The sequence below is a fragment of the Podarcis raffonei genome, chromosome 10 (assembly GCF_027172205.1).
Source record: "Podarcis raffonei isolate rPodRaf1 chromosome 10, rPodRaf1.pri, whole genome shotgun sequence".
Lineage (NCBI taxonomy): Eukaryota > Metazoa > Chordata > Lepidosauria > Squamata > Lacertidae > Podarcis > Podarcis raffonei.
The window spans coordinates 51,741,411-51,813,499 of NC_070611.1; the positions used below are offsets into that span (position 1 = coordinate 51,741,411).

The 72,089-nt window shown below is 41.4% G+C and overlaps 1 protein-coding gene across 2 annotated transcripts; it reads left to right on the top strand.

Moving 5' to 3' along the window:
- The first annotated feature begins 4,611 nt into the window (after nucleotides 1–4,611).
- Nucleotides 4,612–52,167, top strand: NUAK1 (NUAK family kinase 1). Of its 2 annotated transcripts, XM_053406345.1 has the most exons (7): nucleotides 4,614–5,674; nucleotides 28,366–28,486; nucleotides 39,771–39,922; nucleotides 40,504–40,569; nucleotides 45,400–45,519; nucleotides 45,871–46,003; nucleotides 47,798–52,167. In XM_053406345.1, exons 1-7 carry the CDS (start codon nucleotides 5,279–5,281, stop codon nucleotides 48,940–48,942), a joined length of 2,133 nt encoding a protein of 710 aa, XP_053262320.1. In that variant the 5' UTR covers nucleotides 4,614–5,278; the 3' UTR covers nucleotides 48,943–52,167. The 2 variants fall into 2 exon arrangements, with proteins under 2 accessions (XP_053262321.1, XP_053262320.1); XM_053406346.1 differs by lacking the exon at nucleotides 45,400–45,519 and having other exon boundaries at nucleotides 4,612–5,674.
- Nucleotides 52,168–72,089: the final 19,922 nt, after the last annotated feature.

Genomic DNA, 72,089 nt, shown 5'->3' on the forward strand with positions numbered 1-72,089 from the left:
TGTGGCAGAAGGTGTCTGCTTGATCACAAAATTGAAGCTCAAAGCTTCCTTGGGGATGCAAAACTAGCCGGCCAAGTTCTTTGGATTCTGGGCAGTATGTTTCCACTTAAGTACTTATTTGCTGGCACAGTGGGGTGGAGGAGGGGTTGAGAAGACAATATTGTTGTCGGAGAGCGGAACTACACATTAGAGTTTCTTTATAAAAGCATGCTTGTGGTTATATCTTGAAACAAGATTTGAAGTAAGCCCATCAGGAGGGGTGGGGGAAAAGGTCTCAGAGAAACATTTGCAGGGCAGAATCAGCAGATATGGTGATGCTAGGCCCTAGCAGCTAGGAGCCAAGCACCCTCACTGTTCCTGTGCACTGATTCTGCTCCATGTATTATTTAGGCAACCAATCCCTTGGGACATTGCAAAAAAGAGAGAGTACGGTATAGTTCTGTTCCGAATCCACTTTGTGCTTTTCTCTGGACCAGCACCAGTGCCAAGAGGTTAGTCATTAGTTAAAATAGTAGATTTGCTACATAAGCAACATGAAAAATGAGTGTTCAGAAAGATTTGAACAAAAGTTTACATCTCAAGTTCTCATGTAAAAATGCACAAGATTAATTTACCACTCAGCTATTTTCAACCTTGTTGCCAGAGTGCCACCACTTCCAAGATTTGTGTGCACGTTAGCTGCTCCTATTTCTGTATCTTATCTGCATGAATCTCCCAGCACAGAATGTTTCCGTTGTTTTTATCATGTTGTATCATTTCTCTGTTTCCAGTGCTCAGGTTGTGAGTAACATTGCTTATGTAGCCAAAATGGTACCCACACACAAAGTGGGACTCAGCCGCTAGCCGAGGCTTACAGGAGTTGTAGTGATTACACTGGACAAGATTACAAACCCCAATCCTGTGTGCCATTGTGTACTTTACTGGTTAGAACTGGGGGAAAGATACTGTGTCTGCAATCCAAACCCCACTTAAGTTGGGTATAAGCCATTAGGGAATTTGCCATTAGGCTGCAACCACTTCTGGAATTACAGAATTGTAGAGTTGAAAGGAACCCGAAGCATCATCTAGTTCAACCCTCCTACAATGCAGGAATATGCAACTGGATCATAGACATAGACCATACTTAGGCCGTATCAACCCTGCAGACTTAAACTGGCTTAACAAAGCAGGAAATACTTTGGACAGCCACTTGATCCAACTTCCTGTGCTGAGATTGAATTGCCCATGCCCAGCTCTCCTACAGTTTTAACTCTCATTGATGTTTGCACCAGATGTAGATATCTGGGGCAAACGTAGCCCATCCTGCCTGGCAAAGATGCTTGCAGGCAAGGAATATGTTTAGTGAAATAAAAAGATGGCTCAAGAAGCAAAAGTGTTCTGCTGCATGCCACAGAATGTGTTTGTTCAGGACCTGGGCAGATTTGTTCACTGTTCCAGGAAAGCAATTAAAGCAGGAGAGTGATGAGTAGAGTGCAAATGGGGTGCTGAATGACTGTACTGGATATTTCCACACGTTTTAGTTTGTATTAGGAGGACTGGAAGCTCTGTAACTTCAGCTTATAGCTAATGATGTGTTGGTGTGAAAAATATATAAGATTCAAGGAAACCAGGAAGGATTTTTTTTAATTTTTAAAAAATCCAGTCTGCATGAATGTGTACACATGCACACATACACATACATAAGCACGCACACACACACACACACACACAAACAATTGTAAGCCTTGATTATCCCCATGGACTCTGTTTCTTGTATTCAGTATTTAATATCACGATCATCTATAAATGGAAATAAAAAGAAATACCAAAGGGAAGGAGGTAAGTGAGCTATTTCATAAGCATACCAATATAGATTTTTTTTTATTGAAAATGGTCCCAAAAGGCCATTGCTGTCTGACTCATAAGACTCAGGGAGATGGAGCAACTCCCCTGAGAAGGAAGGTTACATTTCAGGTTTTTAGCTAAAATGAACCAACAAGTGGGAACATATGTATAACTGTATAAAATTATTCATGATATAGAGAAAATGGATAGAGATAAGTGTTTATTCCTCTAGAACCTGTGGTCATTCATCGGAGCTGGTTGGTGGGAGATTCGGGGCAGACCCAGAGGGTAACTGCCTGATGCACAGAGGTGAAGCTAGGTCATTTTAGACTCTGGACTTAATGGCGGGAGTTAGATGGCCAGGTGTATTCAGCTGTGAAGCACGTTTTGTTTTTGTGTGTGAGGGGCACAATTAATGCTTCTCTCCTGCCATGCTTGTACCTTCTTGATATGCTGAAACAATACATTGCCAACTTTAATTAAAAAAAAAATATGCTCTGACCATGTGTAGTTTCACATTTTAAAAACTCACTTAAATCATAGCTTTAGAAGAGGATTAGACAAGTTCATGGTGAATAAGGCTATCAATGACTATTAACTGTGATTCTCAGAGGATGCTGGACTAGATGGGCCTATGGCCTGACTGATCAGGACTCTTTTATATTTTAAAATCATAATACCATCCTGTCTATGGGAATAAAGTGGAGTTTGCTTCTGCTGACCTGATGCTAAGCCCATTTACTGGAAAACAAGCACAATTTTATTGTGGAAAAAATGATATTAAAAACTAAAACTAAACATTTATAACCATGTAAATTCTTGGCTGGTTGCCCTAAACTCTATTGCAGTCGTTAAGAGTCGTCAACAGGCTCATCACAGCTATCTGCCAATCACCCATTCCCACCACCCTTCTGAGTAATACCCCTCCCCACCTTCTCACTATATAGAAGGATCTGGCAACTTCTGTTTCAGTGTATCTGAAGAAGTGTGCATGCACACAAAAGCTCATACCAAGAACTAACTTAGTTGGTCTTTAAGGTGCTACTGGAAGGAAAATTTTTTTTTGTTTTGACTATGGCAGACCAACACGGCTACCTATCTGTAACTAGTGGCCATAGCTGGTACTAATTGTAGCTGGTGAAAGACACTCCTACCTACTGAGGCTACCTGCGCCTCCAGAAATAAAGATGGATCCAGGAGCACCCATAGACTATGCACCTATTTTTTCAGAGGCAGTTCCTCATCCAGAACTGGCAACTGGCCAATCTTCTGAACATGGGAACCACAAACCCACAATGCCTCAGTCTTCCAGGGTTCAAGCTCAGCTTACTGGACCTCATCCACTTCACCACCACAGCCAGATAATGGTCCATGCACAATCTCTCTTGACTTATGATGCCATGGAGAAGTAGAGCGGTTTATGATTAGTGTACTGATGACACCACAACTCTGCCACCGCCAACCTCTGAACAAATGCACCCAGTGGCTTCATGTTAAAAAGCAGTGGCGAGAGAATCATATCTGCAGGATATCAAAATAGTCTCCGGATACTACTCTTTGGACATGACATGTAAGTAGGAGTGGAACCAGTGTGAAACAGGGTTCCAATACACACCCCAAAGAGCTGGTTCATAGTAAGTGGCATCAAAAGCCACGGAGAGATCAAATAGCAGAAGCAGATCCACATTTAGCTTTACACACTTGGCAATATATATATATATATAGAGAGAGAGAGAGAGAGAGGGGGGGGGGGGTTCTGGGAAAAAGATTTTGGCACTCCCACCTGCCACTGCATCCAATGTTTTGACTATATGCAATTTTGGCTTTAGATGCCAACCCCGGGATGTAGCCCCTGCCTAACTTGAGGGCTTGCTGTATCCATCTGGTGCTTTAGAACAGAACACAGGTGGATGGGGATGCGCCTGTGCCATTGTGTACACTAGCGTGGCATGATCCTTTTGGACTTGTAGCACATTCTCTCTTTGTGGCCTCTCCATTCCAGAGACGGCGACCTGATGTTTTCTTCTGGCAAGTTAAACAAGAAAGTAGAAGTTGGGATCCTTGTGATTTTATTTATTTTTACACATAGGTAAAGGTAAAGGGACCCCTGACCATTAGGTCCAGTCGTGGCTGACTCTGGGGTTGTGGCGCTCATCTCACTTTACTGGCTGAGGGAGCCAGCGTACAGCTTCCAGGTCATGTGGCCAGCATGACTAAGCCGCTTCTGGCGAACCAGAGCAGCGCACGGAAACGCCATTTACCTTCCTGCCGGAGCGGTACCTATTTATCTACTTGCACTTTGACGTGCTTTCGAACTGCTAGGTGGGCAGGAGCAGGGACCGAGCAACGGGAGCTCACCCCGTTGCGGGGATTCCAACCGCCGACCTTCTGATCGGCAAGGCCTAGGCTCTGTGGTTTAACGCACACATAGTTTTTACACATAGCTGCCCCTAAATCTAACATCAAATTGCGGCTTGTATTTGTATCCATCCTAAAAAATATTGCAATACGCCGAAGGCGACACACACACACACACACACACAGAGAGAGAGAGAGAGAGAGAGAGAGAGAGATGCATGGGCAACTTTTTCTGTTGCCCCACATCGCGAAGGGAGTCCAGCCTGCTCCCTACTCTGGAGGAAAGGAGGCCCATTAACTGCCGCGCTGTGGAATAAAGCGGAATGCGCCGCAATAAAGGCCATCTGGCACCTCTAACCCCCGAGCCGACGCCCCCCCCCCCATTCTGGCGGCTGCGGCTGCCCTGAGATATCCCGCCCAATTCTGAGGCGAAAAGCAGGCGGGCGGGCGGAAGATCCGCTAGTCTCGGGGAGCGGCTCCTCCTCCGGGCCAAGCCCGGCCCCTTGCCAGCCCCGACACAGCGAGAAGACACCCCCAGCTCCGAGGGGCTGACTGAGGAGGGCATGGGGCGAGCCAGGTGGAGGCGAGCCAACCGCGGCGGCCTCGCTGGCAGGGGGAGCACGGAGAGCGGGCTCCGCTCGGCCCCTCCCAACACACCAGCGCCGGCCGCCAAATGTAGCCCCGAGAAGGAGGAGGACACCTAAAGGCGCGGGGGGGGGGGAGGCCTCGGGAGCCTCATGCTTCGCGGGCAGAGCAGCGGCGGGAGACTCGGGCTCCTCTCTCCGACCTCGGCGGAAGGGAAGAATACCTAGGAGCGGGTCCCTTCCTCAGCCCGCTATCGCGAAGCGGGGCGCCTCCTCCCTCTCCAAATTCCCGCCTCCATGCGCTCTAGTCGCCGCGGCGGGTGAGGAGGGAAGCCGAGGGGCGCCGCCTTCTCCCCTTCCCCGCCCCTCGTGGGGGTGGGGTGGGGGAAAAGAAGAAAAGGGCCATGGTTGTGGGGCTGGCCCTGGCGCTCCCCGCCTGAAGGGAGGGTCGCCGAGGCTCCTCCCGCGCGGCTAGAAGTGCCTCCCCGGCGCACACGCCGCGCCAGCAGGAGATGGATGGGGTTGAGCTGGATGGCGGCAGCAGCGCAGAAGTGCCTCCTCCTCCTCCGCAAGGCTGCTGCCAGGCGGATGCTGGGGCTCCCGGGGAGCCGGCCGGCGACCAAGCAGCCGCAGCAGCAAGTGCACAGCCGCCGCCAGCAGCAGCAGCCATGGTGGAAGAGCCCGCCGAGGAGAGCTCCGCCGCTGCCCCCGCTGCCTCGGCCGGCAGCGCCCTCGCCCCCCGCGCAGCAGCAGCAGCCCCTCCGGAGCTGAAGAAGCAGCAGCAGCAAGGGGTCAAGCGGCACCACCACAAGCACAACCTGAAGCATCGCTACGAGCTGCAGGAGACGCTGGGCAAAGGCACCTACGGCAAAGTCAAGAGGGCCATCGAGAGGTTTTCCGGCAGAGTGGTAAGGACTGCGGAAGGCGGGGGCTGTTGGAGATGCTCCGGATGGAGAGATGTCATGGGGGCGGCGGCGGCGGGGGAGCTGCTGTGCATTGCACTCATTCCTGAGCTTTTCCCTTCATGGCGTGTCCGGCCTCACAACTTGGGACCTGAATCCCCCCCCCCGCCCTTCAACTTTTTCTAACTTTTGCTTTCTAGAGCTCCCACTGTGGTGTGTGTGTGTCTTGATGTAGATCTCCCCGCCACGCCGTTATGCGATTCAAGAGTTATTCGGGGTGTGTTTGTGAAGTCTGATTTCTCCCAAAGTATTTGCACCTAGAACTTTATCCTCACTCTCTTAAATCGTAACTGTCAGGTGCAGACCAGTTAGGAAATTTTTAGTATTGTTTGTAAATGGGCATTCCCCTCCCCTCCAAATTGATCATTCCTTTTACTGTTCTTTCAAAGTGTGGGCATACAAAGTTCCCTGGACTGTATTGTGTTTTCTAGTAAGCTAAACAGAAAATGCTATTCAGCTTAGAGTTCCTTTAAACCAAAACACTTCATTGCTGGTTTTTATGACCTGAACTTTACTGACCTCTTTAAACAAACACATTGATGCTGCTACTCTACCTCAGTGAGCTTTAGAGTCCACTTGGCTCATCTGTGTCTGCCGGCTAACAGCTTAAACACAGCTGTCCCGATGTGGCATTGTACTGTAACTCCAGCCCAACTTTTTTGTTCTTCTGTCACAGGAGATCTCATGGGCAGATGGGAAATGCTTGTGCAATAAAGCTAGAAGCATTGCTATTTTCTGCATTGCCATTTAATATCTATTAGTGGACCTGTGTTCCAGCTCATGTGGGTTGGTTCTGTATTTGAGTCAGCTATGCCTATACAGATATTTTTCTGAAGCATTCCAGGCAGACTGCAGCTTTTCAGCAGTCTGATTTGTGAGTGAAAAAAAAGTTCTAATACAGTATGAAAATTATACTTAAATGATTTTATACGCAGATAAGCTTGTGTTATGTATTCTTCTTCCATTTTGTTAAATTGTTAAGAGGACAGCTAAACAAAGCAGAGATGAATGCAAATGTGACTTTAAATGCATGATATAAGCACTGAGTCATATTACATGCATCTAGGTTAAGTTATAGATTTTTTTACATCATTTTTACATTATCCATCTAAATTTATTATTTTTAAAAGAATGCTTTTGATTCTTTTAAAATTTGCTTTGAAACAGAGATGTAACTTTGTAGCTTCACTGGAAACCAGCATTGTTATTTGTAATCTCTATTTATTTTAAGATTAAAATGCTAGGCTTAATTTTACATTGTTCCAACAAACTGACTAGCTCAGGATAGTGTTTACTTGTATTAAATATGGCAAAGTGCTTTTCTTTTCTCATCTCTAAAAGCACATACATATTTCTGTAGGGTCTACCACTACAAGGAATTATAACTGGTTGCTATGACTCCATGCCAGATGTACATTGACTTCTTGAACTGTTTCTGCTCCTTTTCTCCAAGCTCTTAAAATGCAGAACTTCAGTTTTTCACTTTATACGTTAGGGGAGAATGTTGTGGAAAAGGTCTGGGCCAGCAGAGGCACAGGAGTTCATTTAGCTTCTTCTTTGCTTTCTTTGCTCTGTTTCTGTTCTCCTTAATCATCAGCATTTATGGCATCATTAAAAAGCTCTGAATAGACTCTGTACTGTGACCAGCAGAGGGGGTTCTTGAAGCAAAGTGACTGGCATATTTCCTATCATGACTTCACAGCAAATTGTCAAATAAAGAGGAGCTAAGTATTAGAAATCCCAGGTCACACTCCCACCTATGTCATTTGCTTGCTGTCAAATTACTGGGTTAGGTAACCTTTTCCTACACAGCAGCATGTAAATATTTGGAACCATATGGCAACAGCTTGCAGCCTAGAAACAACTTTAGTACTCTGCCCTCTCAAAGTTATATATATACCTTCCTTGAGTATATATTTTAACCAAGTGAAATTTAGGTATAGCGCATACTATTAGGTGTTCTTGACTGATTAGTCAGATATTGACATATAAAGTGTGAGGCATTGAATTTTCTTTGGCTTCTGGGGCAGATATTGTGAAATCTTCAGTGTTGGCAGATGGATTGTGATCTGAACCTGATATGAATCTGAAGGATTTTCACCAGTGTCCATGAAGCTATGCTAATATGAAGCCTACATAATGACATATTCTCCATTATATTTTCATAGTGCAGGGCTTTAAATTGCATTGTCTTACAAAGAAGTGTTTTTGAATCTAGCATTATAACTTGCATGCACTAGAAGCTTCTATTTCCCCCCTCCTCAATATATACACATCAGGCTTGGGGAAAATCCCAGATGCCACAATGTACAACTTAAAAAAATAAGTATTAGTAGTATCTAGGAGTTTGACATATTTTTTCAACTCTGTAAAGGGCTATTGCCAAAAAATGATTTTTTAAAGAAACCTGAAGTACTTTTCCAGCCTTAGCTTATTAGATGGAATATAGATTAGTTATATTTAGTTTGTTGTTGGCAACAACTTGTTATTTAAACATGTTTACTCAATAATACAACAGCTAGAGACTGGGCTGTGTAATGCATGAAATATAAGAGCACAACCACCCTGTACAAGGGCAGCCAACTTTCCAAACATTTGCTGGGAGATGTTACATGCAAATGGCTGTAAGTACTAGGATAAAAAGATGGCAGAAGTTTGCAAAGTAGAGTGCATTTTGAAAGTTTTGTGGGAGTTCCATCTAGTTGCTCAGATGTAGTCAAACAAAACTTTTTTTAATACTGCAGTCTGACTTGAATAAGATATAAGCAAAATTAAGCAAACATATTCAATGTGAAGCATATGAGAGATACACAAAGAAAGGAAGAGTTGGAATGGTGCTTGTGGAGAACCTCTATGACACTGTTGCACCTTATTGCCTGTAGAAACAGACAGGTGTACATGCTTGGTCATCACAATCAAAAAGGGGTGTGGGCTGATGAAGTTGCTGTAATAACAACAAAGTTACATAGTAGGAACAAAGCATAGTCTATACAGTCATACCTCTTTTTACTTTCGGTTCAGGTTACGTCTTTTCAGCTTGCGTCCCGCAGCGACCCGGAAGTAACGGAACAGGTTACTTCCGGGTTTCGCCGCTCGTGCATGTGCAGACGCTCAGAATGATGTCACACGCATGCGCAGAAGCAGCAAATCATGACCCGCACAGACGCGGGTTGCGTTCTGCTCATGATGCGAACGGGGCTCCGGAACGGATCCCATTCGCAAGCAGAGGTACCACTGTACTGTATATTGGTTTTGGAAGTAGATGCAGCATTCCAGTTACAAAGGAACAGCATATTGATCATATATAATGTTTCATGTGTGTCCTGAGTTACTCCATGATCTAACTCTCCTTTTCTCACACAGTCATGTTCACGGTCTCTCATGTATCTCAGGTCTTCATCAACTTACAGTGCAATCCTATGCAAGTTTTCTCAGAAGTAAGCATAATTTAGTCCAATGAGACTTATTCCTAGGTAAGCGTATAAAGGGTTACAGCCTAATTAATGTGTTGTGGTTTTTTTTACCAGGTTAGTGGGAGCTTTTCTTACTTGTCTGGTCTGTTCTGATAGCCAGCACTGAAATATATTTATATTTCATACGTGGTGAGACAGAGTTGGATGATTCCAAGGTCATCATAAAAAGTGTGTCCCCAATTATAAATTCTATTAAAACCAATGATGGCTGCCCACTGGGGCTGTAGGGTGAGGGCCAGGGCAGCTAGCAGCAGGTGGTGTCAAGCAGCAGAGGAAGCAACATCAGGTTGCCAGGAATGGATAAGACAAGGAAAGTTCTTAGCATCTGCTTTTTATTCAATATTTACAGAGAGAGGCTTGGAATGCAGCTTCTTGGAATAATGGCCTTGTTCCGTGTGACTCTCCACCCCCTTTTTCTCCCACTTCCTCAATCGTCATTATCTCCTCTATAGGTGGCACTGAGGGCCCTTTGCTTCTGAGCCCTTTGCTCTACTACTTTCAAGGCTCACTAGGTTCTGGGAGGAGGGGGTCTGAAATGCTTTCTAAAGACACTGTGTCTGTCAGCTGTTGCCCTCCTGCTGCTTCCTCTTCCTCCTCCTCCTCTCCCATTATTTCCCAGCTTTCCTCCTTGTCTGCCTCTGAGCTGTGACCTCCCTCAAATCCCTCTTGTAATTCTGAACTGTCTTCTTCTTAGGTAGAAGTTTTAATTGGTGGTGGGGAGAAAAAGTAAGGCAAGGGACTGGACAGAAAAAGTGAGGTTAACAGGTGGAGAGAGCTTTTCTCCACTGTGTTGCAAGAAAGGAAGTAGTGGACTGCATGGTGGTTTGCCGTTGTTTACTGGGAAGGAGAGGGATACGGGCAAGGAAGCAGGATGGTTGGCACAGCGCAGATGTAAAGATGGAGCCAATCTGGCACTCCTGCTGGTATGTTTGCGCTGAGTCAACCTTCCCACAACCTTCCCCTTTCCTTCCTGGTATGTGGAATGACTCAGCTGTTGGGAGGTCAGGTGAATGCTGCCACCCCACTCCACTATCCCCTACTGACAGAAGCCAGCAGTCTTGTCATGGTTCTCTGCACCTGCTTTCACCCAGTCGCCAAAGTGGTGTGGTGGCTGATCTCCTCTCTGTTGGACCAGAGCTGCAGCAACAATAATATGAAAGCATCCTGATCAAATTTTGATTGGTCAATGGACACCAATCAAGAGTAACATTAGAAGGAATATTTTGAAGTGTTTACAACAGATTGATTGTGGGCTTACATTTGGAAGGAACCACTTTATGCAAATTGCAGGAAATAACTCTGTCCTGATTGGTTAGGTGTTTCTGTTCTCAAGGAAAGAAGGTTACTTAGAGGATTGGTGGGCTTTGTCGTCCTGCCCGAATGCTAATTTTTATGGGAAATTGCTTGAAATAAGGTCACAGCAGTGCAGACACCATGATGGGCAGGGAGTGAGTGATTATAAGAGAAGGAGAGAGAGTGCAAGCTCCGGAGTTAAGGGGGAGACTGGTGGCTTTTGGTGGGTTGTTGCTCTTTTTGGCCACCTAATTAAAACAATACTTTGCACAGGTTGGAATATGGGATGGGCAGTAGCAGGTTTCAAGGGAACTGAAACCCAAAGCTTTGGAAGGCTTGGTTGAGGATGAGGGATGTATGTGTCTGAGTATCTGTGGGTGGGTAGTGGATCTAAGAATATAGATATCTGAAATATTTGTGGCTGAGTGTAGTATGTGTACAGGAAAGGTGAGACTGGTGGGTTTGTGGATAGTGGGTGCCAGAAGCGGTCAGATATGTAAGTTTTGGTCTTTGAATTGTGGCTTTTAGGGTAAAGAACTCTGGCTAATATTTGGCTGCCTGAAGTACAATTCGCAGTGGAATTTTGTTCATTGTTTGCCAAGTTGCTTTCAACCAAAAGCATAATTGCATTGTAATGTGTTATTACTAACAGCTTCAAAACATCATTTGAGAAAAATCATAATAGAGGGAGTTTGTAACATTAAAGCATTTTGTGTTGAGCCATGTGTGTGGGTTTTTGTATCATTAAATTCAAGATTAGGATATTATGTATGACATATGGAGGAAATTATATCTGAAAGCATATATAAAATTATGTTTTGGTATCATACATGTTGGATAAAGCTGTTTGGAACAAACAGTTCCTGCTAAAGATTGTTTAGTGTTCATAGAATTCTTCTCACAGATTCCTTGTAATTATCCATTATATATACGAAATGCTGCCTTTAACCATCTTTTTTTAACAGATGTCGACATTTTGTGTGTCCATTTGGCAGGACATTTTTTTTAAAAAAAATAACAACAGCCCTGTCCTATTGCTAGATACTTGAGTTACGGTGGAAAGAACTACAAAGTGAAATAAATGCATCTGTGCAGTACTGGGTGACCAATTTATTTAAGCCTCAAATGTACCCAGGTTTTCATTTGTGTTCTCTTGCTGTTGTTTTCTGAACTCTGCTTTTTCAGTCAGGCATAGGATTCTCATTTGTCTTGCCCACATGAAAGCCCAGAGCATCTGTAACTTATAGTTTGTGAAATATCTGCTTTTAAGCAGCACATATTTATCACCATGTCTGCACAGACAACACTGTACATTGTATAAATTAGGAGAGCCTAGACACTGAACACTAGGGGGCTGGGTGAGATATGCCATGGGAGTATAGTGGCTGCCCATGCTGATCAGATATCTTGGATCCATACCAAAACTTCCAGATGTTTAATACATATAAAGACCCTGCAGTAACCTTTCGTTACAGTCTAAAGTGGGAGAAAATACCTCCATGTGGCTAGTTAAGTATGAAGCTATTTGATGTTCAAATTGTAGTAAAGTACATAAAGAAACCAGCATGTCTACCAATGAACCTCTTCTACATTTGTTAATGTTATTTAATATTGGTGATATCTTAGCTGTCTGAGGATGAGCACATACATGGGCTTTGATGTCTGGCTTTTAAATTTTTCACTGGTCCAGGATTGAGTACAAGCCCTAAATATGATACAATTCAGGTCTTGTTCTAATACTTTTGGAGGATAAGAATAAAATATGGTTTTTATTGATTACTTTTTATTTGAAAAAAGGAGCTATGGGATAAGTTCTTGGTGGGATTGGAATGTCACAAGATTGGGCTAGAAAGCCATCTGAAGATAGAATCAGTTTGCAGAAAATAGGCAATTTCTTCCATAATTTCACAGCTGTAGATATGATCAAAATATTTTTGTGCAGAGCTAATTTACTGTCACTAGCTGGATTAATTTTTCAACACAATTTTATATTTTCCAAAGGTATATATCCTTTGGAAATTCTATACATGTCTACTCAAAAAGCTCCATTGAGTTCAATGAGACTTAGTCCCACTCGAGTTCATAGGATATTGCAACCACATAGGCATTCCTTAAATGTGAGTGCTGCTTAGGAAATAGGGGACCCATATTTGGAGGGCAAATCTGAATAGCTCAAAATCCAGCCCTGGAGATCTAGAATCAGAGAGTGCTGTGCAGTTTCTGCATTTCAAAGCTTAATGTCTATAGTTTGGCAATTGTATGCAAATGACATTTGAATTTCTCTTAGAACGGGCACTGCTTGCATTTCCATAATTCTTGGAAAGCAGAAATATCTCATAATCACTTTAACAATTCTGTGTTTAACTGTTCAGAGCAGAAAATATTTGTCAAAAGAAAAAGTGACCAGGGGAAGAACATTGTAGAAATCTGTGTACAGTTGAATGCTACTTCATAGTTCAGTCATAAAATATGTCTAAAAACACAATATTGCTGCCTGACCACAAAAATATTTTAAGATACTTGTAAGGGAAGACATTTGGACCTATACCAGTATGCTGAAAATATTTGATAGCTCTTTTATGATAACAAAAGCTAGCTAGGAAACTTTGGTGTGGCTTTTCTCTGAAACTTGGCAAAAGTTGCTATTTTATATTTTATTGATTTTGTATTTTGATGATGACTGTTTTAAGTTACTTGTTTTTCATAGCCATCCCTTGGTCTTGTGAAGGATGATATATAAGTCTCATAAAATAATTTAGTATTAATTTAAAAAATGGAAGTGAACATTTCCAAACTCTTTCTTTGGGGCAGCACTGGAAAGGAAGTGCTGGAATAAACAAGCCCAATATTTGACCATGGTTACTTTTGCAGTAAACCATGGTTCAGCCATGATAGCTGAACTAGCTTAGTAATCTCTTTCAAGTTTTTGAGGGGAAGATGTTATAATTAAGGACTTGAATTTCTTCACATAGGTCTTCCATCTACAGTGAAATATATATAGAATTAAAATAAACATGGGACTGGTGTCAGACATGGTTCAGGGAGCAGAGTTAAAATTAAACTCATCCATAAGTTCACTGAATGAATAAACCTTAAATTTCAGTAACCCAGCTGTAAAATAAGAGTAGTAATTTACCTCACAGTTATTGTGAGGATTAATGAGATTAACATTAATAATTCCTTATGTATTTTATAAATTTCCTTCCTCCAGCTTTCCTCTGGTGAAAATAAAAATGTGCCACCATAGATATTATGAATTTATCTGTCTTGGATATCCTCAGGAGAGAAAACAGGAAATTACTTTTTTGGTGGTGCAGTAAGTAAAATTCTGATTCTAGTTGCACGGATCCCACTGCTTTAGAATTGGGCCTGTTGTTTGAATGGAAAGTATTTCTTAAAACAGAAAAAAACACACTTAATGACACACTTGAAAGCAGTCTGTGTTATTGTCTGTTGAACAAAGCTTGTGCTTTATGAACTGGCTGATCATAAAGGCAGCATAAATCATGTAAAACATTCTCATTTGCTCTTTGTGCTTTTTGCAGATGGGGCTCATAGAGCAGAAATGCAGTCAGATGTCTGCTCCAGGATATTTTAGCTGAACTGTATGAGTCCATTAAACAAATGTAATGGCTTTTTGGAAAGACTTGCTATGCATTTGAAACCAAATGTTTTACACAGAAAACATCTGGGAAGTATGTGTGTGTGTGTGTGTGTATACAGCACATTGGAAAATAGCTTTATTGAACCCAGCTGGGTGGTTGTTCGGGATGTGGTTGTAGGATATGACAGTCTAGTTGTTATAAGGAATAATTTATTTGAAGTATTGCCATCAAATGAATATTTGGCACAGAAGTGAGCATCTTTGTTTCATTGAGCACACAAATTCTTCTCATTACCATTCCAACAAAACCTGCCATGACATTTTATATCCTGTTATATAAGCTAATTCAGATAATGGCATGCTTTTAAATGGGTGTGTACATTAGAGAAGACACTGTAGAAATAAATCAGTTATTAATCCCTCCTACCCAAAACCCCAAGGTGATAAGATTATATTGGAAATGGTCTCTATATTTTTTTTTTGCCTTAATCCCATGTGCTTGTTAGAGGAATGTAAAAGTTAATGCATGAAAATATATGTTTTTACCAGGTTCTGTTAGTTCCTTAGTATAGTGTGTTATAATTCCATTACACATAGCAGATTTGGTTTCATTTTAGCTGAGCCAGGGGCTTGCTATTTCTAGGAAACAGCTGATAATACATGTGGAAAAAAATGTCCAAACTATTCTCTTGTTAGGATGCTGATTTTAGCATTAAATTGCTTTTGCAGTTTAGGCTGAATCTCCAATTAGAGGAAAATTTGTTTAAAGTTCCGAACAACAGTGCGGCCACATCTTCAGGATAATTTAAATAAAAAACAAAGGAGTGAAAGAGGCTAGCTTAGGCAGACTCCGGTTCATTCCCATGCAGTGAACAGTTCACATTGCACAACCCTGCTTTTAAATAGTTCTACACAGTATGACATGATTTGTGGTATTTGCTGAAATGAAATTCTGGCTGGAGTAGCCGGAGCAGGGAATTGTTCTGCACTCAGGGGAAGGTGTTATATCCAAGTCTGTGTTAAGGTCATTGGCAGGGTGAAGTGGGAAGCCTGAGTTGCTGCTGTTGTTCTGCCTAACTTTTTTTGTGGGGGGCGGGGGGGGGATTGGCAAAGAGATTTTAAGACTCAGAATATTGAGTCTCCTTCTCCAGTTATGCTTGGCCTTGGTATATATTGCAAAAGGTAGGTGTGGGTTGTCCCTGTACCCTTCTTGTCATACATTCCTTCTGGTACAGTGGTACCTCAGGTTAAGTACTTAATTCGTTCCAGAGGTCCGTACTTAAGCTGAAAGCACCACTTTAGCTAATGGGGCCTCCTGCTGCCACCGCGCTGCTGGAACACGATTTCTGTTCTTATCCTGAAGCAAAGTTCTTAACCTGAAGCACTATTTCTGGGTTAGTGGAGTCTGTAACCTGAAGTGTATGTAACCTGAAGCCTATGTAACCCGAGGTACCACTGTATTTTCAAGGTGGCCCTCGTAATGTTCTTTTGATTTCTTCTTTAACAAAACGATAGATGATCCAGACATATGAATGTTTCTTAGAAAGTAATCTTTTAAAACTAAAAACAGTAGAAATCCACAGTGTGCAGATACAGCTTCCCTGATGTGGCCTGGTCTACACAGTAGAACAAGATGGTACAATACTGACATGGTATGTCTGGGGTGGGGAACCTGTGGCCCCCTAGATGTTGCTGGCTATAGCTCCCTTGACTACACCTCATCGTCCTTGACCGTTGGTCATTGGCTGGGGCTAATGAGAGTTGGGATCCATAACAACTTCTGGAGAACCACAGGGTTCCCTACCCCTGTGGTACAGCTTACCACTTCAGACTGCAGGTCAGAGGAAGGGGGAAGATACCATTTTATTCATTCATTTTTCTATGTGAAACATTTTAATCCATCATTTGCAGACAGTTAATGAGAATTAAAACATGCAAAACAAGAGTAAATAATAGACACAAAAGAGCAGCAGATAAAAGCCAAATGATAGTCAGAAATTTTAAAAGTGTTACTGCTTTTAAAAGTTTGGGTAAGTTAGAAAGGTTCTTTCCTGGCATGTAAAAGACAGAAAGGTTGGTGTTAAGCATTCTTCCCTTGAAAGGACATTCCATAATGCTATTACTAAAAAAGCCACATTTCCACCTCATTTTTTCTGAATATATAGGCCAGTCTGAGTTATCAATATATCCTACAAAGTTACTTCTTTACTTATTCTTTCTTTTTTCATTACGTTCATTGTTATATGGTGGGTGAAAAGTCAGAGTATATAATTGCCCAGGAAATTATGTTTTGACTTTTGAAGGAAGGTGTGCTGCAACTGTGCAAAACAAAACTGTTCCAGAGACTTTTGAATTATTTCACTTTTCTTTTCTCTGATTTGCCAAGATTTTAATTTTTGTGTTAATTTTTGTGAAATTTAGAAAGCATTTCTTTTTTAAAAAAGAATAAAAATGTCTGATGTATTAGGAAGCTGATCATTAACAATCATTGTGTAACTAGAAATGTATTTAAATAATGAAAAGAGGCATAAAGAACAGGGTGGGCATGATCAATCTCCCAGCCCTACCCAGGTTATAAAACATGTCAGCCATTGCTTTTACTTTCTTAAGAACTTATTTGGATGGAAAGAACCTACACTTTGTGGAATCCTAGTTTGATGTTGCATTTAGCCCCAGCGAGTGTGGAAGCCAAACATAAACATCTGTTTGGCAATTTTGCAGGAAGTTAAATATAACTAAAGCTTTTGTCCTTTCAGCAGATCTTGCACTCAGTATTGGTCAACATTTGCTGAAGTCAGAATTACAACTTCATAGTTAAAGTTGTGAAACAGTTTTCCATTCCAGTTTTGAACTCCACCTCCTTTTGAAAGGAATTGTATTCATTCAAATGTGAATTTGCTTTGAAAGATGTAATTTGTCGGAAAGGTTTTTAATCTATTCATAGTTCCTCTGAACCTCTACTTTGTCTGCTTCAGGTGACTTCTTCCCTTCTTCCCAGGATCACACATGGTAGTTCAATTTTTGGATGTTCTGACAGAGATGTCTTGTAACAGCAGAAGAGAAGACTCTGCATAAACTATTAGATATTTTCAAATTATTACAATGTCTTCTAACCCTTTCCTGTTGGCTACAGGCTTAGGAAATATACCAGCAGTTTCCAGCATACTTATATTGAATTTGTGCTCCTACCAGCTTGGCACTAAGCAAAGTACATAGAATTTCAGCAGCCCTGAATGCCCCCCCCCCCCTTATCACCAATAGCTACTAGAAGAGAGAAGGAGCTCTGGATTCCATCAGTGTGACCTTCTACCATTTATATAAATAATAAGGTTGGCAGGGACCAATAAAATCATGTCCAACCCCTTAAAACAGGATTACCCTTCCTGCATATCAGTCCACACTGCAACAGACAGTTGCATTATAGTGTCAAGCTTGTATAACAGTTTACTCAAGCAAGGAAATAAAACCGTCACATGGTGCAGATTAAAAGCAAACTATGGCCAATAGCTAATGAAACCTGGGGAAGGTGACAGCCTGATGCAAAGCATGAACAAAACCCATCAACTAAGTATGGTGTGTGTATACATTCTAGGAAGCCTGCATTTGTTCAGTGTGGATGGAGACGGAGATGCAACTGGAAGGTCCAAATGCCTCATGTTGATAAAATTGGCCTGGATCACACATAATGCTAAGCCACCATTAAGCGGCCTATAGCTTACTAGGATCAAGCAAATGTGCTAGTGCATGCTGCTCAAATCACACCTCTACCTCCTCCCTTTTGCCACATCAGGAGGAGCAGCGTACAGCAGATGTAAAACTTAATATAGAAAAATAAGCCAATAAATAAAACAAAATGAAACAAGGCTGTGCACAATACACTTGAAAATACTATAAAAACTCCAGCACCGTATACAATAAAAGATTCAATTAAAAGCTAGAGAAAAGAGGAGAGCATTCAAACATTTCTTCAAAACCTGAACTAATGCAGCCAACCACATAACGGGGTATTGGGTTTTTTTAGGGGGGGTGCTGGTGGTGGGGAATTTCATAAAGCAGGAGCCCATCCCTGAGAGGTCCCAAACTCTATTGCCTATCAGCTTTAACTGTTAAAAGATATTGAGTGTGCATGCTTACTTTGCAAACTTAAAATATGTTGGTAGACCATGGGGCCTTACATAAAAAAACCAGCAACACAGATCATGCAAGACTGAAGTACACCTGTTTATGTTCCAAACATTATTTTTGCAGAGCTGGATATTACAAGGGAAACGTGGGGTTTCTAAACCTGTGCTAACCCTCCCAGTGCTAAGGTGGAGGCTGGGAGAATTGACTGGTGTGAGAGGCTGCTTATTCTTTACCCTTAACTGTCCCCTGAAATTTTTCCTTTCTTTGTTGATGAGTTAAGCACCTCTCCCACCCATCTACTGACCTCCTGCCAGAACGGAAGTGTTAGTAGAATTCATTCCCACAAGATGTAATGATGGCCACTGTCCAGATTCCCACCCCAAAACGCACAAGCAGATTCTCTTATTTGTAAGTAAAAAAGAGAACCTTATTGAGGCAGGCAACAGTACAGACTCAGCAGCAGACAAAGTGTTCAGGAATCAGTGTTCAGGAGCAGGGCATGTTCGGAACAGGGCAGAAACAACAAAGATGTTCCAACATGTTACCCTGTCCCTCTCACCAAGACTTTAAAGATGACGTGTGTACTCGTTTGCCTTCTGGGAATGTTGAGATTGCAAACATGCACACTCCATCAGGGCAGATGGGCCTGCTTCCATCTGCAAAGGGGTCACCTGCTTCTAGGTGACAAGCCTGCACCCCCCTGTTCTGACAACTCTTCAGTTACTACCACTTTCTTTCCCTCAAATAAACCTGAGATTATTTCTTTGAAATAATGCTAATTTGAGAGCTGTACTGACTTGTGCCTCTGATTTATCTAAAGCACAGATGTAATACAGGAAGAAATGGCAGTGTTTCTCATACAGCACAATAAATATGACTCCAGATTGAGCTCACCTGGAGGAGCACCACTAATAATGTCAACTCAAAACTAATGAATCATACCTTCTCTTTCAAGCCATAAGGCTGGCAATACACAGAAAACACTTTGGCCATTCCCATCTTTAAAGAACTGGATACTTTACTTAAATAAGCAATAAAGACAGTTGTTTCTTAGGAGTTGTTTAGGCAGAGCTTGGCTTTCTGGGATTACTTGCAATTAATATTTTTTGTTAGTTAAACCTTTCCCTAGAGGGTGTGTTCTGAAAAAAAAGCCCTGTCTGCAAAATATGGCAAGTACCAAACAATGAGGGGATGTAATTCTGGCAGCAGGGCAATGCTTAGGAAGTACGTACTCAAATCCTGTTACCACCTAAGGGTGAGGGCAGAGGGTAGGAAGGGAGTTACAAATGTACCTCCCATCCTTTGGGAGTGCAGCATAAATCCTCTGTTCTGAGTGCCTGGTTCAGTTACACAGAATAGCTTTTGAATCTGTGTATAACAGGGAGGAAAATCTCCCTCTTATTCACTCACTAATTCCTCTTCTGTTGCTGAGTCACCACTGTTGATAGGATAATGTTACTTACAGCCAGAGAAACTGGCAGTGCAAAAGTGAAATGCATACACTTAGAAGCATCTTAGTTCTCGGCACAAGCTCAGAGTGTATCAGTTAATGCAAATAAAACTTTGATTTGACATTTATCATCTGCATTCAGGCCTTTTGGTGTCTGAGAAGGCAGCTTGCTTGCTTTCCTTTGCAAGCAGTGTCACAGTAGCAGTAAATTAGCGTTCGTTTTAGGAAATGATATTTTTAAAAAGGTGTATTGGGAAACTAAACTGTGGAGCAGATTCTTGTAGTTGTGTCTATGTATTGTCTGCAGTGATTTGAAAAGAAAAGAAAGATAATATACGGTATCTAGTCACCTGGTATACAAGTAAACTCTAAGGTGGCTGAATCACTTTCCTCAGGCCCATGTACGTATATTATTTTTTCATTGCTTGTTGATGCCATGGGCTACAAACAGTCTCTGGAAACATCAGTTTCATTTATATTTATTAGGTGAGATACAGACTAAGTTAGTTGTATTTAATTCCCCTTGAAATTATGGGGTTTAAGATAACCTAGACTAGCTTTTTGCACTGATTTCAGTTGTACGTGTATAACTAGCTTAAAGGTAAAGGACCCCTGGCAGTTAAGTCCAGTCACAAAGGACTCTGGGGTTGCGGCGCTCATCTCGCTTTACTGGCTGAGGGAGCCAGTGTTTGTCCGCAGACAGTTTTTCCAGGTCATGTGGCCAGCATGACTAAGCCGCTTCTGGAGAAACCAGAGCAGCGCACAGAAACGCCGTTTATCTTCCCACTGGAGCAGTACCTATTTATCTACTTGCACTTTGACATGCTTTCGAACTACTAGGTTGGCAGGAGCTGGGACCAAACAATGGGAGCTCACCCTGTTGCGGGGATTCAAACCGCCGACCTTCTGACCGGCAAGACCTAGGCTTAGTGGTTTACACCACAGCACCACCCGTGTCCCATGTAACTAGCTTAGGAAGCTGCAAACATACCCCTGCTTACCTGAGAGTAAGAACCACTGTATTCAATAGAGCTTCCTTCTGAGTAAACATGGTTAGCATTGCACTGTAAGTCTAGCTCCAGCACTCAAAAATGTATCTGCAGTTCTTCAACAACAAAAAAGACACTTTTAAAACTTTGAAAACATAATAATTGTACAATTCCTTCTGCAGTTGCATCTGTGCTTTCCCTTCAGTGTTGTAGGCCTCATCAGACAAAATATATCAAATGTAACGAAAAGAGCAAATATGCAGTATGTAACTTGAAAAAGAAAGGAACAGCAAGTCTTTAAAAGACAGGATCCCATGGTTTAAATCAGCAGGATCTTTTTGGTTACAAATTGCCCCACTGATAGCTTGGTGTGAAACACTGTATAATAACTTTCTTGATTATTACTCTAAACAATGGGATTGGGCCACTTATAAATAACTAATTTGACTTTAGCTGCATGATTCTTGCTGAGGTTGCATTGCCATGGAGATGATCTGGCTTAGATGGTCTGAACAGTAAATATTTTTAAATGATCAAACTATCCTGGCCTTAACTCTTGAAATCTTTATTCTCCCTAGTAAAAGAGAGCTCCTTAAACCTTCTTGGCCTTAAAGTAGGGTTGCCATATTTTAAAAAGTGAACTTTGGACAAACTCTAAAAAGAAAAAAGAAGTTTTTGAGTTGTTTTTTTTTTTTAGGACATTGACATACATGGTTTCCCCAGACATTTTTACCAATTTTCAGAAATTCCGCCTGGACACTATTTTCGATGAACAAATCGCGGATATGTCCAGGAAATTCCAGATGTATGGCAGCCCTGTATGACTTTTGGTTCAACGCAGCTTGGCATTCAGTGCTAGGATGGCTGTACTTCTGCAGTGTAAATTAATGAGAGAATCGAAGATTATAAATAAACATAAATATATAAGTAGTAATATCTATATATGGTGAAGGAGCTGCTATGAGACTAATCGGGTTTTTTTTAAAGCTCTTTGTATGATGCATTTTTAACATGTTTCACACTGACAGTTGCATACTTTCCTCCGTCAAGGGATTATGTTCTTCCTCTTACATTTCCTCATCCCACTCCCTTCTAGGCTAATTTACTGCAGCACAAACAGGTTGAAATTCCCTTTAGATCCCACCGCTATTTTTTCAACAACAAGACAAATCGGCTTAAAACCCACAACTTCCATAGGGGAAGTTGTGTAGGGTGTTAGGGAAATGCAGGGAAGTTTAAAACGTTTTCTTTTTCACTGTAGTGTCTTCAAGGTTAAATTCTGTTTACTCCTGGCCCGTAAGATGGAAAGTCTAAAAGGAGAGGAATGTTTCTTACTGCAATAGCACTAAATGCGCATAAACTTTTGGAACTGCCTTGAGCAAGCCATGAAATATTTATAACTCTGCAAACCATTTGTAGCCATAAACAAAAATGTGGCCGTGTGAAATGTATTCATATTTTCCAACATTTCTTTTATAAACTAAAACAAACAAACAAAACAAAAACAGTATAACTATCTCAGTTAATTTATTGAAATCATTCAGTCCAAAAATTCAAAATGATAGAGACATTGCATCAGTATGCTTTCACTTGTCAGAATTGTAGAGTGAATTGGGGATTTAGATGTCATCTGGTGAAATCACCATTGAGACAGAAGACCCACTACTACAGTGTCTCAGATAGGTAACCACTGTCATGATTGTTGCTTCAGTTTATATTCCATTTTTCTTCATGGCAATATCCATGGGGTTATCATATGACCTATGGTTGTCATACACACAAATGTTGTATCTCTGTTCAGGAGGCAAGGGGAATGCTTGCAAGCCCTATTCAGTGGCAGAACTTGGTGTCTCAAATTTCAATGGTGTGGTGCCAAAATTTGGCATCCCTGCTTCTCACCTTCCATTCTACACCATAGCTGTGGGGGTCCCAAAGACCCATGGGCAAGACCCTAAACCTGCCTTCTTCCCAACATCTCTCTGTGTGGCGCAGTCTCCAGTCTTCCCGATGTTGAGTGGGGGCTTGAACTTGCACGAATATGAGTGGAGCACAGTCAAGGACCCTCCTTTATCAGGCCAGTGACCCTGATTGTGCACAGTTCTATTCACATTCAAGGAATTGTGAGTACAAGTCCCCTGCAAACCTACCCCACCCAAACTGGGGAAAGTTGGGGACTGAGCAAGAGGAATATTGCATAGGTATATTGGGGATGGGGCTTGCATTCACACCCCTGCCTCTTGTTCACAGATAACAGCATGTTCAAGTAAATGCTTGAAAGCATCTAATATTGTGATGCAGGTTAGGTTGGGACATAAACCCCCTTTCAGACTTAGAGCCATAGTAAAATGAACATGCACATAGGGGACAATGGCATTGCGGCAGCAGGCTCCTCCCTGTCCTGTGCTCATAAGATGTTCGTAGCGAAGCCACCATGTGGTTTAGCATGAGCTGTTTGCTCTCAAAATAAATAGATCCTCCCACCATTAGCGAAATGACAAAAATAGTAAATTCCATGCCCAGATGAGGCTAAATGGAAATTTTGTTATTTGACTAGACAAATGAATTTGAGACTGTAATTAAATGGTTCCTGAGGTTTCTTGGTCATTACTGTCACAGCACAAACTTCTTAAAAAGCTTCACTGCATGATTTCATTAGAAATCAGTTGTATGTGTGAGTGAGTGGGTTATCCTACAATATGCAAGAACGGCTCTAAGAATGTGAAGATATATAGCAAGTTATCTCTAAATTGCAAATGAAAATCAAAACAATTCAAAGTAAAAAAGAGAAAACGTTATTAGTTCCCACTTTATGATTGGTCTTTTTTTGCTATTCAGTGCATAGGAGGATATAGAACCTTGTAAGCTCTTGCCCTTCACTGAGTCAAAAAGTATTCACATTGGTGATTCTGTTCTGATTAATGTTTGAGTTTCTAGAGGACAGAATTTCTTGTGGCAGTGGTAAATAAAAACGTAAGCAATATTTTGTGCTTCCTACAGGTGCAGAACAGCACTTTTTCTTGTACAGGCTTGAGTAGATAGTACGGGCGGCCTAACAAAAGCAATTTCTTGCCACTTCAATCTTTTTTAAAAAGTTGCGATGTATAGTCTAAATTAATTGTTCTCCAAGAAAGAATCTGCTTGCTGAACAAACACTTTCACAAGATGTCTTCCTTAAAGACAATAATAGCTACTTAGGTTTACATGATACACGTCCATTATGCATAGCTCCTGGCATCAATCCCATCACTGAGATGTCAACAAATGAAGGTTGCAAAATCTCTGGTATTAAAGTATAAACATACTTTTGAAAGGATTCTTTATTCTGAAAGTATTTGTGTTAAAATTCATTCATAAACAGAATTCTGTTAGTGGTATTTATGGTGCTTACAAGAAAGTTCCTTAATGTTTTGATATTGTAATAAAACACATTTGGATCTTGTAGTGCTCTATGACTATTAAAAGCACCATAATAATCTGAAGGGCACCCTTACACTTACAAATATTATTTTTATTTGCGTAGCTGAAGCCATTACAGTTATAGGTGAATATGCTTACATGTCTCAATAAAAGTGATTTTAAATAGTTGGATCAAAGCCTCAGCAGTCACAGACACATTTTATATATTCATTGAAAATGGAAACTAAAGTACTGTATTGCCTTGGTTCTATTGAAGGATGAGTCTTACTCTTAATGAAAATCAGGACCATAGACAACACAACTGCATTAAAAAAGGAAGGGTTTGTAAAAATAACAGTTATGTGAATATCATTTTGATTATGTCTTTTCAGAATGAGGGTTGGTTTTTGTGTGTATGGGTGTTTGGTAGAGGATCCAGTTTTTGCATCTTTTCCCTATAAGCTGGTCCTATTTGGCCTGGACCCAAATGCACTGTTTTGCATTCACTGGATGGTATGATTCCCCCACTGACCCTAGATGGTGAAGAATTTGCTCCCTTATGTGTTTGACAACAAGGTCCATTTGAAATTCTTTTCGAGAGCCAAATGCAGGGCTGTTTAATACTAAGCATATTTTTATCAATGTCTATATTTATTTTTCCCAGGAATGCATGTGCTGGTCCAAAAGCCACCCACATCCTTCTTTCATGCAGAGCATATATGCACTTGCAGCCTCTCCCGAGGAACAAAATGAGAGAAAGAAAAGCCAAGCTTTGTTTGCCAGCTGAAACTGCCTTCCAACCCTTTGGAATTTCTTAAGCATTTGTTCCCCCTTCTTACCATGATTAAAATTGCATCCAGCCTTGCTAAAAAAGAAGGCTGCTCAGCAGATCCTTTAAGCCAAAGCTTTGCTTTAAGAAAGAAAGAAATAGCTTAACTTTTAGACCTTTCCATATGAAAACTCCTCCCCCAACTTTCCTCTTAGCACTTCTAGTACTAATGCAATACTAGCCGTTTTCTATTAGTTCCTCATGAAGCAGGGGGCGGGCGGGAATCTTGCTAAAGATGGATAAATGTATTTATGCTGGGAATAAATAAAAGTACTGAATATTTGCCGCTTTCTTTTCAAAAATGTGATGATCAACTTTAAAGATGGGGGAGATACAGCCTTAAAAAGTCTTTTAAAAAGTAAGGCTTGCCATATGATGGGGATTGCAGCAAGCTTTGTTAATATCTGCCACTTTTAAAACAACATGGAAGGAGTACATTAGTGAATTTCTGAGCTTCATTGATGTAGTAGGCCAGTACTCAACATCTAAATTTTTTTCTTTTTTAAAAAAAAGATTAAATAAAACTGAAAAATCACAAAACATATTATTGCACATATGTCTTATGCAATAGGTGCCCATGAGTCTTTTGCAACCACGTTCTACACCTGGCCTTGCTTTTTAAATAGATGCAATAAATCAATATATCCCGACAACAAATTCTGCTGTTCGAGTTATGCAACAGAGGCTTTTATGTGCACCGCTTAGCAGTGCCAATGATTAAAAAGTATAGAAATGTGGTAAATAAAACAAATATTTGTAATAGGATGATTTCCATGACCAAATAGAAGACGGGACTTGTAAGATATAATGAGGCTTCTCCAAAGTCTTTTCATTCAGTCTTAAAAAGATAACATCTTTGTATTTTAACGTTTTACAATTTAAAGCAAATCAGACATGCAAGGGCTTCATATAGGGATGAATGCCTGCTAGCATTCATACTCTGTGTGGATGGTTCATGTTCCATCATGTTGCCTGATTTGATCTCTGTAGCTTGTCTTTCACTGGGAACACACAGTCCCATGTGGCTTTTAGACTGTGAATTTGTGATTCAAGTTTGGCTATTGTTTCCTCTGTTCCCACAGTTCCTTTTGGAAAGACATCTACTCCCATGATTTAGGAAGGATGCAGGAAGGATATGGCTACTGAATGATTGCATAAGTGATGCAGAGAACATGAAATGTAGGGTTCAAAGAGCAATGATGGCATCTAGAATATTTTTCAGTTCCTTCTGGAATCATAAGTGCAAAGAATTATTTTAGCTTGGGGGAGAGTCGCTTGTTAAGGGCAGAAGATTATGATGGAAATTGATCTTGAGTTGGTAGGTCATATTGCTGTTGTATTTTTACTTACGCTGCATAATCACTGTACAAGATGTTATGCAAACAAGGATCCCGCCAAAAGGAGCTTTCAGTCTGAATTTTCGCAGTGAGGGAGGGAGTGATGATAGAGACAGGGTAAGAACCAGAGATACACATGCATTTGCAAGGCACCCAGGCTTCATTGTACAGTAATTAGGAATATAGGATTTTTCCTATCCTTTGTTGTTCCTGTAGTTCACTCCTCCCTCTGGGGGCACGCCTCCTTGATTCTGGTTTAATTTGAAAAATGTCCAAGCTTAATTTTGGAATTGGAGCATGCAGAGTCTACCCCAGCTTCTAGTTCTCTTGCATTTTTCTCCATTCTGTGTTACAGATGTGCTTGTACACTTGGATAAAGCATTGCGGAGGGACGGGATGGGACGGGACATTTTTGATGTGATTGTATTCAAGACTACTTTAATATTCTTTTCATGCAGTATTTTACTGATGCAGCCATATGGCTGGAGGGGAACATGTCAGCTGTCTGGTCCAACACCCTCCTCATTGCAGGAACATGTGTTAATAAATATCACCAGATAATATTAATACAGCTGTATGTACAATCACATTAATGTTTGTGGTATTTAATCAATGTACACAACAGCACTTGTTCTCTTGTACTTGTTACATACTTTAAAAAAGCAATTTGACTGTTATGTGCACCAAGATTTTTCTTGTGATAAACAAAACTATGAATAATTCCTGATATACCAGTTCTACTTCAGTAATATGACTGGATGAATCAAATTCAGAAATCCAAAGAGAAATTAAGGTGAAGAGCATTTTGGAGAATGTGGGAACTGGAGATTTTAAATATGTTAACCAGCACTTTGAATTGGGTCCAAGATAAACCAAGAGCCAAGGGTTATAAAGTAGTGGTTTGCCCTAAATATGGGTTGTTGTCGGCACCCTGATCACAATATCTTGCACCGGTTGTAGTTTCTAAAGATAGCCGACAATAGATAGACATGCCCATCTTCCTTAATAGATCTTGTTGGTTTTCCAGACCAACACTTACCACTCAGCTGTATTGTGCAAACTAATTGCCAGTTTTGAAAAGGGCAATAGCTTTGAATAACCTAGGAGCAAAACAGGTGATAAAACAATTTCATCAAATGCTGTAACTGTTCTATAAAATATTATTTCTGACAACAACAACAACAATTATTTATTATTTATTATTTGTACCCCACCCATCTGGCTGGGTTTCCCCAGCCACTCTGGGCGGCTTCCAACAAAGACTAAAAATACACTAAAATGTCACACATTAAAATCTTCTCTGAACATCCTTCAGATGTCTTCTGAATGTCAGGTAGTTGTTTATCTCTTTCACATCTGATGCAAGGGCGTTCCACAGGGCAGGCGCCACTACCGAGAAGGCCCTTTGCCTGGTTCCCTGTAGCTTTGCTTCTTGCAATGAGGAACCGCCAGAAGGCCCTCGGAGCTGGACCTCAGCGTCTGGGCAGAACGATGGGGGTGGAGACGTGTATTTCAGGTATACTGGGCCAAGGCCGTTTAGGGCTTTAAAGGTCAACACCAACACTTTGAATTGTGCTCGGAAACATACTGGGAGCCAACTTAGGGCATTTTCACAAATGGCATTGCAATTCCCCACTCTTGTAGACAGAATAAAGCTCCACATTGGTTAAAATGCACAATTAATTTTAAAGTGTCTCATTTTCACTTTTTATTCTGCATTTATCATCATTTAGAGTTAATACACTGCAAATCATAATGTGCTCTTAGTACTTCTAACACACTTAGGTTGATAAGTTTACATCAAGAGTTAGCTTGGCCTAAATTTGTTCCCATTATATTCTAACACTAACTTAATTTGGACCATGAGTACACTTACCAGTACTCTGCATGTGTTTTGAAAATGCAGTCTGTAGAAATGAATGGCTATGCAAATAAATATCCAGTACTACTAGCTCTTAAAACGTGGGTTGTATTTGTCATGATACAAAAGGAAAGGGTTGTGGGCATGTATTGTAAACTTTATTTTGCTCATTCCATATTTTGCCAGCATCTAACATCTGTATTCATTTTCTGGGGTCTCCTAATGGATTACTTTCATCTGCTTTGTTCCAAGAGTAATACTCAATTTCCTGAATTTATAGGTTGCAATAAAATCCATCCGTAAGGACAAAATTAAGGATGAACAAGATATGGTTCACATCAGACGGGAGATTGAGATCATGTCATCTCTCAGCCATCCTCATATCATCACTATATATGAAGGTTAGTGACTGGTATTCTTTTCATCATCTGTACCATTTACTCATTCAGTTCTAAATTTCTTATATCCTTTTACATCAGGGGTTCTCTATAACCTTTTTTCCTACCTACTTGTAAGAAAATGTGCTTATTTGTTTAATATCATAAAAGTTCATTGTACACGAATAATAATGTAGTAAAAAATCTTTTCCATTCCACTGTGTTGATATGGTCGATATATACCAGTCGTTATGGTGTTTGGGAACCTGCAGGAAGAAAAATCAAGTGCTCATTTTGCTTCTCTACCTGAGGAGGTGGGGGGCTAGGTTAATAGGATCTTTTTGCCAGCTCCACCACCAGGATGTTCCATTCAAAAGCATTCCATTCCATTGCTGTTGCATTTCCATTTTGTCAGTTTAGTCTGGCAAAAGTGTAATAGGTAGTTGTCATAGCAGCATCTTGTCACTATATAGCTGGCAGAGGAACTGTGATGCAAAACCTGGCACTGATTACGTATTCACTGTCCCATAAGTAAATGAGGTGACCTCACTCTGGATTAATGTTATGCATTTTGAGTTTTTATTTTGTGTTTATTTTGTAAACTGCCTTGTGAACTTCAGATGAAGGGTGGTGTATAAATTTCATAAATGATGATGAATAAATGATGGTGATGATGATATTGTAACCAAAAATTTTCCTATTGCTTCCTGAGATCACAGAACATGTTTTCATCTAAGTCTGGGTACAGCTGAGCATCCTTTTGAATCAAGATAGCAGACTGAACTTTTCAGAACTGCATGGATTTTTGGATGTCTTAGACTTCAGCAAGTCTGCGGTTGCTAGTATTTAATAAACAAAAACTGTCATTCATTGCTGACCAGAAATACCATTAAGTGTGAAATAATCTGCTAGCTTGATCTGCAGATTGAGAAGAAAGGCCACCATGAAGTTTCTCTTTAATCAAATGTAGTGCACTGAGGAGGGAATTGGCATGTCTTTGGGCCTCTGTGGAGGTATACTTTTGTGACTGAGCCACACTGATGAATAATGGGAAAGGGGCATATTTTAACCTGCAATTAAAGTTTTACCTATTAAGTAAATCAGTTAAAACTCATACAGTCTTAATGGAAACCCTATTCTGACAGCTGATGCCAGTGATTTAAACAAGGAATTGCTTGGAATCATGTTGCAGTATCACATATTGAGTTGTTCAAATACATGTTCTGTTAGTTGAAAGGAGATGAATATCTGACTTTTTTATTAAATAAAATCTTAATAGAATTTCTAAACAGGGAAAGGGAGGACTTCTGCGCCAGCACAAGGGTTGCAAATGGAGCACATTTTTCTGAATGTAGACTGGAACTACCCAAACACACACACACACACACACACACACACACACACACACAAACACAGCACTGCAACTGTGTGTCTCTCCCGTGCAGTTAAACTACTGAACAGTCTGAACCTATGCAGAGTTGGGGATGGCCAGTCTTACTGATTTCAGTGGTGTGCATAACAACATAGGAAATGGCTGTACATTTAAAGATAAGCAAAAATAAAACAACACATGTCGAAGAAACCCTTTCCTCACCACCTTAATTGTTAGCCCAGGAGCAGAAAATATGGTTGTACAGCTGTACAGAAGTATAGCTTTCTTCTTACACAGTGAATGAGTTTTGTCATATATTTCATTATTTTCAAAATATAGCAGCCTCAGCTCCTCTTGAATTCTTAAGCAGCATTATTTCCTTTAAACATTTGAAGCAATACTATAATCTTTTTGCATTGATTCATCAGCCAGTAGTTTATCCTAGAGAGGGCTTTTATGTAACCTTTGCATCAGGAATGGAGACACTGACCCTCCAGCTGTTTGACTCCCACTCCCATCAGTCCTAAACAGTATGACCAATGGCCAGGGATGATGGGAGACAGGACCCATTAACATCTGGAAGGCCAAAGATTCCCCATCATTGTTTTAGAAGGCATTGGGTGGAGATGAAGAATCTATGGCTCTTCAGGTACTACTGGACTTCAACTCCCAGCATGGGATAGGTTGAAGGTTGGTTCTGCGTCTGGAAACATTGAAGACTACTGGTTTAATGGATGTATCAAGACTTCCTGGTGTGAGCACTATTTTTTGCTGTAAGGTTTTTATATCAAGATTCCAAACACTTGCTTTCCTTAAACAGGATCCATGTTTGGGTACCCTTTTGACCTTGTTTGGCTAAAGGTGATTAACCTCTGCATTTGTCAACTCAATGTCAATACAAACCGCCCGTTTTCAATGGTGGCCAAAATCCTCATGTATGTAAACAGGCTTTCTTGTTTCAGAATTCCTTTTGTAACTTGATCAAAATGAATTTATCTCCTGGATTATCTGCAAGAGGCAGATCCGCAGTTTGGAATCAGGAGAAATTCCATCCTCTCCACAGGACTCTAATTGGCAGCCTTTTGACTGCAGCTGGAAGGGAAGTGCTTTCAAGTAATTTTTTAAGGACTGAGTAGATTAAGCTGACTTTTCCAGAAGTGTTCTGATTTTCAGAACATAAATTTTAACTTAAAAAGCAAAGCTCTTTTTACCTTTTACCCCCTGAAATCCCTGTGTTCAAGAGTTAACTTTTTTTGAGCGGAAACATTATGCTGTGGACATGCTAACCTTCTGGCAGCACTTTATATAAGTTTAAAACCTGAAAACAAATGTAGCCTGAAGTTCCTTATCCCTACACAGCCATACTAGCCGGTAGAATCCTTTCAGCCCTGGAAATGTCCTTCTTAGTTCCATTGTATGATGGCTGTGTGAAAAATAAATGTTTAAAGAAGCTAATATGTGCTAAATAGTGCAGCAGAAATGAATTCAAATCTAAAGTCCTGGCCTTGTAGTGGATTGATAAATATTCCTGTTATTGTGAGCCTGCTCCTACATTCACATGATGAATAAACCACACTTTGCTGGATTTCGTTCCACTGTAATCAGCCATACAAGATACAGTATTCTATTGTCACAGGAAGATGTAAAACCAAATTGCCAGAAATGCATACCCCCCATAATTTTGTATCTGAATTTTTATGCTTTGAGCAAAAGAGTAAATGCAAGAGTGTAAGCCAGATTTGGCAAAGACCAAATCTGGAAGTAATTTGTAAGTCTCAAAGCATGGTCTGAAACCATTTGGTGCAGCAGCCTTGCTAAGGTTAAGCTAGTCTGGCTCAGATCAATGCCTGGAGAAGAATAAGCAATGTCTGCCTAGGAGCTCTATGTACATTGAAATTGTTGGGATTTAATTTATTTCATTTCTAAAGCTTATTGACAACTTTTTGCTAAGATGTTCCCAAAGCAGTTTATAATATGATAATACCAACAACACCAACCATTAAAACAAACTACAACTAAAAGCTATAAAATAACAATATCACAATGCAAGCAATTACAACTGCCAGAGGAAACCAACCCGAATCTCCAAAGTGCTGAATGAAAAGAAACGTGTTGATTAGGCAGTGGAAGCCCCTCAGTGGTGTTGCCACTCATTCTCAGGGAGCAAATTCTAGAGTCTGGGCATGATAATAAAAAATGCCCTGTCTTTGGTCCCAATACAGCATGCAACATGCAGCAAATGAGACTGCAAGAAGCGCACACACACACACCCTTTCCCACCAGAGCAGGTTGATATGGGGAGAGGCACTCCGTTAAATAATAATAATAATAATAATAATAATAATTATTATTATTATTTATTATTTGTACCCCGCCCATCTGGCTGGGTTTCCCCAGCCACTCTGGGCAGCTTCCAGCAAAGATGAAAAATACACTAAAATGTCACATATTAAAAACTTCCCTGAACAGGGCTGCCTTCAGATGTCTTCTGAATGTCAGGTAGTTGTTTATCATCTGACATCTGATGGGAGGGCGTTCCACAGGGCGGGCGCCACTACCGAGAAGGCCCTCTGCCTGGTTCCCTGTAACTTGGCCTCTCGCAGTGAGGGAACCGCCAGAAGGCCCTCGGAGCTGGACCTCAGTGTCCGGGCAGAACGATGGGGGAGGAGACGCTCCTTCAGATATACTGGACCGAGGCTGTTTAGGGCTTTAAAGGTCAGCACCAACACTTTGAATTGTGCTCGGAAACGTACTGGGAGCCAATGTAGGTCTTTCAAGACCGGTGTTATATGGTCTCGGCGGCCGCTCCCAGTCACCAGTCTAGCTGCCGCGTTCTGGATTAGTTGTAGTTTCCGGGTCACCTTCAAAGGTAGCCCCACGTAGAGCGCATTGCAGTAGTCCAAGCGGGAGATAACCAGAGCATGCACCACTCTGGCGAGACAGTCTGCAGGCAGATAGGGTCTCAGCCTACGTACCAGATGGAGCTGGTAAACAGCTGCCCTGGATACAGATTTGACCTGTGCCTCCATGGACAGCTGTGAGTCCAAAATGACTCCCAGGCTGCGCACCTGGTCCTTCAGGGGCACAGTTACCCCATTCAGGACCAGGGAATCCTCCACACCTGCCCGCCTCCTGTCCCCCCAAAACAGTACTTCTGTCTTGTCAGGATTCAACCTCAATCTGTTAGCCACCATCCATCCTCCAACCGCCTCCAGACACTCACACAGGACCTTCACCGCCTTCACTGGTTCTGATTTAAAAGAGAGGTATACCTAGGTCCTAAGTTCTTCAGGGCTTGGTATGTTAATACTAACAACTTAAATTGGGCATGGTAACATAGGCAGCCAGTGCAGATAATGTAAAACCAGTGTAAGATGGCTCTGCACTGGAGGACTCCTTCATACCCTGGGGTGGTATTCTAGACTAGCTGCAGTTTCTTTACCAAGGGTAGCCCTCCCTAGAGTGCAGTGACAGATATCACTGATCTCCAAACTCTATGATGACCATACCCAGTGGCTTAGATGTCAAATAACAATGGGGGCAACATGGCGGGACCCTGTAGCATTACTGCCAGGGAACTGAGCAGAAGTCACACGGTGCTGCTCTGTGGAAACAGTTGTCCAGGTACTCAGTGGGGTTGAGATGTAGATCATTTAACAGACTGAAGACTACTTCGCATAAATGGAATGTACGTATAAAGGACCAGGCTCGTTAATTTATACGGGGATGGCATGTTGAACGTAATTCTATTGCCATTCTATATTTTAAAAATGAAAAAACCATATACCATTCCACTCTGAATGCCCATGGTCTGATGCAGAAGTGTCTTTTCTCTAACTGACGAAAATGTGCATATAAAAACAGCAAAGATGTGGAAACTTCTGACATTGTCCTCAGTGTATTCAATGCAGAATGCCAATTGTTTGATTTTGTTACTTTATCATTAGCAACACCATCTAACTACAGTTATCTAACCACTTCCTTTTTATTTCAGCCTTTGGCTTTAACTATATTATTTCCATTGTTTACATTTGATAACACCCAAGATTATAATATAGATTTTCCTAGAGGCTAGTGATTAGGAATTGAAGTAATATAAACTAAACTAACCTCCAGAGTCTCACGCTCCATAGTCCTTGACTTCCTTGCATTCAATATACTTTAACACCTAAATAATACTCGCTTGTTGTAAGGAGGCCAGGCTATGAAAGTGGGGGGGAAAGCTAGCACAACACACAGCTAACACAAAAGAATTTGTGTTCTTTTCTAAATATACTTTTTATGTTATACACTGTGACCCAGCATGGGCCTCCTAGAGCTAGGCCCCATTCAAATATTTCTCTTGCTTCAGGAATCTCTGAAATAAGCAGTATAACAGAATGCAGAAGGTATCTTTTCTATTACCCAGACAGGATCTGGGTAATGATGGGATCCATCATTAATTATTAATTCAAAATATTTGCAGCACTAGCCAAACTAATCACTGGAACATTCCCAACTGCCTTTTTGGGGGATGGTGGGAGGCAGGGAAATCCATACAACCCAGTACAGTATTCTGCATTTAGTTGAGGCAGTCTCTGATTCTCAAAGTAAGGAGAATATCCTTCCTGGCCGCAATTAAAAATTAGAATAGCCACACTGTAGCTCAAGTATCCTCAGATTTAGTGGGGTGGACTTCACGTGCAATGCAATTTTAATAGCTTCCAGCTTAAATCCAGTAAACTGGATTATATGATTGGGTAAACTGACAAAGATCATGCTAGTACAAAAAGGTGTGTTTGTGTGTTGTGCTTGATTTGATTGGCTAAATAGCACCATTCTCATTTCCCCCCAAAATTAGGCTTAAACTTAATATGTTTTATTGGATTTGGATAGTATGTGTTAACAGGGAAAATATTTGTCTGTGTGTCATTAACTTAAGACTCCTGCAATTTAATCACTTACTTATCAAAGTTTTTTGGGTTTTTTTTATGTCAGTGTAATTTAAAGCAAAGGGACGTGGGTGGCGCTGTGGTCCAAACCACAGAGCCTAGGGCTTGTCGATCAGAAGGTTGGCGGTTTGAATCCCCGTGATGGGGTGAGCTCCCATTGTTTTGTCCCAGCTCCTGCCAACCTAGCAGTTTGAAAGCATGTCAAAGTGCAAGTAGATAAATAGGTACCACTCCGGTGGGAAGGTAAACGGCGATTCTGTGCGCTGCTCTGGTTCGCCAGAAGCAGCTTAGTCATGCTGGCCACATGACCTGGAAGCTGTATGCCGGCTCCCTTGGCCAATAAAGCGAGATGAGCGCCGCAACCCCAGAGTTGGTCACGACTGGACCTAATGGTCAGGGGTCCCTTTAACCTTTAGCTTTAATTTAAAGCAAAGGCCTAGAAATGCTTTCCACTTAGATCTACATAAGTAGATGGCATACAACTGATTTTAGATCTTATGAATGGTTTTCCATTATTCAGATGTATTTTTTTTTAAAAAAATATTCTTTAAACTGAATAGTTTTCAGATGATTTTATTGAATGAGAAGGTTATTCTATCATCTGTCCCTAAAATTAAAGACCAACTCACTTGCTGCTCTGATTTGGCTGACCTTTAATAAAAGACCACTTTGTATCATTGCAAAGGTACTTCTGTCTGCTGCTGTAAGGAGGGTAATAAAAATACCACTTTATGGAAAGACACCAGATGGAAGGAATGTCAACATACTGGAACTAATTTAGGAGATTGCTCTGATATAGAGCAAAGGCATGAGGAGAATTCAGATGGTTCCAATGTGAAGAGATTGGCTGCCTCTCTTAAAACAACAAACTAAAATTCTTATCCTGGGGTTACATGTAAACGGAAAGCATTCAGTCCTCAAGGTGGATGTCGGTTTAGAAAAATACCGTACAACTACCGCTTTTATTCTCAATTTAGGATTCCAGAAACAGAAATAAAGTGGGATGTGGGAATAGTTTTACTCCCATTTTAAACATATACAAACAAACAGTTGTAAAAAAAACCTAGCCAGTGTGTAAAAGATGTAGCCAAAATAATGTATAGCTTTTTTATTTGCTTTTCTTAGCCTGTGCTTGTCCCATCAGTATACACATACTGTTTCTACCTTTTCACATATAAACTCTTATTTTCAGCTTGCCTCACAAGAGTTTCTACTTTTTCATGAGCAAGTATGTTTTTAAGAGGAAAATTATGCCTCATTGGATGCAGTGAAATTCCAAAGTTCTGATCAAGAAGAGAAGTCTGTGTACTAGCAAGGTTTCCTTCGCAGTTTGGAGCTCTGAATAGAAGCTGAACTCATCATTTCAGGCCTTCTAAATATAGCTGACAAAATGCATTCAGGAGTTATGATAGTACAAGTAGATGTGATGGAGAATAATGGATTGAGAGGTTACAAAATGTACTTCAGTTCAGACACATCTTTGGTAATGAGCATGGAAATTCTTCCCCAGTTTTACATTCTTTATCCTATAATAAAATCCTAAGTCAAAACCACCTGGCCACAAACATGATTTTTTTAAAATTTAAAAAAACCAATATTAGAATAAACAAACACATTTGTTCTTAGAATTAAGGGGAGGAAATTAATAAATTGATCGTTTGAACATAAAACACTTTCTTCTAGTTGTATAAAGACCTAACTTTCTACTGGAAAGCATCATGGCATTGAAAGGTACATGTACACACTCCCCTAACCCTAACCCTAACCCTAACCCTAAAACCATACAGAGCTGAAGCCCCAGTGGAAAAAAACATATTTCTAGGGAGAGGATGTTCCAGACATGACCTAATAGTACACCTTCCTATGCAATCTTGTCCAATAGTGAACCCCCTGGAGGAGAAGTAGTCTCTAGGGGTCTCGTAGAGATTTTAGTCAGAACTTTCAGGATCCTATGGGGAAAAATGTGATCAGACTCTTTCAGGTGAGCAGGTTCATAGCACCTTTTCTGAATAACGTGTTATGCATCATAGTTGCTGACTCCCAGTTGTGGAATGGTTCAGGGTAGTTTTTCTTTGTCTGGCATTTCCATTTTAGCAAACAAAAAAGCGGGAGAAAGCCAAGCAGCCGTTCCTCATTAAATTTGTTTCTGTGAGCAAGGTGGTGGCAGCAACTGTACAGAACTACTTTAGAAACTGTCCCAGCTTTCAAATTACCTGCATTAGAATGGCAGGTCATAAATCAAATGTAGTAAAAATATAGAGGGAAATAAGCATTCCAAGTAGTTATACTGAAGCAATTAGTCTATCATCAGCTTAAATATTAGGTCTTAAAAGGGCATAGCATTTATTTATCTCATATTTATTTGGAATAAATAATACTGTGTCTAAACAAATGCATGTAAGTGTTAGGAGAATACCAGAACATCTCTCAGTGTAGTGTTATAAATTACAGTATAGCATTATAGGAGCATTGCAGTGATATCTCATATTTTATGGAACAAATGTTTAGCATGATGAACGCCCTTCTCTAGGTACTTCTAGATCTGTTGAGGAGAGACTATAGCTGTGTGACACAACACTTGCTTTGCATGTTGAAAAAAATAAGTTAAATCAGGGGTAGCACTAATTAAAGTATTTCAAGTAGCAGGGCCAGCTCTGCCAGAAATCTTGGAATGCTGTTGTCAGTCAACGTAGATAGTATCTGCATATATGTGCAGTGCCTAGTATATTCTTATATTGTATTGGAGCATTTGTATCTTGGAGTAATTAATTCACTCCAGTAAAATAAAAGGAATGTAAACTTTAGTGGCAACAAAGATTTCAGCGTGTGGCCCCAATCCATTTAGTGTGTTCTGTTAATGTCAGCTGAACTACTGTACTGTATAGTGGCTAAAGTAAAGGTAAAGGGACCCTTGACCATTAGGTCCAGTCGTGGCCAACTCTGGGGTTGCGGCGCTCATCTCGCTTTATTGGCCGAGGGAGCTGGCGTACAGCTTCCAGGTCATGTGGCCAGCATGACTAAGCTACTTCTGGTGAACCAGAGCAGCGCACAGGAACGCTGTTTACCTTCCCGCCGGAGTGGTACCTATTTATCTACTTGCACTTTGACGTGCTTTCGAACTGCTAGGTTGGCAGGAGCAAGGACCGAGCAACGGGAGCTCACCCCATCACGGGGATTCGAACCGCCGACCTTCTGATCGGCAAGTCCTAGGCTCTGTGGTTTAACCCACAGCGCCACCCGCGTCCCCTGTATAGTGACTAAATTGTGGCTAATGTGGTGTTCTAGATCTAGAAGGTTATATACTTTTTCTGTGCTTTTGCAATTTTGTTAAAAACTGTGCCTTAGTCATTTTTGTCAGTAAGGACTGGAGTAGGGTGATAAAATTACTTTAGCCTATCAATTTTGATGTTGCAGTCTAATCCGTCCATAGCCACCTCATATAGCTTCCAAAGTTCATTGTTAATGAGGATGTAATCACTGGAATGAATCAGTGCTTCACAAGCTGTTAGACAATCCTCTAGTCAGCAGCCAGTGTTTATCTGTCTGCTTCCTAATGCGCGCGCGCGCGCGCACACACACACACACAGAATTTTACTGAACATTGTAATGGGGCAGAAAAAAACTGCAATCCTTTGTCTTCTACAAGTGTGAAGAGACATATGCCAAAGCCCATGAAGCTACAGGCTCATTGTTGAGAACTTTTTGTTTCACATTCTTTAAATGTTCATTGGCTGAGCCTTCCTGCAGTTGTCATAAAGCTGTGCACTGGTTGCATCACTAATTCTATCACTTTAGGATTATTACTCTAGCATGGAAGAACTGCCCAGTGCAACCTTGGTTCAAGAAGATGTCTCTGTATATTGTATGAATCAATAAGAAATCTTCGAAGAAGTAAACAGTCTTTTCTTTATGCCATGGAACAATGTTTCCCATGTACCCGATGAATTGAGAACAGAGAAGAAAAAGTATTCTATGGCAGCTAAAGCAATTCAAAACGGATCAGAGTAAGACTGTCTGAGATTGCTTATTTATATGGGGAATTTATTAGCCCCCCTTCAGACAAAAGTCTATTGGAGTGGCTAACATAAATTTAAGCTAGTAAACCAACAAAGAAACGCCATAATCAGCCACATATAAATAAAACGGGAGCTTCAGAAAACAGTAAAAGCCAGATTATAACAGTATGTAAAAACTCAGAAATGAAAGGTTCTTTTCAAGAAATGTCTTTAATTATTCTCAGTTATTATGTGATCTTCCACAAAGTACCTTTCAAGTGTTATGCATTACCCACAAAAACCCATTATTTTGAAATTTGCCTTTTCCCGCTCTAGGAATGCATCAGCAATCAATCAATGTCTTGCATGTATGGACTACATGCCTGTGCTTGTAATACTTAGGTTTTCCCCTGTTGCAACAGCATGACCAAGTAAAGATGGGGTAGTTTAAATTTGTAGTTGACCTATGTTAAATAACTCATTTGCTGCTCTCAGTTGGAAATCCCGGTACTTGACTGTACCAGACCACGTTCAAACACTGGAAGTACATTAAATATTATACGGATAGTTCACTATATTCCTCTAACCCTTCTGGAACCAATGCATCGTTGCCTTGGATAAATAACAATCAGTTTCTTCAGTCTTCCTGGTAACTGGGTCTACATTGCTTTCTTGCTTCCTCTCTCCTAGCTAAAAGGATAATTGATTGAAGAAAGTGTGTGTGCTTTGTGTGAGGGAGAGTGCATGCGCAGAAGTTCCAGCTGCCACAATACAGCACTATTTTTCTAGCAAAATCAGTGCAAAGCAACCCTTATTGCCAAACCCAGGTTCAAAGGGCAGTGAAAGGCACCCCAGGGTAGCAACATGGAAGGAACTGGTCTGAAGCAGATGGGAATTCAGCAGAGAAGAGCAATGCTCCCTCCCTTTTCAAGGCTGATTATGTGTGTTTTGTGTGTTCAATGCTTGAATCTAAAAAATTAAAAATGCAGTTGTTGTTTTTTTATCTGTAGTGTTTGAGAACAAAGATAAAATTGTGATCATCATGGAGTATGCAAGCAAAGGGGAATTGTATGATTATATCAGTGAGAGACGAAGGCTGAATGAACGGGAGACAAGACACTTCTTCCGGCAAATTGTTTCTGCTGTGCATTACTGCCACAAGGTGAGCAAAGGATTAACTTATTTTGTAAATTTCCATTTATTTCCTTTTAACTACCTTAATTGAGTTTGTTTTTAAAGTGGGGAGGTTCTTGCAATCCCACATGACAACTTAAAATCCACAGCAGATTTCTGAGTGCTTTAACACTCTTTAAGAACTGTGATGTGGGAATAAATTGAGACATTAATATTTGAAAGCCAGAGCACACTTTTAGGGATATAACTCGCCCTGCCTAAAAGCCAGAAGCTGGAAGAACTAGACTTTCTGTATGGACTAACTTACAGTATTGAGATATATTGTTTTCTGGTGCCTGAGAAGAATGAGGGAAGAACTGGGGTTGGAATTGAGTTCCGAAAAGAGTTCCCCTGCTGCTTTACAGGCTTTGTGGGAGGATAGATTCCAGTCATTCTTCCCTTAACCACACAGCAAGTGACTAATACATCTCCTGTCACTAGTTACTAGACTGCAAGTGTTATGACTGAAGTGTAAATGCAAAGACCACCCCGGTGGCTTGCTTTTTTAATCCACCCAGTATTCTCCTTTCTGTCCCTCCTCACCTTCTTTCCTTTACTTTCTTGTTTCAGAATGGTGTTGTCCATAGGGATCTAAAACTGGAAAATATTCTTCTTGACGACAACTGTAATATTAAGGTAAAGGTCATTTCTGTTCTCTGTGTGTTGTCTGAAAACTTTTTTTAAAAAAATCACAGGAGCTATTTCTAAACTCATTCAGTGTCTGCAAAAGTAAGATGCAGAGAATATTTTTCCCCTGACTACTTCATCATTACATTTTTATATTACTGGGAGTTAAGGGTATGGTCTCTTTCACTTCAAGATGAGCAACAGCAATTAACAGGAGAAACAGGAGAATTGCCATAGAATACAATTGACTTTACAGGTGGTATTTTTGCTGGCTGCTGGGAATATAAAAACGTTCTTGGTCTGCAAGGTTCAAGTGCATCCTCTAGAGCACTCTGAACATCCTTTTGATCACATCTAACAAATAAGCAAACCCTGTAACAAAATAAACTCAAGCAAAGCACATGTCCTTCATTAGGAAATGGCCTTGGAACTCCAGGCACAATGATAGCTTTCAGATTTGCTTTTGGTGATGTCATAACTATGTCAAAAATCCTTAGCGAAAGCATGGGAATGACCTTTTCATGCTTTCTGCCAGAAAAAAAAATGGCTATAATACAAGATGTGTGATGCTGTTCTGGGAAATTAGTGCTGTTCCAAGTTTCACCTTCAGCTATTTAAAACCCAAATGGTGTTTAATCATATGATACAAGCATTTCTTATATTCGTACCAAATTTCCCATGGCATGGTTTGAAAAGCAGTGACCTTAGTGACACAAAGCAGATCTGGGTTTGGTTGGTGCCTAGATAGGGGGACCACCAGGAAACCCCACATAAACCACTTTGACTTTTGCAGAAGAGACGATGAGATATAAATAAAGAACAACAATTGAAAGTTCTGCTCTTTACATGTCATACACGCTTTAGCCTTGATGCGTGTTTATGAACACCTGGTGTATTCTCTGTTTCTGACATAGAACGTAATTGGGGCATTTATAGTTAACAACACAGTCCTAAGCATGTGCTCGTTTGTCATCTGTGAGATCAGTGGCTCACGGCAATGCCAGTGAAACATATATAAAAGAACTGATGGTGGAGAAGAAAGTTCATACCACTGAACTTGAACTAACTGCTTCTGAAAAGTCATACTGAGCCCATTACAGTGACAGAATTTGGATTTTCTCAAATGACGCTTCATTTTCTTCTTTCCATCTTCTCATATTGCTGAGGCATGTCTGCTGTGTTTGATATCAAACAAGCTTCCACTATCAGCCTTGATACTGTAGGCTTAGATCTTGCTTTTGTGGTTTCTGTATTAATCGCAGGGACTTTCCCCTCCCTGCTGTTTCACTAAACAATATTTGTTGGCAAGGAAACACATCTGGGATTGTAAATTATTGATGTGCAGTTGAGTAAATCTGGAAGACCTCATTTCCGAAAACATTTGCAAGTGTACATTTCTAGGAGACTAGAAATGCACCGTTTTGCAAGTTAATAGAGCTGCTTTTGTCTTTGTAAAAGATTTAACCCTGATCACTTGTTTTAAATGATACAGTTTATCCAGTGATTTTCAAAGCATATTAGAAATGTTTAGGATAGAATGAACCTATCAGTTGAAGCAGATATGTAAATGAAAATGTTTAATATCAAATGAAAATATTTAAAATCAAACTTGCAAGTGGTCCGTGCAAAGGATTTAGTTTTCAGTTTATCTTTTGTGAAGTGTTGGAAAGAGTATGACTCTTATCACCTTATCTGGAAATGAAGTTTTCTAGCCCTTTGCCGCTGCTGCTGTTGAGCTTTCACTAGCAGACACACTCCTACACTGCACAATGACATCAGGGTATGTCATTGTTCTTCTATAATTGTAGGAAGTGCCAGCTTACATGCAAGGGAAGTCCCCACATTACCAGGAACCGGAATACAAATACCTAAACTTTGCAAAATCCTGTAGTATGAATCTCTTCCTAATCTCAATTTCAATAGTGGAAAATGACTGCTGCCTATGTTATGATGCACTTCCACACTTCTTATTAACTTGAAGTCAGCAAGAATTTACCACAGCAAACTGCCCCCCCCTTTTTTTTTGCTCTAAACAGTTTCCCACAAGTTCTCACAGCACCTTGAAAGTGTTATTTACTATAACACACAATGGGCACTTAGGAAGCTAGCAAGCCCAAAGATGCAAAGGCAAAAGATGATAATCTTTTCCTAAATTAAACAACTGACCAAGTTACCGCCTCTCTCTCCTAAATAACCACAGAAGACAAAAATGCAGATTTAATGAAAACAATGGGATATTGGAAAATGAAAGGGGAAGCAAGATAAATGTATCAACCTGGTAAGGAAATCAACTGGGCTCTGACTGTGTGTTTATAAGTATTGTTTTATTTGTTTAGAACCGTGCCCTCCATAGACAAATCTTGGGTTTCATGAACATTGTACACGCTTGTCAATAATTCAGCTATGTTTGCTAGTCTGTGAGTCAATAGAAAAAAGATCCAGTTTCTTAGCTGGTGCAAACTGAAGTAAAAGAGCAATGTCAGTTTACAGTGAGCCCAAATGCTTGAAGGGAGTGCAGGATTCATACTGAATGAGTAAATTTCATCATGTTTTTTGTAAGTAGTGGAAACAGTCATTTCCTCGAAGGTAAGGGAATTCAAAGTCTGGCTTTGCAGCAACCCCTCCCTGTTTGGAAACCTTTTTTGAATTAATACTTTGGCTCCATTTAAGTGCCAGGAACATGAAGGAATCTTGGCTACTATGATATTTTCCCCATATTGGGGGGGGGGAGGGAAAATGACAGCTCTAATGGGAAAAGCTGATAAACATCAGTCTGTGATTATGGGAGTTGGCCGTGATAGAAACACTGTTTCCTGAATGACTGAATTGAAAACATGGATACCTGTTAGGAGCTGGCTCCCCCCCCCCATGGTATATATTTATATATACATGTAGATATTCATGCATTTTGTAGACTATGCTAGGGGACAGATTGTCCTAAGCAGAGTGTACCATGCAGTATCAGAATTAGCACGAGCTGTGGCATGGTCTCCAAGTAAAGTCAGTTCCACTGACTACTCCACAATCTCTAATGCTGAAACGATTAAATTTAGATTGACCAAACCACTGTTCTTTAGCTCAAGACTGAATTCCTGCCAGCCAATCAGAGTGATTTGATAAGAAAGTGGAATTTATTTAAGACAATTAACTGCAACCTGAGCCCCAAGAATGCATTTGCAGACTGCAATTGTACACCAGCTGCTTCTAATGAGATTCTAGGCCAGTGAAGGTTTTACAGAACAAAGTTTTCCCATAGTTTTCCTCTAAAGGATTACTACAATATGGGTTGAGATACCAGGTTTGTTTTCAAAGTTCTGTTGCAAATGAACTTGAGATGATACACCACAGATACACCACAAATATAGATGTGACAGCCAACAAACTGGTACATAGATGTATAACTGGATTACATACAGTAGATAGTATTTAAAGGTGATGTAAGTCAAAATGGCAGTAATGTACACTGCATATAATGGAGCACAGGGCAATGAAGAGTCATAAACCACAGCAGTGAAAAGGGTCTCACTGGCCACCAAGTGCAATTCTCTGCTCTAAAGTAGTACCTTGACCCATGTAGCCACCCTCTCCAGATTAGGTAATATCCTGATAATAGCATGCCAACAGCAGGTAATGATTATCCAGAAATTCCATCTAGGTTCAGGGAATCATTTCATTAAAAATGCAAGCCAATCAAGCAAATGAGTCAGTCCATCCACATGCTGCAGAAGAAAGGCAACATTCCTTGGGGTCATCGGCTAATTGACAAGATAGAGAATTACTTCCTCATCGAAATGTAAGGATCACTTGGATCCTGACTCCTGGGTATGGAACAAAAACCATGTGCTAATCTTACCCAAGATAAAACAAAATAAAGCTGTTCTTTAGTACAAGTCCACCTCATTCAGGAACCAGTCTTGGGCTGTACCAACCTCTGATGACCTAGAGAAGGAAAAAAGACCAAGACCACAAGGAAAAATAAATCCTTTCTAAATGATTAAGGCCTAGAACTTTACATCTTGCAAATAAACTCATGTGAATTCTCATATGCTTTTACCAGGGATGCTTCTGAAATTCTGTTTTTGCTTTCCTGATTTTTCTCCCCAGATACAGAGTTCCATATACTTGGTTGTGTTTTTGAAGTAGAACTGATGCATTAGATAGCCATCATCATTCTGGTTTTTTATTTCTGAATTTTGTACAGCACATCATGAATCCATAGTTTGCTGCATGTCTCTCTTCCACTGTTACCAAAGTTCACATATGTATTGTTGAAATACTTTATTTAAAACGGTATCGAAGTTTGCATCAGGCTTTTTGGGGGTGGGGGTTTTACCAACACTCGTGTTCATTTTAGTCATTCATAAATAGCACAGAAAAGCAAACTTGATGTGACTGATCATATGGGCGTGCCAAGAATCTTTCGTGTTTTACCAATGCACAGGACCACATGTGCACATCAGTAAAAAAAATAATTAGAATAATATTGATGCAATTGGATGCACAGTCGCATCAACATTGTTTTTTTAATGTATGTGCAGATTGTTAATGTAGAGTTGGGAAAAGATGCAGGTGAACAGAAGGAACTGAAAACTGTGGGAAACTTGGAATTTATTTTAGAAAATCTCTTAGTTAAAACTGAATTTAGAATAAGTGGAATACAGGGCAGAGCAAACACATTGAACAATGAGGAGAAAGCTTTTATCAAAGTGAAAAATGATTAATTAGCCAGGGCCCCAGATTGATAATCAATGCCCAGGTTGGTGTGATCAATAAATCACGCTCCCTATCTTACATTTTGGTAAGTTACACTACAGGACTTGGTTGCATTTGTCTTCACAGATTGCAGACTTTGGACTTTCAAATCTTTATCAGAAAGACAAATTTCTTCAGACTTTCTGTGGAAGCCCACTGTACGCATCTCCAGAAATTGTCAATGGAAGACCCTACCGAGGCCCAGAGGTAAGCAGAATGAGGAAGAAAGGAAGTAAAATGAAAATATTATCACACATGAGACCCTGCAACAAAACGTTGCAATGTGGTACCTGTCTGGGGCATTTGACTGCTTGGAATTTGATTAAATGATCACAGCCTTGGCCTTGATAAATCAAATAGATTCTTCATCTTTAGCATGAGGAACTGTTAAAATATTGCTTTCATTAGTTTTGCGTACAAACGGTCAGATTTTCTTGTAGCTATCCTGTCATATCTGTAGGATATTAAGCATTGCTGGATGTTCAATGCTTCTTTGAATGTCATAGACTTCAGGTGACCACTTTTCTGTCTGTTATGTTTCTTGTCTCTTTGCTTTAGGTTGACAGCTGGGCTCTCGGTGTACTACTTTACACCCTCGTTTATGGAACCATGCCCTTTGATGGCTTTGATCACAAAAATCTAATCAGGCAGATCAGCAGCGGAGAATATCGTGAGCCAACACAGCCCTCAGGTATCAAAAAGATCTGGCACAGTGAATTAAAATGATATAATAATGATTTGTTTTACCCATTTTCTAGTCCTTGGTTTATGGAAGTCTTAGGATAATGGTAAGATAAATGACAAAGGGCAGGTGGTTCTCAAATTACTTCCTAATTTCAGCATATTTTTTTTTAAAAAAGACTGTTTGGGAAACGTAGAGGATTCTATGTTAGTAGATTTTATTGCTTTCAGGAAACTTTGCCCCCTTTCATCAGCTACATCTAAGACAGCAGGCAGTCTTTTCGTTTTTGCAAATGGAATTGGTGGGACAAGCTGTAAAATGACACACAGTAGTGATTCATATCAGTCCTGGTAACTTTGCACAGCAGTATACATAAAAAAATACCAAGGCTTTCCTGTTGGTTTCATTTTTTGTTTGTAGGAAATTTAGGTGGGGGCATAGAAAATTTAGTGGTGTGGAGAGGGGCAAGCCTGGTAATAGGCCTGACAGGAATAGCAAAATACTGGGCAAAAGGTTATCAATAGCAGTTTGGAGAGGCAATCAGAAAGGGGTACCCAATCTAGAAGAGGGGGAAAGTATAAAAGACAAAGGGGAGGTGGATAGAGAAGGGACAAGGAATCTTTATGTGGTATTCATTTTCTGTTATTTATTACTTATTATTTATTATGTTACAATTAAATTCTGTTACAATAAACTTTTAGAATAATTTGAAGTTTAGAATAATTGGAGGAGAACTCTGGGCTTGAATCTTCAAGCAAGGTTGTAGGAAGAATGTTGAGGCCCCATTATAAAACATCTCATGAAATGAAATTCCTATAATATTAATGTCCTTTAGCAAAAGACAGTTTGAGCACTTTAATATTTTGTGTGTTTTGGGAGTTTGGAAGCACACAAATATTGCAGCATGAGACAAGGCCCCCCCCCCCCGCATGTGGAGGGAAATCTTGTTTTGTGTAAACCCTATACAAATGAAGGTTAGACAGTTTGCATCACATACTTTACCATTTACACCTTTATTATGGGCATAGTGGTGCACAAGACATCTACTTGCATGGTTTCTGCATTGGTATTAGCTTAAAGGAATGGGCAGACCACGGCTCACACAGGATAAAGTTTTCAATATGCCTGAAGATGGCAATAGGAAGATAAGGAAGGCCCTGCCTGCCCAGAACATTTGGATAATAGTAAACATTTCTATTACACGAAAAACTTCCTGTCCCGTGTGTAGGAAGGTGAACATGGGTGTGCTGAGAATCTGCCATGCACAATAACCTAGTTGCCACTGAGTTGATAAATCTGTCTTTGGGTTATACCACTTCAGATTTCAGGTGGGGGTTTCTCCATACAAAACAATCCCCCCTATAGAAAACTAAATGTCAAGGAGAAGGATTATAGCTTACCGTTCTCTGTGACATCTAGTTTTCTCTCTGTGTGTTGCTTGTCTGTTTGTTTGGCTGTCTGGATTCATTCATGTGAGCTCCCGCCAGCAGGCTGAAGTGGTTCAGCCCAGACACAGGTTTATCATCTCACTGAGAACTAGGCCATAGTGATTCAATAGCCCGTGTATTTCACAAGACTAACCCTAATATGGAAAGCTACTCAGATTACTAAAGCATAGTGGCAACTTGTATCATGAGTCTTCAGCTAGGGAATATCTGAAGGCAAATAGCTGTCAAAAGAGCTATAACGCTAACCTGTTGCACTGCTTTGTTGCACTTGTTTCTATGCCATGCTTCCAATTTAGAATTAAAGTTAAGAAAAAGTCATGGTAGAATGGTTGAAATTGGTTTTCTTTTTCTGTAGATGCTCGAGGCCTGATCAGGTGGATGCTGATGGTCAATCCTGAGCGCAGAGCAACTATTGAAGACATAGCCAACCACTGGTGGGTTAACTGGGGCTACAAGAGCAGTGTTTGTGACTGTGATGCCCTGCAAGACTCTGAGTCCCCCCTGCTGTCTCGGTTCATAGATTGGCATCATCGTTCTAGCGGCTTGCAGCCAGAGACTGACACCAAAACGAAGTGCCTTTCCAAACCAAAAGGATCTGAAGTCACACTAGAGAGACAGAGATCCCTGAAGAAATCAAAGAAGGAAAATGACATTGCACAGTCTATCCAGGAAGGAGGAGTTGAAAATGCATGCAAGCCGAACTCCAAGAGGCCAAAAGGCATCTTAAAGAAAAGGAGCAACAGTGAACATCGCTCTCATAGTGCAGGATATATAGAAGGAGTAGTCAATCCAGTATTACCCTCCACTTTTAAAATGGAGCAGGAGTTATGCAGGACAGGGATGTCCAGTAAGAACGTTGTGGAGGGGGAGGTAACGGGTAAATACAGCACTAAGCAGTCTTCCTTAATGCCAAAAAAAGGAATCCTTAAGAAGACGCAGCAAAGAGAATCTGGCTACTACTCATCTCCAGAACGGAGCGAATCTTCAGAACTCTTGGACCGTAATGAGGAGGCAGGAAATAGCGATACGTCCCCAGGCATTATTGAAACATTAAGGATAGAGTCTCACAGTCATTCCTACAGGCGCAAAGGTATTTTAAAACATAGTAGCAAGTATTCCACCAGTAGCACGGATTCTGCTTTGATCAGCCCTGACACACCAATGCTGGAAGCCATGGAGGAAGCAATCCTGCCTGGAGATGGATTATCTCGAAGTTATAGCCGCCCTTCCAGCGTGATTAGTGATGACAGCATCCTGTCCAGTGACTCTTTTGACTTGGTGGATTTGCAAGAGAACAGGCTTAGGATAAGGAGCTGTGTGTCTGCTGAAAACTTCCTCCAGATCCAAGATTTCCAAGGACTTCAAAATCGCTCACGGCCACAGTATCTGAAGCGCTATCGGAATCGGACAGGCGATAGCAGTTTTTCTCTGCTTACAGACATGGATGATGTCACTCAGGTCTACAAGAAAGCTCTGGAGATCTGTAACAAACTTAACTAGCAGAGGGAAGATAGCAGGGCTGGAAGGAAAGGGTTTTGGGTACCTTTATGATGGAGTTGGCCCAGTATCAATTTGTTGACAGTGGTAGCGTTATTGAAGTGATGTTGAGCAGACAGACTGAGCAGAAATACTTAAGTTATGTTGAGGAAAAATTCATCTCATGCTCATTATGCAACCCTATAGCTCATTCAGTCAAAATACTACCTAGTATCCAAAGAAGTTACAATAAAGTATGAAGCAGAAACTCTGGAATCTGGCAGACAGAAAAGGATCATATTGCAGTGGCTGTAAGTTGAAGCTAGACAAAATGTAAACTGGAAAAAGGGTACATATATTTATATTAGAGAAGGTAACTAACCACTGGAAAAGCTATAATGCTAAAACAAAACATTTTTTTTTTAAAAAAAGAAAGTCAACTGTTAAGTATAAGAAATCATTTGCTGGTAGATTTGTCAATATCTATATGCCCTAAGGAATATGCACATGCAGAAGGGGGCTGCCAGCTGCACGCATAGTTGCCCAACCAATGATTGACACTGCCAGTTATCATTTGATAGTGTCGCCTGCTGAAATGTGATTAGTAATTTGAGTGGAAGTTATTTGAATTCATAGAAAAGTTAGTCTAGGAAGAGATAGCAATGTAGTAAAAGGATGAAGTGTTGGGAGTGAGGAAGATTTCTTCTTCCAAGCAAAAAAATAGTATGAAATAAATTCCACCAGGGGCTCTGGAAATTGCATAATCACTGTAAGGCTACATAAAATGCCAAGGAAAGACCAGACAAGCACACTGAGAAGTAGCTACTTGCCAGTAGCCTCTCTACATACCTGTGTGTATGTATGTATGGCTACTGAGAAAATAGAATGAATAAAACAGTATGCAGGCAAGCTCTAATTCATTGAAGATTTTTCAGCAGCAGTCTGGAAATGAGACAATACAGTCTCCCAATACTAAAGGAACAAGGAATTCTAAGGGGCGGGGGACATGTGTGCATCTATGCAAACTTAGGTGAACTACAAAGATCAACAAAATTTATGATACCATAAACTGGTAGAATTTTACTTGGATGAATTGAGTCTTGTAGTTATAAACTTCAAAGAGTTTTACAGAATTCCAGAGCCCTTGTCAGTATGTAATACAATGGGGGAATGGTTTATGAGTAGGAAGAAAGTAATAGGAAAGTAGACCTGAGGGATTCTGTTTAAGAATGTGTATGTATTTGGGTTGATGTTTCATAGACAGTGGGGTCAAATCAGAGAAGACAAAAGAATTATTTCCAATGGGTTTAATTTAAATATTGCAGCTAAAGCAGGGGTAGCTAACCTGTGGCTCTCAGGTTTTGTTGGACTCTAGTTCCCCTCCGCCCCAGCCAGCATGGTCAGTAATCAAGGGTGAGGGGGGTTATCATGGAGGGGCACAGATTAGCCACCCTTGAGTTAAAGGCTTCAACTCCCATAAAGGTACCACTTGGGTCTACTGGATTACGTGAATGTAAGCCTCTTTTTAAATAGGCACTATGTGTTTGACAGGCCTGGGCAATTCAGAATAACTTCTGGTCACGGTTATTCCAGTAAGCAGCTCTTAGTTCAAATAGAGTTGCATTACTGTATTAGCTTACAACACCAAATTGTTTGCAGCTTTAAAACAAAGTCAACATGTACACATAACTACAGGAAATAGTCCAAGATTCTTTTCCTGCGTTTAACCAGTGCCAACTTCAAGACTTTAGCTGAAAGCAGAAACTATCATACTCTACCTTGGGGCTCCAAATGTTTCAGGGAACTAGTGCCAAACTGAAGAGATTCCAGAGTAAAAGACAAGAAAATACCTGAGCTGGTGGGAAATGTTGTTTTATATTTCTCATAAGTATGCCTGAACTGCCTATATGTTGTGTAAGAACACTTTCACTTCACATTCAGATGGGTGAATTATTTAGTTCCGGTTTCCTGAAAAGGTTTCCCAATTCTTCAGAACAGCTGTATCTCTCTACAAGGCAATGAACCAAATTAATTAACCAGTCTTGGTCAAAATGACATTGATTCCTTATAAAATCCATATACCCAGACTTCTAGGCATGAGAATGGAATCTCTTCCCCTGACCCACCCATCCCCTGTGGCTGAGTTAGGATTCTCTGTTTACTGTTTGATATATGTCACAGTATGAAGCAAAGGAATATACCTTCTTTGGAATTGCAATTCTAATATTCATGCCATGTGCAATGTGCAACCCACTCCTAAATCATGTTTACTAAGAAGTAAACAAGTCAAGTAATTAAGCATAGAATTGCAGCCTTGGAAGGATGCAGAAGTCTAAAAGATTTGCTGTGCCTTTTTTTGAAACAGAGTACTGCGGTGATTTGGATAAAACTTTGTATTAGCATGAAGATCATGTTTTAATCCGGGCGCGTAAGCCTTGCTCCCTTGGCAGCTGTGACTGGTCTCAGTTGACCTAATGGAGTTTGATTTCAGTGGAACAATACTGACTTACAATGCCTGCCCATCTGGCTGAGTTAAATGTTTAATTGATGTATGTAGTGAAGAAAAGGGAACTCAACTGCCCCGGAGAGGAACTAAGAATCACCCGTGCATCTGAGCTCTACTTAGCCCACAGGGAGAACTGTGGCCCTCCATATGTTGCTGGATTACAACTCACATCATCCCTTTCCATTGGCCATGCTGTCTGGGGCTGATGGGAGTTGGAGTCCACCAACGTTCAGAGGGCCCCGGGTTCCTCACGTCTGGCGAGGCTGTTGCCCAGGCCTGCCGTCTTGTGTACAAATGTGAATGATTGACTGATTGCTGCCAAACTGGAATATGTTCTGTAGGGACTTACTGGCATGTTACCATTCCTAGAAGAAGCAGAACACTTGACTGCACATTGTTGTTATTATTATTAGCGTTGTGTATTTTTTTTCTTATTTAATTTGGGACTTTTTTGTATTTCAAAGTTGACTTTTTATTTGAATTTGTCTCTTTTAATTTATTGGTCTGAAAGCCATTTCAAAGGTATAATAATATATTTTGGTGTAATTTAATTGGTGCAGCATTATTTTACAGCTCTGGCCAAAATGTTACCTTTAAAAATAATAATTTGTTGTTTTTCTTTTGCTCATTGTTTGGTTTTATCTCTACGAGGCAGGGGAAAAAGCTGGATAATCACCCAAAGTGTTTGTATTTTTAATCTGATACTGTCTTTTTTATTAAATAAAAAGTCAATAAAATGTGAATGGTGTTGATTTCCCCGTCCTTTTAAAGAATCCTTTGGGGCATCCATTTAATGACTATTTTAAACAGGATTGCAACACTTCCTTACAAAAGGTGCTATGGCGTTGAGTCAGAGCTTTTGTCTTCTAGCTATACCAGGAGATGATGTGGGTAATTGTTGGAACTTGAATGCTATGAGCAATTTGGCACACTAAAAGATCCAATATTTTCATCTTTATTTAAGGGATATATATCCCATCTTTTGCAGTGAACAGTTCAAAGCAGCTTAGCAAAATGAAATTATAAACAACCACCAGCAGAGTAAAATAAGAATTAGAATTCTAAAAAAAAAATAACTTAAGAGACTTTCAGTTCCTCGTTTGGAGGCAAGAGTGCTACTAACAAGAGCCAAACTGATTATTTTAGGAGCAACCTTATCTATCCCTTTTGTAGTCAGGGAACATCCTAATATCCTCTGAACCGGCAAAGAAGGAATGATAGTTTGTATTTTCCTTTTTAAAAAGCTGGATGTGAATCCAAATGCTAATTAGGCAAAAGACTGTTCACCATCTGCTGTGATCAGATGTGTCATGATTTAAGGAATATTGCTTTTAGCTTGCAGATAGGTTGCCTGGGAGAAGACAAAAATATACATGGACCTCCAATTTATTAAATTCATCACAGTCTACTTTGATAGGCCAAGCATTATTAAGTCTTTGATTCCTAGAAGCCATTTTTTTTTCTTGTTCATATATAAAATCCAAATAGAAGAATTTCATAAAAAATGTACTTTGTTTAGGTTCTTCCCTATATTATAAAGAATGATTTGCCAGTAACATTTTTTTTTTAAGGACTGGAAGTAAAATGCAGTAATTTAAAATAAACCCCCACTTGCCCTACAATTTCAATTCAAACAGGATGGGCTGAGCCTCTGGAAAAGCTTCTAGCTTGAGCTTCACATAAGAGAGACCACACATTTTTAATACCATTCTCCGGGTTTGCACAAAAGTATTTCCAGAGAGTTTACAGTCCAATCCTATGGCTGTTTACTCAGAAATAAATCACACATAATTCCATAAGCAATTATAAGTTCCATAAGCGATTATAAAATGGCTTTAAATGACTCGTTCCCACATCCGCTTGTCCCTTGACTAGAAAGCATGGGTCCCAGTGGTCTTCTGTTTGCTCCACTGCTTCCCCTGGGGAAACCTACTCTTTAGTGCTGAATTGGAGCAAATGACAACCCATGGAAAACGTGATTGCCGTTTGTTTCGATTCAGCAGTAAAGAACGGGTTTCCCAGGGGAAAGCGGTGGGAGTCCAGATGAGCCCTTAGTTTTGAAGTTTGTGATAGGGCATAACGAAGGAGGCAGTTCCACAGCTATGACTGCATAAAGTGACAGCTTAAACTGATAAGGATGAATGAGCAGTCTAGAGCCAATAATCCAGGCATAGGCAAACTCAGCCCTCCAGATGTTTTGGGACTACAAGTCCCATCATCCCTAGCTAACAGGACTAGTGATCAGGGATGATGGGAGTTGTAGTTCCAAAACATCTGGAGGGCCAAATTTGCCTATGCCAATAACTCTCTTCAGTTGCTTCCCATAATTTTCTCCACTGAACTCAAAGCTTATCTTACTTGATCCTTGGAACAACCAGGTCATGTAAGTTGGACAGAGCCATAGTAACTATAATGTAGCCAAGGATTGTAATTTATGCTGCTCCCTCAACACCCAGGCTGCTGTGCTACACTGACACATTTGCATCCCGGTCTTAAGTGTGTTCTCTTAATTTTGGTGAAATTACTTGCCACTAATAATGCTTAGGATTGCAGATTTCATGTCATAAAAGTGACTTGCAAAAAGTATCCAAAATGGGCGCCTCTTCACTTAAGGTGGGTTTCACTGCCTTCAGACAGCTCTGGCATCTGAAAGCTGCATCTGACATCTATTACATTCATTTTAAGTTGCATGGGGCCTTGTAAAACCAATGAGCCTTTCCCTTACAGGCCGTGTCTCTTTTGGGCAACATTCCTCATTTTTAATTTAGGCTTAGCAACTTTTAATCACATTTGGTCTAACACACTTAAAGGCAGCCCATTGTGTTTTCCAGCAACACATACTGCCCTCATCTTAAGGCAGGCATGCAACATCCGTGTGAGTCTCTGGTGACGACAGAAAATTACAGAACATACATTCAAAAATGCACTCAGTGTATTTTGTGCAGAATGGGATACTGCTTATTAACGCAGCAGGGACTCTGAGCCTCTACAAACCCATAGCTATGTCTGGGAGGGGACAGTGCTTATTAACACAGCAGGAAGACAAGACTTCGCTCTGCTGCCTGCCTAAATGCTGACAAGAGAGGCGGATGAGCATCCGGAAACCTCGTTCTCCTGCATGCAAAAATAGAATCTCCCTGCCACACACATACTTTCTTTTTGCAAATGGCAGGAGGCAAAAAGTAATGAAACGCTCTGCTCACAGCAATTGCAGAAAACTCAGTACAAAGAAAGAGTGAGTTAATCTCAAATTATTGAAAAGACCATCAATTTAGGCTCTGGGGGGGATCAGCTCTTGGGACAAAATGGAGGAAGGGAGCTACTGTCACACTGCCTGCTAAACTGGGGAAAGACTTCGTATTTTAGGAAAGTGTGATTTAGAATGTCCCTTTGTTTGGCATGCATTATTTGTTAATGCTGTATAGGCATGAGAAGTGAGCCATTTTTAAATTGAATTTACATTCAACCCAGTCTAGCTTTTACATACTTATTTTCCTGAGAAACTGAAGAAAACAGCAACAAATCTAAGAATTATGTGTCAACACAAGAAGTTGCATTATACCAAGTCAGACTGTTGGTCTGTGCAGCTCAGTATTGGCTACACTGACTTATCAATGGCTGTCCAGAGTTTCAGACAGAATTCTTTCCCAGTCCTACCGAGAGTTGTGAAGGTCAGGGGGAAATGGAGGAAAAACCTTCCTGTTTTTTAGGGACGTGGGTGGCACTGTGGTCTAAACCACTGAGTCTAGGGCTTGCTGATCGGAAGGTCGGTGGTTCGAATCCCCGCGACGGGGTGAGCTCCCGTTGCTCGGTCCCTGCTCCTGCCCACTTAGCAGTTCGAAAGCACGTCTAAGTGCAAGTAGATAAATAGGTAGGTACCACTCCAGCGGGAAGGTAAACGGTGTTTCCGTGCACTGCTCTGGTTTCGCCAGAAGCGGCTTAGTCATGCTGGCCACACGACCCGAAAAACTGTCAGCAGACAAACGGGTCCCTCGGCCAGTAAAGCAAGATGAGCACCGCAACCCCAGAGTCGTTCACAACTGGTCTTAATTGTCAGGGGTCCTTTACCTTTACATTTCCCCCAATTTTTCCAGTCTCTCCTCCCCCACCAGGCCTTGACATCTCTAGCCCTATCTAGAGATACCAGGGATACCTTTTGCCTGGAAAGCAGTTGCTCTATGGTCCTTCCCCATGCAATAGTTTTTACCTATAACTACACTACTTCTGTCCTTTCTGCCAACAAATACTGGATATATGGAAGACAATTCACATTTTATACAGTAAAAGAGCAGAACTTTGATCCAAAATGGGGACCACAGTTGGTTGATTTAACTCTTGGAATGGTTTTCTATAATGCAATAAATATACCCAAGGTAGGATAGCTGTGTGACGGGAGGGCCTTGGGAAGCTGCTGTATCGGGTCAGAGGGGTTAGCAACCTTTTTCAGCTGTGGGCCGGTCCACCATCCCACAGACCATGTGGTGGGCCGGAATATATTTTTTGGGGGGAAATGAACGAATTCCTATGCCCCACAAATAACCCAGAGATGCATTTTAAATAAAAGCACACATTCCACTCATGTAAAAACACCAGGCAGGCCCCACATATAACCCAGAGATGCATTTTAAATAAAAGGACACATTCTACTCATGTAAAAAACATGCTGATTCCTAGACCGTCCATGGGTCGGATTGAGAAGGTTGCCTACCCCTGGGTCAGACTATGGGTCCATCTCACCTGATATTGTCCATTCTGACTAGCCTTGGGTTTCAGGTAGAGGTACCCATCAGCTAATCTTGCCACAATGCCTCAGGGTTTCAATGTAGCATTGCTCCAATATGATGCTCTGTCAGGGCTTAAATTGCATTGTGGGGAAATTAAAATGGCAGCTGCCATTGCCCGGAGAAGATAAACAGAGCAACTCCAGGTCTAAACAGATGTGACCACCATTTGGGGTCAGCTGTTGGCTCTTCTGGAGACCCTTGGTAGCTACCCAACTATTCCAGTCCCTGACACTGAGCCTAGCTGTAGATCTACCAGATTATTATCAGGAACACAGAACTGAATTGTGAACTTGGTGACAAATCCATGCAACTGAACAGCTTATGCTTCCAATGGGTATGTGTGCATGTGTGTATTACACTTTTACCATAGACCTACAGTCCTTTTGAAATATGGTGCCCTTTCTCATCCCACACCCCAAAGAAGCCGGGTTGTTTCTATGTGGGAGGCCACTGAGATTCCTAAGCCATTGCCCACAGAGATGCAATTCCCAGAAGGCAGAATGGTAGGGTGGGTGCCTGTAAATTACCTTGTTGGTTTCTTCCAAGGCAAATATCCTCTAAAAAGAAAGATGGATTGACCAAGATTGTGCTTACCTTAAGTTGATCAGCTTTGCAATGAACACACCCAAGGCTTACATTGTGCAATTACTTTAATTAATGACTAGATTTTGTTAGTTAAATAGTTCAGAGCTGCTCAGTGCATCCCAGTAATTTCCACAAAGCTAGCATTTTGCGAGTTGGGTTGCCTTTCGGTTCCTTCTCTGGAATAACCAAAAAAAAAAGAGAAAGAAAGGAAGAGGCTGTGGTGATTCTTCAATTAGGTCATCCATTGCAAAGGTCACTAAATGTCTTAACCTTTCCCCATAGAAGTATCTACAGCTGCATAGACTTGCATATGAAATAGAAAGCTTTTGTTTGGATCCAGTGGAGCAAAAGCAAACGATTGTTTAAAGGTCACCTCAGTTTGCTTTGGTAGTTGCAGCGGGGTGAACTGGAAGAAGAAAAACCCACCCAACACCCCCTGCCCCCCTTTTTTAGATGTTATTGCAGACAGTGCTTTCAAAGACAGGCGGAGTTTAGTTTTTTTTGTGGGGATTTTTAACCAATTATCAAACAACGTTTTCAAATGTGGCTTCCTAGAGTAGAGGCACTCATTAGTGTTTTGGTATCTCGAACAAAAAACGTATTTATATGCATGCGTGCTCTTCCACCTGCCCCGAACCTGGGGTTCCCAAATCTCACTGCTTAGCCCCCTCACCGTTTAGATTCTGGCAAGCTTTCCTAAATTTCCTATTCCCTCAGCCACACCATCTGCCCCCTGCTGAGCTTTGTGACCTCTTCCTTCCCTTCAATGCTTGTCAGTGAATGCAGCTGAGGCGCTGCTCTCATTCAGTTATCCATGGCTGGCCTCTTGTAGTTTGCTTTGCTGCTGGTTCTCCTCTGCTGGTGCGGATGAGTTTTCTCTTCCTCATCAGGTATTTCCTGTGCCTGAGGGGCATCTGAAATACATAAACGAATGCAGCACCCAGAAAAGGATGGTCACATGCCATTTTCTTCTTTTAAGTTTTAGAAATTTAGTATTACATATATATCACATTCAGAATTGCTGGTTACATGCACTAACTTGATTGAGAAAAATTGATTCATTAATTAAAAATCAAGAAAGTATCGTTAACTTGTTGCCTAAAATGGCACCTTACATCTCTGGGATGTAACCGGATCAATTCAGGCTCCTCTCCTCTCTGTTGGAGGGGGTACTATGTATCATATGTAGTGGACTTGGGATAGAATAGAGGAATATAATATTTAGAATATAATATAAGTCTTATAATACAACTAACAGTTCAAAGCTTACCACAGTTAGCTATGTTGAACATTTCCCATGAGGAACAGAAGGAGATTCTGACTAAATGTATGGAAAAACTTTCAGACAGTAAGAGCTGTTTGACAGTGGAACTGTCTCTCCTTTCTTGGAGGTTTTTAAGCAGAGGTTAGATGGCCGTCTGTCATGGATGCTTTAGCTGAGATATCTGTGTTGCAGGGGGTTGGACTAGATGATCCTTGGTCCCTTCCAACTCTAAGATTCTATGATTTACAGCAGGGGTCAGCAACCTTTTTCAGCCTTGGGCCGGTCCACTGTCCCTCAGACCATGTGGTGGGCCGGACTATATTTTGAAATTTGTTAAAAAATGAACGAATTCCTATGCCCCAGAAATACCCAGAGATGCATTTTAAATAAAAGCACACATTCTACTCATGTAAAAACACCAGGCAGGCCCTACAAAGAACCCAGAGATGCATTTCAAATAAAAGGATACATTCTACTCATGTAAAAACACGCTGATTCCTGGACTGTCCGCGGGCCGGATTGAGAAGGTGATTGGGCCACATCCGGCCCCCGGGCCTTAGGCTGCCTACCCCTGACTTACGGCATAAAGGACTCATAACATTCCTACTGGCAGTGGCTAGACAGCTCCACAGAACTGGAAAAGTTTGGACCATCTTCATCTCACACAGAGGAGGCAAAAGGTCTGGACGACAACCCTGATGGAGAAATTGACTAAACACATAAAGGTGTTAAATAACACCCAGGACTCAATGTTATTGAAATTTAGGATCCATTTGCATCCTTCTCTATTGATGACACACAGAACTGGCATCCACTAGCTATGCACACCCACCTTGAGAGAAATGTTTCTTTTTCTTAACAAGGATGTGGCAGAAAGGGATAACTACTTCTGTTTATTCTTGCTTATATTAAAACCAATAATTATTTTTTTAAAAAGAGAAAACTCAAATAATGCTGTATACATTCATCATAAGACATAATGGGTAAGATGCAATGCCATGCCAGCAGATGCAACATGACTTCACCGTCTCTGCCTCTGCAATGTTGTTCCTCCCTTAAGTCTGCTGTCTTAAGGAGAAGCACACTAATGACTGAGAATGTTTGGATGTGCATATGACTGCAGTCCTAACCATGTCTGCTTAGAAGCAAATCCCACTGAATTCAACAAGGTCTACTCACAGATATGTGGGTTGGCATTTCAGCCTAAGTTACGGAGCTAAATCATATTCAGAGAACATAGTCATCTGTAACTGCAACGACAGCAGAAGATTGAAGGCCTTCCGCATGGGAGATAAACAGAAGACATGGCACCATAACTGAGATTCTTTGCTTCTTGCACTTGCTGAGTAAGTATGTACTTAATCAACGAATTCCAGAAATGTAGCCGAGTTAGTCTATTACAACAAACACAGGAAAAAAATATTGTGTTACTGTAAAGATTTATCAGATTTATAGCAGCATCAACCTTCCTAGACGAAAGCCGCAGAAACATTTGCCACAATAAATCTGTTAAGTCTGATGCAGCAGGCCTCCCTTCTCTCTCTTTTTGCTATCTACTTAAAGAACGTGCCTAAAATATACTTTTTCTGAACTATCTCTTGTATTGTCAGAAGACCGTGTTGCAGTGGTTAACTTGTTTTAGAAGCCAAACCCACATCGTTATATATGGAAGTTGTCAATACACAGAACCAGTCAGCTTCTATTCTCTTGTAGGTTTGGGTTACTGACATTTGTTCTGTGGCCAAGGCATAATTTCTAGTTGCTTAGGTGCAGCCATGAAGTCATTTGTTTGAAATCAACCATGCAATTTTAACAATTTGAGGGAAATGGCAATAATAAGATGGATCCTCAGCAATTATGTCTAGATTTCCCTGTCTTGGATACTTGATGATGCTTGTCTCCAGGCCAACACTTTAAGAGAGTAGTTCTCCAAAAGGGGCAGAATGTAGGAGAGGTGACAAAAGCTCAAAGGGCATCTGTTCACTTCCAACCTTTGTCAGAGCAAGCGGCTCACTAGGAGCTATCCTTGGTGCTGGAACAAGACCAGCCTTGCCTAGTGGGCTCCAAGACCAGACCAGACCAGACCAGACCAGACCAGACCAGACCAGACAGCTTAGTCTAATATTTCAACACTGGCTCTGGAGATCAAAACCACTTACGTTTTATTGCATGGTTTTAGATTTTACTGCCATGGTCTAATTTGTATTGTTTGCTACTATTGGAGTCATTAAAAATGTGGGATATAAATAAAATGAAACCTGGATTGGGCCTGGAAACAAAGCAGCAACCACTGAGAAGGCTGCCACCTGCAGTTCAATGGTTCACCACATGTGCGCCCTACACACAGATGCCTTCTGACAGTAGGATAGTAAAGGTAAAGGGACCCCTGACCATTAGGTCCAGTCGTGACCGACTCTGGGTTTGCGGCACTCAACTCGCTTTATTGGCTGAGGGAGTCGGCATACAGCTTCTGGGTCATGTGGCCAGCATGACTAAGCCGCTTCTGGCAAACCAGAGCAGTGCACGGAAACACCATTTACCTTCCCACTGGAGCGGTACCTATTTATCTACTTGCACTTCGTGCTTTCAAACTGCTAGGTTGGCAGGAGTAGGGACCGAGCAACAGGAGCTCACCCCGTCACTGGGATTCGAACTGCCGACCTTCTGATCAGCAAGTCCTAGGCTCTGTGGTTTAATCCATAGTGCCACCTGTGTCCCTGACAGTAGGATAGGCTGAGAGAAAAAGAGTGGCCCGAAGACTTTCCAGGTTCAATAGCTCATTGATGCTCTTTGATTTGGCACCACAGAACAGAAACGTGGAAGCCAGAGATTCTTCCTCACTTTTGTGCCTGATAAGAGATTCCAATTAATTTTGATCTAATGACTGTACACAGGGCGGCAAGAAAAATAGACTTCATCTTGTAACATAAAGCACAACATCTCCACGATGCAAGGTTGTGCTGCTTTTATCTTTTGGCTGGCAACCAGAGGAAGCTGGCTTGAATCACATACCAGACCAATTTTGTTCTCCAAGTAAGAGACTTAGGAATGCATCAAAGGAAACAGAGGTTTCTCTGCTAGTTTCCTCTGAGCAACACTGATTTACCGTAAATCTAAGGCTGAAAGAATGGTGTTCTTAAAAAAAAAAAAAGTCTGGAGAACATGTGTCAGTTTCAATCCAGCAGAGAGGAAATACTGGAAGTGTACAAGCCAGTGTAATAATTTAGAATCGATGCTTTCCCGTGTAAAGTTTGCTTCCGTCTAATGTTATATTGGAGAGGTTTTTTTGTTTTTAAATAACTCAGGCGGGGAGTTTACCATCTTGTATGGAACATAATGTCCCTCTTAAAGGAAGCAGGAATAAGGACTTGTCCAGACAGCAGCTTCCGCACTTGGGGCAGGAGTGCCCAGTGCTTCATGGGGGGTGGGTGGGGGTGGAATAGATGCCAGGCATCAAGGCTGCCCAGTGAATGAACCTAAACCCCTGATGGCCTTGGATTCTGGCAGAATGGATTTACCAAGTGGTAATTTACCACAATATTCTGATTGTTGTTGTTGTTTAGTCGTTTAGTCGTGTCCGACTCTTCGTGACCCCATGGACCAGAGCATGCCAGGCACTTCTGTCTTCCACTGCCGCCCTCAGTTTGGTCAAACTCATGCTGGTAGCTTTGAGAACACTGTCCAACCATCTCGTCCTCTGTCGTCCCCTTCTCCTTGTGCCCTCCATCTTTCCCAACATCAGGGTCTTTTCCAGGGAGTCTTCTCTTCTCATGAGGTGGCCAAAGTATTGGAGTCTCAGCTTCACGATCTGTCCTTCCAGTGAGCACTCAGGGCTGATTTCCTTAAGAATGGAGAGGTTTGATCTTCTTGCAGTCTATGGGACTCTCAAGAGTCTCCTCAAGCATCATAATTCAAAAGCATCAATCAGCCTTCTTTATGGTCCAGCTCTCACTTCCATACATCACTACTGGGAAAACCATAGCTTTAACTATACGGACCTTTGTTGGCAAGGCAAGGTGATGTCTCTGCTAATATTCTGATTACCACTTGGTAATTCAGGTATCAGTATGGTACTATCAAGTGATAAGATTTTTTATTTTTTTTACCTTCTCCATCTGATCTGAAATCCAAGGAAGATTCCTTTGCTCACATTTATGCAAGCAAATTTTCTCAATGTCATTTACTTTTTACATGCTATTTTCACTAATATATTCATTTTAATGCACACTTTCTTCTAACGTATGCATTTCTGTAAACATTGATCTAATGTATATATCCCATGTTCCACCAATTTCTTCCACAAGAAACTCTGCCCCTGCCCATATTCAAATCTGGACAACCCCATAAGGTTAACTAAGTGTGAGCATATGGATCAAATTGTAACTGATGAGCCAGTAGACACCATACCCCTCTACTTGCTAAAATTGAATGTGGTGTAATTCCTTTCTTTTTATTTATACCTCAGTGTCTGTGTCGATGAAGGCTGGGTAAATAAATAGACTGATTCTTTCTTTCTTTCTTTCTTTCTTTCTTTCTTTCTTTCTTTCTTTCTTTCTTTCTTTCTCCTTCCTTCCTTCCTTCCTTCCTTCCTTCCTTCCTTCCTTCCTATTATCAGCTCCTCTTTCCAGAAACAGGTTGTGACACAATTAACATCAGTTCTTCAGGATTTTAGCAAAAACGTTGGCTTTTTAGCAAAATGATTATTTTGTTTAGAACATGTTTCAAGAATTATAATTTGCAGCTCAATCTGAGAGTTGGTATTTTTGTGTGTGTGTTTTTTTACATTGGCTTCTCTAAATCAAAAACACAAGTTTCTCTCTGTCTCTCTTTTATATAAAAATGAAGAAATTGTTGGTACGGTCCTCAGGCTTTTACTAGTTAAAGCTTTAAGGGAAAGTGTTTACATGATGTTTGCTTTCTGAATGACTGGGGGTGGGGGGTTGCTTCCTTTTAAACCACAAATTGACTGACAAGAATCCTCTAAATATTGCTGGGAGCTAGGGAGAGGTGGGGAAGGGAGTGAAGGTATAAAATGCTTAAAGAGATTCCTTTATGGCAGTTCTAAGCATGTATGTGTTTGATCCCTGTGTTTCACAACTCCCCTATCACCTTACATGACAGTTTGGAGAGGCATGCTCAACAGAGCCAAGGCAATCCATCCATTTCGTTTACCTTTGATTGGCAGAGAAATAAACAGAAACGTATTTTTCCCTGAAGGAGGAAATATCCATACTAATGTCATCAATGTTATACTCTCCAACATTTCTCTGATGAAAATAGGGACATCCCATACCATAATGACAATTTTACTATTTATACCCCACACATCTTACTGGGTTGCCCCAGTCACTCTCAGCAGCTTCTAACATATATAAAAACATAATAAAACATTAAACAAACTTCCCTATACAGGATTTTCTTCACACAACTTGGGGGTTGGATAACTCCATACCCTCCAGCATTTCTCCAATGAAAATAGGGACCTCTAAATCAGGGACATGCCTGGAAAATAGGGACACTTGGAGGGTGTGCAATGTGCAGCAGCAAAAGCTTCTGGTATATACAAACACACACCAAAATAGTTCCTGATTCTAAAGAAGCAGCAAGCACCAACTTTTCTCTTTGAGCTTCCAACCAATGGATCTGACGCACGGCGGCAAGGTTGTTTTTGTTGTTTATGGGGAAACAGCAGGTCTCGGATCTATCCGAGCAGCTCCAGATTAAGTTTCTGGGATTCTAGACCTCAACCATGGTTTCAGGGCTGTATGCTTCTCAGTCTCCAGAGAAAGGAATTTAGCCTCAGGTGCAATGCAAGAGGTCCAAGTACTTTTAACATGTGTCAATGTGGTGTAGCGGCTGGGGTGTTACACTATGACTGGAGCAGTTTTAGAAACTCAGATAAATAAGCTAGGCCCCAAATGGCTCTTTAAACCAAGGTTACATTTGCCAAAATGGAATACAGTGGTACCTCAGGTTAAGAACTTAATTTGTTCTGGAGATCTGTTCTTAACCTGAAACTGTTTTTAACCTGAGGTACCACTTTAGCCAATGGGGCCTCCCACTGCCGCTGTGCCATTTCTGTTCTCATCCTGAAGCAAAGTTCTTAACCCGAGGTACTATTTCTGGATTAGCGGAGTCTGTAACCTGAAGCGTCTGTAACCCGAGGTACCACTGTATCTAGTTGCCCTTTTGGGGCAAGATGGCTCTAAAGACTTCTTTCTCAAATGATGGCTGTGATTAATTCTCCATTAGACATCTGGCTGGTTCAGAAGACAACCTTGAGCTAGGTTAAGAGTTTTGAGAACCTAAAGAAGAAAAGTCACTTGATCCAGGGACAGTCCCCATATATATTGTCCTGTTCCGGCCTCTTTTTCTTAATGGTGACTGCTTTTGCTCCTGCTCCGGCTGCACAGAAAAAGCCATTTGGTTCCAGAAATTCATTCCGATTGCACAGATAAAATAGAATTCTACAGGGTGTGTTGCTAGTGTGGGAAAACAGTCAAGATCTAAGGATTCCCCAGATGGGGAAGATGTCAGGCGCCATCCCGGCACCCAGGCATCTTCACGTGGTCACAAGTGGGTGAAAGCCAAGTGCAAAATGACCTGGCGCCTGGCTAATTTTGAACACTGGACCAGAGAGCAAGAGCAGCATAGCAGGGTAGGGTGGTACCACCTTCTTGATGCTAGCATTGCTGCAGAGTACCTGGAAATTTCAGCAGTTAAATTGGTGCTATACAGACGCACTGGTAGGACCACCAGGTTTGCTCTTTCTGGTGTGTCTGAACAGCTTTGCCCTTGCCATGGTCCTGCTGCTGTTCCTTTTAGGTTCATCACAACAGAAGGGTTTTCCCCAAGCCCGATTGCTAGTGGGAGGCAGGGGGAGAGGAGAGTGAGTGTGCATGGTTGTTGCTCCTCCAGTTTGCAAAGGTGCCCAGAAGCCCCCAAAGGTTGGTGACCCCTGGTCTACTCCAACAGCCTTATGTGACCTTTGGACAGATCCACAAATTACCAGCTTCTAAGAAAGAACACTGACTAGTGTTCCAAATCAGAGAAGGGCTCTAAATTATGCTAAACTGTTATTACAGAGGTAAAGGTAAAGGGACCCCTGACCATTAGGTCCAGTCGTGGCTGACTCTGGGGTTGTGGCGCTCATCTGGCTTTATTGGCCAAGGGAGTCGGCGTACAGCTTCCGGGTCATGTGGCCAGCATGACTAAGCTGCTTCTGGTGAACCAGAGCAGAAGGAAACGCCATTTACCTTCCCACTGGAGCGGTACCTATTTATCTACTTGCACTTTGACGTGCTTTCGAACTGCTAGGAGCAGGGACCGAGCAACGGGAGCTCACCCCGTCGCGGGGATTTGAACTGCCGACCTTCTGATCGGCAAGCCCAAGAGGCTCAGTGGTTTAACCCACAGTGCCACTCGCGTCCCATATTACAGAGGTAGAGAACTCTTAAAGAAAAATGTCTTTAAAGCAATCCTAGGTCCAGTTCAGCTACCACCCATTTTGTGAGGGTCAATTCCTGTGTTGCCCTGGCAACCATAGGGTAATTCATGGAAATCCAAATGCTGCTTCTCTTTTTAAACTTTTAGAGGTTTAAAAAATTACTGCACATTCTAATATTATTTTTCCAGGTTGGCATTCACCTGTCACAGGGCCTTTTCAGTGACAGCTCTCCAGTTGTGATGCCTTCCCTGTCTCCATCATTATTAACTGTCTCCATCATTAATAACTTTCCAGAGAAGTGTGGAAAAAAACCCTGCCTACCCAGACATTTGGTGACTGTTTCTGGCAACCCCAAAATCACTGTTGACTGCTTTTAGAATGTTTTTAACTGAGACTGCTTTTATATGTTTTTCACTGTAATTGTTTTTAGAATGTTTTAAGTGTTTTATAATGTTTTTGCTTTGCTCTGTTTTAAAATTATGCATCCGTTTGCCACCCTGGGCTCCTTCGGGAGGATGGGTGGGATATACATCCAAAAACCAAGCAACCAACCAACCAACCAACCAACCAACCAACAAACAATGTGGCAAAGCTAGAATTCTGCGTTTACCTTTTGTAAGACTGCCAAACCACCTGGATGTCCCTCACACCAGGAATTCATCTTTCCAGAGGGTGGAGGGAAGAAACCCTTTCAGTTGCCTGGAAATGAAATGTTAATTATTATTAGTATGGCAGCTCTTTAGCGGTGCTTGTAACAGGATCGGCCGAGCCCATGAACCTGGGTTGGCACACGCACTTGCAAGGAATAACACTATTATTGGTTAACATGTCTGGTTATTTTATAGACCTAGTTAACAAGAAGTGGGGAGGTGGGAGAATTCCTGTATCGTGCAAAGCATTTTTCCGCCTGTCGTTTGGAGCCTTGCCACTGTTTAAATGTAAGTCGATTTGCTGCCCTACCATCTGCAGTTTGATTATTTGACTATTCCCTGGCTTGGAGTCAAACCACAGCAGAACACCCTAGCCTGTGATTTACAACCCAGGCTGTGATTATAATGGTTTTATTTTTGTTGGATCTCTGTTTACAGGCTCACTTGTCCTGCTGCACCGTGTTAGAATAACAATGAGAGAATTATTAGGTCTCATTAGCAATCATCACGCATGGCACACAGTGCTTAAGTCATAGAGCGCTGCCTAAGTACTCTAGCAGCCTGGTTGTGTCTGCTTTCCGTTGCAACAGTGAGGTGTGGGAGGATGCCATCAAAAAACTGAGGGCCATTAATTCTTTTCTGAGTAAATAGAGAAGACATGTATTTCCTGAATTATCAACTTGAAAACAATTGCTATGGCAAGGGAACTGGGCTAGATGTTTCCCTCATCAAGGTTATGTAAGGTCCCCTGTTCCCATCTCCCATAAAGGAAGAAAGCTGTTCACGGTGTTATGGAAGCAGGAAGTGGATTATGAAAACCGGAGACGAACTCTGGGTGCGCTGAGTTGAGCCACAGCTGGGAATATCTCTCACTTTGCCATGACAAGAAAACTGCAGTTCCCAGATGGGTTGATCTCCTATTGGAAGGAATGTGGGTCTAGGGCAGGTGGTGTACAAGTTAAAATAATGGCTTACAATGGAAGAGACGTGGCATAAAAGGAAGTGTTCAGGAAGAGGAAGATCAGACAATTGGGATGCCATTCATCCTGACATCATATTTGTTACCAAGTGGAATCACTCCTGAGGAGACAGTTCTGAGAGAGGAGAAGCCAAAGTGTGTTTGGGCTCAGCTAGCGATGGGCAAATCTGTCCATTTCAGTTTCTCTCAGGGTCTCATTTTTCCAACCCCATCAGTTCATGATTTGTTTTTAAGTCCTCATGAAAATTCACCAGCGTTTTAGTTTGGGTTTCTCAAAACATATGCATTTTTATGCAAGCATTTTTCTCTGATAGAATGCATTTTTGGTGTTATTTTCACCAATCGATACATTTGCATGCATGTTTTACCCTCATAAATGCATTTTTTTGTACACATTACTTGACTGGAGTTCAGAATTTGGAGAATCCAAACAATGGCTGTGTTTGGGTCTTCATATTGTTTCATAAAGTGTGAATTAAGTAAGTATACCTTTAAACTGAGCTGAATTTCTGCCCCACCCCTTCTGCCAGCTCAGTCCATGAAGGGGGCCTCGCTGTTTTATTTCTCCTTCCGGTGCAGCTGGATGAATGGCCATCTTCATGGTTGCATCCTGCATTAAAAACAAAACAAAACCCAACTCAGTGGTAACTCTACTTGTGTGGTCTCACATTGATTTCCCCTCAAGAATCTTCTCATAGAGTTCCCCACAGCTGGACATGTGTGCAAGTAATATGTGCACAGGTGATATGGGAACTGCATGTTCTGCTTCCAGCCCATGTAAGACGCTCGTGAATTCTGTAGAAACAAATCCTGTTTCCTGAGCAAAGCCGAAGAAGTCTCCCATTGCAGTTTTCAGGTGGCTCTTGGGGCCTGCTGCATTAATTCTTTCAAAGCTTGGCAGAAACACCCCACGCCTCTCTTTCAGTCCTTTCATGTTCTGGGATGCTTAGCCCTCCCCCCTCCTTTTTTAAAAGAATAAATGCTGTCCTGGAACAAAGTACAAAGCTCTGAGTCAGTCTCTGATGCCACTTGCCAGGACTTGGAGAGGTTCAAAAGACATGAGGGCCCATAATGAGCCACAATGCTCTCCCGTCTCCTTGTAACTTTTCCTCCGGAGACGCATACTGTACTGTCACAAGAATGTGGAATGGACTTGCGGCTGAGGTGTTGTTTATTGCTTACTTACAAAATTTATGTCACACACCTTCAACAGAAATTTATGTTCCCAGAGTGGTTAACAGAGTTGTAAGAATAAAAAAGTATTATCATCAACAACAGCAATATTACTGCAGCATTATTATTATTATTATTATTATTATTATTATTATTATTATTATTATTATTACTGTTATTATTATTATTTTATTAAGCTAGCCTGCTTCCTCAGGCGCAGCAGAGGATACTGTTCCATCACCAGCACTGAGGTAAGAGTCAATGGCCAGTCCAAGCAGCTTCTGTATCTGGGATTGGTGGGTGCTACACCATCTTTTCTTTTGCCTCAGGCAACAAAATGTCTTGGGAGGCCTTGTGCTGCCCTTTGGACAAATGAATCTGGACACAATCTATGGAGAGGTTCCTTGGTGCATGCACTATTGAAATGAACGGGACTTGTGCAAGAGACGTGCACACAAGGTGTATTTCATGTTTGGGGCTGAGTCAAATGTGCAAATTTGTTGCTCGGCTTCAAGCGGTGACTTGCCCATCAGAATGAGCCATCACAGGTTAAAACCCACAGCGGTAACCCACATGCAGATGTAGATCAAAACTCAACTGCGAGCCATACATTGTACAGCAATGACATGATCTATAGATGCATGTAAGAACTACGGCCTATGCTGTGCTCTGCGGGCCTGACTGCACAGTCTGCAGAATGCCTCTGGCAAGAAGAGCCGATGGAGCAGATTGCAGATGTTGTTGAACACATCAGCTCCAGCCAGCATGGTCAATGGTCAGGGATGATGGGAGCTGTAATCCAACACCTGAAGACCACTGCATTGGCTGCCCCTGGTTGGTGGTAGCATCCCACAATCACATGTATTTTTTTCTGGATTAAGTAACCTAATACAATCGCTTGCTGAGTGACCCAAGAAGCAAGCAGTTTATAGGCTACAGGAGAGCAATAGCAGGACTCAATGGTTTCTGGGTTAGAAATCCCAACCCACTCCGCTTGCTTACAAGAGAGGTGCTGCTTTCATTAGTTCCATGAGTCAAGACCAGTTAACAAGAAACTTGGCTGCATACTTCTAGGAAGACTTGGCTGTGAACTAGCCCTGGGGCATTGTAATCCAGGAAGGTCAAGCAAAAGAGCAGGACAATACACATCTGGGTGTTTTCTTCCACCTGGGACAGCAAACAGTGGCTGTGCACAGCTAGAGCCATTAGAAATAGAAGCAGCTCCATCCAAAGCAGGCTGACATCAAACAAAGGAATATATTTAACTCAACGTCTTCCTATGCATGTGTGTCTAAGTGAATTTAATGGGATCTGACCCAGGAAAGAGTGTATAGGACTGTAGCTTCAGAAACCTCAATGCAGTATATTCCTATCATTACATGGTGGGTATGAGCTGTTCAGCAGTCAAGACAGACTGCTCCAGAAGGTGGTAGACTCTCCTTCATTAGAGATTTTTGATCACTTAATCATGGATGCTGTAGGAGAGGATTCCCCGCATCAGCAGGCGTTTTGAGCAGACTGTTGAGGTCCCTTCCAACTCCATGATATATTTTGCATTCATCCTGATTTGCTTGCACTAAGATGACAAGGAGGTTAGACTATGGTCACTTCAAGATGGCCTCTTTATTGAGCATTCATCCTTATTTGTTTGTGGGACAAGTAGGGTGATGTTGGCTATATAATGAACATATTTATTCTGATTTGTTTGCTGGGAGGTTAGGCTAGACTGTGTCATCACTAAGTGCTTTCACCATGCTTTCCACTGCCTTTCACTTTTGCTGTCATTATCACAAAAAGTCTGATCATTTGGGGAAGCAGGCTTGTTGTGCAAGACCCTTGCCATCAACTACAACAGAGTAACCTGACTTTCCTGGTATGTGATCGAACCATGAATATTATCTTAGAGTTTCCAGGAATGGTATGTGTGTGTGTAAGATCTGCCCCTTTCCCTGAGTTTTTCCTAATCAAACAGCAAGTACATTAACAGCAACTTTTCAATAGCAGTACACTTAAAAATGTGGCGATTGATAGATAGATACAGACAGTGTTGCCTCCCTCATTGGATAGGATATCAATAACAGCTCTATGGGATAGCATGTGTTGGTTTTATTAATCCCAAATCTCATCTCCTGATATATTTCCATATAATGGTAATGCAAGCTAATGATACAATCTCTGTGTTAGTTTCACAATCTATAGGAGCTCTCAGGCAGGTTTAAGCAGAGCCTTATGGATTTGCCTAAGGCCACCCACTGAGCTTCATTATGATCAAGCAGAGATTTCAATATGGATCTCTTCCTGCCAAGCCCATTACTCCGGCCCCTATGCTATCTCCTGAATGTAATCTAGCTATATTAACTCTGTGTGGTCAGGGGGTGGTAAAAAGACCACCCCGTGTTCTTGCACCTGCCCTCAGACCTAGAGAAAGGATTCTGCTGACCCCAAAGGTGTTGTCAGAGAGCGAGCGGGCGGGTGGGTCATTAAGTCGTCCCCTCCCCAATGGGCTATCTGTTGCAGCCGATCTGGTATGTGGGTGGTTTAGTTCACTAGCAATAGTACAGGCACAGACCAGAACAAAGAGCACTAGCCACCCAGAGGTGAGTCTTTGAGAAAGAGCGGCTGTAATTCTAAGACTACTTCCGTGTGGGAAACTCCTGAACACCCCTGGGACCTACTTAGCAGCACACATGATTAGAAATGCAAATGAGACCTCCCAGCTAGATTACTGTGCTCTCAGCTTTCACACACACCAGAATCTGCATGCAGCTTTGCTGGGGGAGTGTGTGGGTAGGTGTGTGTGTGGGAGAATCCTTAGCTGTTCTCTAACATGCTCACTCCAGTTTTTGCAAATTGGGTCCTCACTTAAAGAGGGCATGTATTGTGGTGAGCCCTGGAAAACTGACACCCTGTGTTGTGGGTGGGTATGATTGGTCAGCCACAACACCCAATTGGTGGGTCCCTCAAAGTTGGGTACAATCTGGCCAATGGGACACAGTCTAAATGGTTCGAGGGACCTATTTATGCCCATGCACGTGACCCATAGCTTCCTCTTTTGGCGCGTGCATTCGGAACACCCACCCACCTCTCCCTACTTTTAGGGCTTTGCGCCTGACCTTGCTATGCTGTCGTGTGTCGTCTGTCATTGGGACAGGGGCACGGCAAGAATTTTCCCCACTTGGCTGATTGGCTGTTGCCATTTGGGTTTCACCTGCCAGGTAGCAAATACTCACAACTTGTAAGGTTGCGGATAGGCTCTGGTTCAGATAATAGGGATGGGAGAACGCTCTTGCCATCCCTATGTGAAGGGTATTCCGTTAAAGGAATCCAGGGACTCGACGGTTTGGTCAACCCCTGAGAGGGGGTTGTGCCTGTGCCTGTGCCTGAGTCTAGGGGGATATTTGGGTGGCAGAATTAGCCCGTTCCTGGCTTTCCACTTATCCAGGTGTTCACCCTTGGCTGACCTATGCTGGTGCCCTGGGTCAGCGCTACCTGCATGGCAGGGAGCTAGTCGAACCAGAGCCTATGCAACCAGTCACTTTCTGTAATCAATAAAGTTGTGGCCTAAATTCTGCCAAAAAAGCCAAACCAAAATTTGAGTCAAGTGTGAATTTATTTAGGGGGGAGGTTTCTGGGTCTGAATACGCAATGCCCCTGCTCTTCAAAAGGCGTGCTAAAATAATTTTGGGTTCAGCAAAGGCACCTCCAGTGGAGCAAGGGTTATAGCCTCTTCTTAAGTATATCTAACATAAGTGATTGACATGAAGACCCCAACCTTTGCAGTTC

What these genes read in the sequence shown, in the direction of transcription:
- NUAK1 (XM_053406345.1), top strand. Translation starts at nt 5,279, where the DNA reads ATGGATGGGGTTGAGCTGGATGGCGGCAGCAGCGCAGAAGTGCCTCCT. An exon ending in AGAGGTTTTCCGGCAGAGTG is followed by an intron (nt 5,675 to 28,365) that starts GTAAGGACTGCG and finishes CTGAATTTATAG; the next exon opens with GTTGCAATAAAATCCATCCG. An exon ending in GACCCTACCGAGGCCCAGAG is followed by an intron (nt 45,520 to 45,870) that starts GTAAGCAGAATG and finishes TCTTTGCTTTAG; the next exon opens with GTTGACAGCTGGGCTCTCGG.